The sequence below is a fragment of the Dendrobium catenatum genome, unplaced genomic scaffold, assembly GCF_001605985.2.
Source record: "Dendrobium catenatum unplaced genomic scaffold, ASM160598v2 fragScaff_scaffold_716, whole genome shotgun sequence".
In the NCBI taxonomy this organism is placed as follows: domain Eukaryota; kingdom Viridiplantae; phylum Streptophyta; class Magnoliopsida; order Asparagales; family Orchidaceae; genus Dendrobium; species Dendrobium catenatum.
In genome coordinates, this window is record NW_021319178.1 from 23,938,787 (window position 1) to 23,990,163 (window position 51,377).

General features: G+C 35.4%; 2 protein-coding genes across 9 annotated transcripts; one reads left to right on the forward strand and one right to left on the reverse strand.

Annotated features, from left to right (window-relative positions):
• The first annotated feature begins 16,852 nt into the window (after positions 1–16,852).
• LOC110114901 lies at positions 16,853–45,880 on the forward strand. 8 transcript variants are annotated; one of them, XR_003701238.1, is made up of 4 exons: positions 16,853–16,995; positions 17,102–17,531; positions 19,111–19,226; positions 45,789–45,880. XR_003701238.1 is itself a non-coding variant. In XM_020847937.2 (3 exons), the coding sequence occupies exons 1-3, from the start codon at positions 16,935–16,937 to the stop codon at positions 19,139–19,141; spliced, it is 522 nt and encodes a 173-aa protein (XP_020703596.2). In that variant the 5' UTR covers positions 16,853–16,934; the 3' UTR covers positions 19,142–19,365. The 8 variants fall into 8 exon arrangements, 1 of the variants encoding a protein (XP_020703596.2); XR_003701235.1 differs by having other exon boundaries at positions 45,699–45,844; XR_003701237.1 differs by lacking the exon at positions 45,789–45,880 and adding an exon at positions 40,443–40,566.
• Positions 36,229–43,508, reverse strand: LOC110114900 (probable inactive linolenate hydroperoxide lyase). Its single transcript, XM_020847936.2, has 2 exons — positions 43,267–43,508; positions 36,229–36,687 (listed from the first exon to the last, which is right to left on the reverse strand). Exons 1-2 carry the CDS (start codon positions 43,506–43,508, stop codon positions 36,306–36,308), a joined length of 624 nt encoding a protein of 207 aa, XP_020703595.2. The 3' UTR covers positions 36,229–36,305.
• Positions 45,881–51,377: the final 5,497 nt, after the last annotated feature.

The window sequence follows — 51,377 nt, forward strand, 5'->3', positions numbered from 1 at the left end:
ATCGTCCTGGCCGATCCTGCGATCGTCCAGGACGATATGATCGTATCAATCATCCTTAATTACTCCATTGATTTCCTGATCAATTAAGGCATAATTTGGTAATTTCATCCAGGCCGATACGTGGATCGTCCTGGCCGATAATTTAAAATTACAGTATACCTTAATTGACTATGGTGGCTACTTCTTTCTGTTTTGAGCTTATCGTCCTGGCCGATACACGTATCGTCCAGGCCGATATGTTAATGACGGCTGCCTTAATTAAGAATCCTTACTTAGACTTTCTGTTTTAAGCTGATCGTCCCGGACGATATAAATATCGGCCGAGCTGGTATGGGCAAAAACAGAAATTTTAAGCCCCTCAAGTATGTGTGTAGGGTTACTTAGCATCAGTCTCTTTGACCATTACAAGTATACTCAAAAGGTGAAAATCAAAAGTACAGACTGACTCAACCCTAAACTTACGCAATCATGAACTTGGCTCCTTCTTGATCGTCCGATCTCCGATTCCTGAAAAGTTAGAAGCAATAAGAAGTCCAAGAGACATAGTGTTTGTCAATCATCAAAACATAAGTCATGAAAAATAGATTTGCAACAACATGTACCTCCAGGAGATGCCGGAGATCGACAGCCACGATCATGATCTGTATTTTCATCATTTTATGTAGTAGTTTATTTTTATTTTATATTTTTCCATTTTTGCCCTCATGGGTATTTGGTAGCTATTGTAGCCCAAGGGGCATTTTAGTCTTTTGCTTCTTTGTCATTTTGAGGCCTATTTATAACGCCCTTTTTCTCACATAATAGTTTAGTTTTTGATGAATGAAAATTTTAGAGTTCATGTTCTCTTTGTGAGTGCAAACCTCCACGATCTCTTAGTGAGTTCGTAGGACAACTAGATCTCTGTGTGAGTTCTAGGTTTTCTTGTCTTTCATTCTTCTTCAGCTCTCTTGATCAATTCGTGTTGTGGAGATTTGGATTGAAGCCACTAGTTGGAGATTGGATCTTCAGGTTTTGGATCCTGAGAGTTTCCCCACACTCTCCTCTCCCCTACTCTTACCGCTGCCCCCCTCCCTGGATTGCCCAGCCACCGACCGGCCCGTCTCCACCCGCCGACTCCCTATGCCAAAGCCTCCCGCCGGCCTATTCCCCTCACCGCCCCAGCCGCTGGAATTTCCTCCTACAGGTCGCCGGCTTCAGGCCACTGATTCTCTTGCTTGGCCGCTGATTTCCCATCCCTCACCCCTTCAATTTCCCTTAATTCCCCCATTATAACCTTCCTAATTTGGCTCCAAACATTTTGGACAGATTTTTTTTTGAATTTCAAATCCTAATGAATTGGAATTGAAGAGCTTGCCTTTTCTTCTAAACCGTGAATTAAAAAAGGCCCTCTATATTAATGCAAATCTGATGATTTAATCAGATTTTAATTAACCAGCTATTAATCAGCCGGGTCCACTACAAACCACTCAAATACTCCTCCTCTCTCTCTCTCCCGTATTAACCCCTTGTAACTTCCCTTATTTCTTTCCCTTTGAGACTAATTTCAGGTTTGAAATTTCAAAACTGAAATTAAATCTTCCCAATTGAGAAATCTGAATTACAAATCAGATTTCTTTTTGATTACTCCCCCCCCCCCCCCCACCCACCCCCCCCCCCCCCCACTCAACCCTTAGCCGTTACAAACCTGGCTGCTCCCTTCCCAAGTCTCCCCCTCACGGTTTTCCTCCCTCCCCCCTAAAATCTGCTGTATGCTCACGCATTGCAGCAAGGGTAGCCTGCTGTCCTGCACCATTGGAGACCTAGAATTGTTGTCCAAACACTTCCAGCACCCTATAGCAGCTGTCCAAGGTTTGTACAGGCATTATAGTTGCCGTCCATAACCCCTTAAAGGCCAAACTGCTGTCCAGACCTCTCCTGTCTGCTGCTTCGCATTTCAAGCATCTGAAACCTACTGTTTAGGTGATTTGGAACATGTTTTCTTGTTGTTCAGCCTGCTAGAGGTCTTCAAACACTGTCCGGACATTCCAGGCCGCCGAATACACCTTATAGAAATCGCTGTCAAGAATTCCATACTCCGGCCACCTATCCAAGAACGACGATCCAAGGTTCCTTCTTCCTCGGAGCGACCTCGATTCTAAGGTGGAGACTTTTCTTCCGCTAAAACTTAGACTAGTTGAGCGTATGGGCTCCAAAGGTGAAAGTTCTTATTATTAAATTGCGGATTCTTGTTTACCGTCGTAGTGTTACAATTGATCTTTGTGTTTTCTGAAATTGTTTGGTTAACCGACCTCGCTCTTCTTTTCCTAAGCAAGTTAAAACTAAGAATTCTAAGGATCAAACCAATGTTATAAGAAATAAATTTACTTTGGATTATTTTGTTAAATTTGCTTTCTTTAATTTCGTAAAGTAACTCCCGGTTGTTTCACATCATCTTAGTATCAGAGCATGGCTAACATGCATAACATGTGTTAGAAATCATCCTAGGGAGCCACATAATCATTATCAGTCGTCATTGCATGCATATCACCGTTTATAACATTTTAAATCATTGATTAGTTTGTTGTCCAGTGAATTTCTGCACACTTTAGGAAGTTTTAAAGGGGTCAATTTGCAAATCTAAGTGTTGTCCTCAACCTAGTCACTTCTAGACTTGATTACTTACACAACTCTACCGTCATATTTATTTTCCACTATTGTGTGTTTGCTGTCCTGATCAATTCAGCAATCATAATCAACGTTTGGAGTGTATTTTCTTGTCTTTGTATTGTCCTTGCATCTAGAGAACATCCTAAAAGTTTACCTAAGCCACCATATGTTTGTTTGCATGCATAAACATCACCTACATTTTATTTCCCTGGTTTTTGGTTTGCTGTCCAACAAAAAATCTGCACCATGTAGTGACATTTAGAGGAGTTTAACTGAGTGTGTAAGTGCTGAACACACTCTAAAAACCATCCAAAACACTTAGGAAGCTTCCCCAACTGCTGTAGTTTGCTGTCCACGCAAAATTCTGCACTGTTTGGTGGCATTTCAGTGAGTCTAACCTTTGATTTAGGTGCTGTCCAAGCCCTAGCAACCTCCCTAAACACCAGGTGACCTAAACCCTTCTTGTAGCTTGTTGTCCAGTATTTTCCTGCACCATATAGCAAGTCGAAATGGTATTTTCTCTTTGTAGAGAGTGGTACCTTGCACCCAATCTTCATTAGGTTTCACTTGACACTTACCCATGGATCTGATAAGACTCCAAAAGAGTTTAGATGACATCGTTAACTTAGTGGGCAATATGACTAAAATTATGACGGAGAAACTCGTTGACTATCCCCACTCTAATTACATACCCCACTCAGCTTATCGTCCGAGACCTGAGCCTAGGCCTCCTCAACCTCACTTAGAGTCACCTTATCGTCTGCCTACCTTTGATGGTTCTTTAGACGTTTACTTCTTTAGAGAATGGGTTAGACAACTAGATGACTATTTTGAATCATGTCATATCCCTGAGTCCCACCAGATTAGCATCGCTAAGTCTCACCTTGAAGGTCGAGCTCTTTAATTTTGGATGAAATTGGAAGATCATAGAGAGTCTCGCGGTGAGTACCTTACTTGGAGAGACATGAGATGAGAACTTAAGTTGAAATACCAACCCTCTACTAGTGAACGTCATCTAGAGCACCACCATACCTCGTTTGTTGGGACGACTCGTGGACCTTACTGTGGTCGAGACCACCCACCCATTAGTAACATCCAGGTTGCTGCCCCACTCTTTAGGTCCTCACATAACCTAGATGGCCGACCCTCTACTAGGTCTTCTGTTGGACAAATCTCTTATGACTCCCCACGTGGACTAACTTCTGGCCAGTTCAGTCAACCTTTAGCCTCCCCAGCCTTTGACCCTACACGTGTCATCTTAGTAAAGAATTGCAGTAAAAAGAAGAAATCTACTGAACCCGAGACTGAATACACCCATTTCGTGGATACTATCGATAACGAAGAATTCTTTGAGGATGAAACTAAAGAGATTGAATCAGACTCCCTGAATGACTTAAACCCTGAACTAGGAAAGCAAGAACCTTTAAATATCGACACCTTAACCCACCCCGATCCTAGTCTCCTCGAGAAGCCTTTGGACAAAGTATGCCTGGATGATAGTAATGTGATCTCGAAAGGAGTCAATCGGACTTTGAACACTTTGAATTTAAATTTGGAAGATCCTGATTTAGTTGTAACACCTACTGAGATGACTCCGGATAATTCTGATAATTCTGATTTAATTTTGGATAGTTCTGATTTAGTTTTGGATAATTCTGATTTAATTCTAGATAATTCTGACGGCGACCTATATAATCTCGAGTTAGAAGTAAGTTAATCGAATTTATCACCTGATTTAAGTGAAATGAGACCCATGGATCTTAGGGTTGCAACCAAACTTAAGTCTCTTTCGGAAGACAGTACTTTGAGTCTGAAAGTTTTTTAGCCTGATTTGAGCAATGATCCCCCTCTTATTTCATTAGAGTCTAACTTTAGAGCTGCTCAATTGGGTTCATATTTGGCCGAATGTGTCATTCCTGGTTCATTTATTTTGTCCTTTGTAGCCTCGCCCTCCCTTGATAAGGACTATCTCTATCCTAGCTGGCTGAATTTGTTCGATTACACTACTACCACTAGGAGATTACTGTCGACCCTAACTGAATCTACCTATAGAAGTGCCCTGGTAGCTAAGAGTGTCTTCATTCCCCCCCTACACTAGTTCCCTTAGACCAAACACTTTAGACCCCTCTTCTCGTGACTCGTCCACCTTTTTTCTAGCCATGTGTTCGTGTGAGTTAGTATGTTGTGTGTGTTTTTTGTAGTATGTTGTCTTCCTATTTGTTTATGTTTCAAACTTTAGTTTGTAAGATCATGAGTCTTGTCATTCATCATACACACCCGATCTCTTGTATTTGTATCTGCATTTCACCTCCAGGAGTTACTCAATGAAATTAAAAAGAAAATTGAACAAAGTAACACCCATTTTAAAATTATTGCTGATAACAAAAGAAGATCCAAAGAATTCAAAGTTGGAAACTTTGTGATGGTATGGGTCTGCCTAGAGCTTTTCTCCGGGCGCCGTAAAGAAGCTGCATACTCTAAACACCGAACCATTTAAGAAGATCTCAAAGGTTAATAGTAATGCCTACGTACTGGATCTCTCTTGAGGCTTTCACTTGAATCCTACATTTAATATAGAAGACTTAGTAGCCTTTGAAGGACCTGAGTGTTAACCCCAAAATCTAGTCCTTAAATTAGCCTTGTGTGACCCCACCTAGTGAGATCCCCAACCCAGCTCCACTCCCCAATTTACCTTACTCACATATAGCGGAGAAGATCGAAGCAATACTAGATATTGAGGTCATTTCCACAAAGGAAGGTGGGCGCCGAAGATACCTAGTTCATTGTAAAGGGACACCGGAGATAGAGGATACTTGGATTGACAGGGACGAGCTACAGAGCCTAGACCCAGATCTCCTAGAGTTGTACGACGGCTCCATAGATATCTACTCGACGGGGTCGAGTTTTCTCCCACCTGGGGAGAATGATGGGGACATCAGCAGCGATTTCGACACATGTACCTCCAGGAGATGTCGGAGATCGACGGCGATGATCATGATCTGTATTTCATCATTTTATGTAGTAGTTTATTTTTATTTTATATTTTTTCGTTTTTGCCCTCATGGGTATTTGGTAGCTATTGTAGCACAAGGGGCATTTTAGTCTTTTGCTTCTTTGTCATTTTGAGGCCTATTTATAAGGCCCTTTTCCTCATGTAATAGTTTAGTTTTTGATGAATGAAAATTTTAGAGTTCATGTTCTCTTTGTGAGTGCAAACCTCCACTATCTCTTAGTGAGTTTGTAGGAGAACTAGATCTCTGTGTGAGTTTTAGGTTTTCTTGTCTTTCGTTCTTCTTTAACTCTCTTGATCAATTCGTGTTGTGGAGATTTGGATTGAAGCCACTAGTTGGAGATTGGATCTTCAGGTTTTGGATCCTGAGAGTTTCCCCACACTCTCCTCTCCCCTACTCTTACCGCTGCCCCCCCCCCCCCTCCTCCCTGGATTGCCCAGCCACCGACCGGCCCGTCTCCACCCGTCGACTCCCTGTGCCAAAGCCTCCCGCCGGCCTATTCCCCTCACCACCCCTTCAATTTCCATTAATTCCCCCATTATAACCTTCCTAATTTGGCTCCAAACGTTTTGGACACTTTTTTTTTTTAATTTCAAATCCTAATGAATTGGAATTGAAGAGCTTGCCTTTTCTTCTAAACCGTGCACAGTTTTCCTCCCTCCCACCTAAAATCTGTTGTATGCTCACGCATTCCAGCAAGGGTAGCCTGCTGTCCTACACCATTGGAGACCTAGAATTGCTGTCCAAACACTTCCATTACCCTATAGCAGTTGTCCAAGGTTTGTACACGCATTATATGTTGCCGTCCAGAACCCCTTAAAGGCCAAACTGCTGTATAGACCTCTCCTGTCTGCTGCTTCGTATTTCAAGCATCTGAAACCTGTTGTTTAGGAGATTTAGAACATGTTTTCTTACTGTTCAGCCTGCTAGAAGGTCTTCAAACACTGTCCGGACATTCCAGGTCGCCGAATACACCTTCAAGAAATCGTTGTCAAGAATTCCATACTCCGGCCACCTATCCAAGAACGACAATCCAAGGTTCCTTCTTCCTTGGAGCGACCTGGATTCTAAGGTGGAGACTCTTCTTCCACTAAAACCTAGACTAGTTGAGTGTATGGGCTCCAAAGGTGAAAGTTCTTATTATTAAATTGCAGATTCTTGTTTACCGTCGTAGTGTTACAATTGATCTTTGTGTTTTCTAAAATTGTTTGGTTAACCGACCTCGCTCTTCTTTGCCTAAGCAAGTTAAAACTAAGAATTCTAAGGATCAAACCAATGATATTATAAGCAATAAATTTACTTTGGATTATTTTGTTAAAATTGTTCTCTTTAATTTCGTAAAGTAACTCCCGGTTGTTTCACATCACATTCTATATTAGCTCTCACAAAGTGGACTTTTTTAGACTTTAAGGGAATTTTTTGATGTGTTTCTTTGCTTACATTCTACTTTTAATGCTATTTTTAACATAAATCATTCTCCACGTGTTAGCACAATTGTGATTAGATGTGATTTTTTATTCATGTACCTATTAATAAATGTATTATTAACGATTTGAAATGTCCCTTGATTACATGAATAAATTCTTTAGGTTTGCGTAGGCCTTACCAATTGTTTTGTACTTCTTAACACTCACAGTGATTTAGGCCTAGTTTGGGAAGACTTAATTTTCTCGTTTTCTGTTTCGAAACTGCAAAGTTATTTTTGGTTGTTATTTGTATGCGCACTTTAATAAAACTATTTTTTTATGGAACTTCTTTTTTTTTTTACTTTTTTCAAAAGTATAACATTTTTTATGGAATTTCATTTTTGTTCTGTTTTTAAAAGGTTTTTAGTATTGGCTTCTTCGTTAGAAATATTTATTCTCTCAAACAAAGTTCTTAAAACTACCTCTTACAAAAGTCACCGGGTAATCAAACGAAGCCTTAGATACATGGTAGAATATATTAAATGAACTTTAATGAATAACCAAGAAATGGATGTTGGGGGGGAAAAAAAAACCAAGAAATGGATGTTAAGTTTCATAACTAGAAGAATATCATAAACATCTCATTTACAGAAACTCGTGCCAATAATTTGTTGTAATTCTTTGTTGAATTCAACATGCTAATTTGCTATTAATGACGAAATTTTGTCTAAAAAAAGGATGAAATTTTGTTGTGGTTCTCACTATAATATATTTGCTAAATTGGCCATTTTCTATTGAAGCAAAGTTCTTGCCCTTAGGTTTGTTAATTGATTGAATTATTATACTTTGTTTTTCATATTATTGACATGTGTTCTATCTTTCATGATTACTTCTTATTAATTTGATATATTTTATTTTATAATAATATAATTAGTCTTTAAAGGATTATAGATAAAACCAAAACATTTAGTTTAAATGAGATGCTATCTGAATATCATTGATAGATGTTATTGTCATAGGTCATTGTTTTGTTTATATCAATTTATGCAAAGATTAACAGAACACCTACAACATTAGTAGAAGAAGAGAACAGAGTAGTAAAACAGATATTTCATTCATCAGCATTGAATACATAGCTCGGTTAGTTTTACACAAAGGCTTAGGGAACATGGAGTTTAGGAATGTTAGAGTGCCGTTAGTGACAATCTGAGCATGGATTGTTAATGAATTAGTGTTGTTGTTATGAGTGGAACACTTTATGTGCAGTGAACTGCATGTGTATAATATTTAATGTGTTGACTGCCCCCTCAAATTAAGTATCTAGTGAGCTGATAGCTAATTTGGTTCGTAGAGCAACAAATATGTTTGTTGGAAGAGGTTTGGTTAAAATGTCGGTCGGCTGATCTTCTGAGCTGATGTGTGATACCTCTATCTCATGTTTCTTGATGTGGTCACTGATGAAGTAATGATCTATCTCAATGTGTTTTGTCCGGGCATGAAACACATGGTTATTGGCAAGAGCTAGTGTTGAGACGTTGTCACAAAATATTAGAGTGGGCTGACAGTGTGACACTTGAAAGTCAGCAAGAAGACGATTTAGCCAAAGGACGTCAGATGTGGCTGAGGCTAGTGCTCAGCATTCAGCTTCAGCGGATGATTTCACCACTATTGTTTGTTTCTTAACACTCCAAGAAATGAGGTTGTTTCCAAGGTATGTACAGAAGCCCAAGATAGATTTCTTATCGGTGGTGTCGGATTCCCAGTCCGCATAGTTGTAGGTAGTGAGATTGAATGAGCCGAATGAAATTGGTAAGCCAAAGTTCTATGTTCCTTTTACATAGCGAAGGAGACAACTGAGTTTCTGATAATCATGGACGGTCGGGTTATGCATATGTTGGCAGATGTCATTTGTTGCAAATGCAATATCCGGCCTTGTCACCGTGAGGTATTGTAGTGATCCTGCTAGCTGATGATAAAGAGTTGGGTAATCATATGAAGTGAGGTTTGGAACCGTCCAAGAGCACTTGGGAGAGATTGGCCTGCTGAATGGTTTGCACGTAGTAAAACCCAAAGACTGCAAAATGTCTCTGGCATAATGAGACTGATGCAGAAATATCCCATTTGAATTGTGCTGTATTTGAATTCCCACGAATAATTTGGCTGGGCCTAGCTGCTTTAGAGCGAATGTGTTCTGTAGTTTGAAGAGAAGTGTCTCAATGGTTGGAGGATGGTTTCCTGTTAGAAGTGATCATCAACTTATATCAGTAGATAGAGTTGAATATCTTGAGTGTGATATACTAGTAAGGAAAGATCCACTTTACTGAACCGAAAGAAAAAGTGGATGAGGAAGTTGATGAGCTTGTGGAACTGTTAAAAAAAATGTATATTGAACATACATACTTGCTTTCGAGTGGGTCCCACCTCATGTGATTCTCTTCCAAATGAGGTAACCTTTCATTCAAATCAATGTAAACCGCTCTCTTACTTCTATTAAAACGACGGATAGTATTAATTAAAAAAAATCACACACCTCATTTCCTCGACACATTGCGGTTCAACTTCGTTCCTTCATAGAAGGTGTAGAGATTGTCGGTGTCACTCCTTCGATTCCTTCATTGCCATTCGACTTCGTTGCTTCGCTCGAGAGGGATAGATCCACATGGATCGCTCCTTCAGTTCCTTCATTGTTTTCCGACTTTGCTTCAAAGGAGGTAAAGATTGCACGATCACTCCTTCGGCTCCCCATCGCCGTTCGACTCCAACCCCTTCGGTGCCGTCTGACTTCGTTCCTTCGCAAGAGGTACAGAGATTGTACACGTTGCCCCTTCGGTTCCTTCGTTGCCGTTCGACTTCGCTTCGTGTGGCTCCCTCCTTGCCGTCCGACTTCATTGCTTCGTGGGAGGAGTAGAGATTGCACGGGTTGCTCCTTTGGCTCCCGTGATGTCCGACTCTCTCTCCCACTCCCTTATATTATATATAATATATAATAATAATATAGTATTATATATTATATTGTAATATATATAATTGTTTTATATAATTATAATTTAAAAGAAAAATAATATGATGTTATATGTAAAGTAAAAAAATGAAAAAAAAATACACAACTCTCCTTGGCCTATTGGTTGAGAGCTTAGGCTTCCAACGAAGAGGTTCAGGGTTCGAGTCTATGTGTATGCGTTGTGTGTGTGAGTTTGCCTTAAATGGCCTAAATGTCCCAAAAAAAAAAAAATGAAAAAATAATAATGACGAAGAAAATAAAATTTCCAAGCAAGTGTCGAAAACCTCGTGCCGTCGAATTTAAGTCCGGCCTAGATGGTTTTAAAATTTGAAGACCTGCGTCATCGATCTTAGATCTGGGAGGATGGTTTTACAATTTAAAAACTCCACACAGTCGATCTTAGATCCTGGTGGGATGGTTTAAATTCGAAGGCCCTACACCGTTGACCATAGGTCCGGGTAGAAAGAAATTCCGGCAAAGGTCATCCCGATTTCTCCCTCGGTGGCCGGGGAGGAGACGTCGGGAGGCTGCCGAAATTTTCTCAAAATCTAAAGGAAAATTCAATTTGAATTTTAAATTAATTGAAAATGTTAAAATTGACTTTTAAATATTAATTAACTGATTTAGTTAATTCTGATTTAATAAGAATTAATTGATTAAGATCAATCAAAAAATTGACTAATTGAGATCTTTAAAGTCTCCTATGACGTCAAATGCGTGGGAGTCGAGAACCTACAAACACTCATTAGTCTCCCAAGTGTCACTCAGCATAAGTGAGAATTTGTTGGCTATTGCTTTAGCCCAAAAAAAATTATTCTTGAGATATCTCGAAAGTTTTTCAATGAGATTGTCTTGAATGTCTCTAAATGAGACCTCTCTTTAAAAATTCTAATGCAAGTAACATTTAAGTGGAAGACTTTGAATTGATTTGATATTTCAAATATTATTTCTCTTTGAAATATTTTAGTTCTCTAATCTTCAAATCATTACCTCTCTCCCTCTAGTTATTGAGGTAGCAAAGATCGTGATAAACTATTTCAAAACTAATTTAATTATAAAAAATTCAGGAGCTATTTAAAATATAAGAGAATATCAAATTTGAGAGAATTTTAAATTCTAAAAGTTTTAAAATTCGAGAGTTATTAAAAATTTTGAGAGCAATGGAATTTAGAATTGATTTATTGGTTAATTATTTAATTAATCAACTGATAAATCTTAAAATAAAAATGCAATAAAGAAAAGAGGAGAGTGTTCCACTAATCAATATATACAAAGTTCTTAAACTCTCAGCGTTGTACATACTGCTCTCTAAACCCCTCAAATTACAACTCTCTAAATAAAACAATCTTTAACTCAACATTCCAACCACAACACAAATTGAAACTCTCAACACTCTACAGTGGCTATGAGCTCCTATCTGCAAAATCCTTGAACTACAACAAGTATCACATACCTGCAAGCAAACAGATAAAAATTAGCACAATTATAAATGAAGTTAAATGCTAAAAAAAATAAATCTAGCTACTATTAGTAAAAAAAATGAAGTACTAGAAAGCAGGAAAAAGCTGAGTACTGAAAAAAAGCTAGTAAAGCAACAATGCTAGAAAGTGCTAAAAAAAAGGTAGAGTAGTGAACTACTATAGTAGGAAAAAGACTACGAGCACATAACAATTAAAACACTAACGTAAGTGTTAAACCTCTCAAAACACTGGTGTCAACTCAACGAACACAATCAAATTCCAAACTTTTGGGTAGCCTTGTTTATAAGAACTTGGTTATAAGACCCACTACATGACAACTTTCATAGGAAAGTAAAGTCCAACCTTAGGGTAAAGTTTTAGGTAAAATTGACCTAACTCCTAACCCCTAATTAAAACTCGCGGCCACTTCTAACATAATTCGTAAGTTCGACCTCTGAGGGAAATGTTTAGGTGATAATACAATCCTAGACCCCTCATTCGGGCAGCCTAGTATATAGGGCTTGATTGTAAGACCCACACCTCGGGTCACTTAGCTTAAGGTTATAAGTCGTAAGACCCATCGTTAAGTAACTTCTAACGAAGTACTAAGACCTTCCCAACTAAAAATCTTTGGCCTACCCTAGCAGAGGCCGTAAGTCCCTACATAAATCGAATCATATGAAATAACTTTTGTTAAAAAATCAAGGCAAAAGCCTCAAGAAAGAATTTCATCTTTATATAATATTTTGAAGTATAATAATAATAATTCCTATGTTCAAAGCATGTGGAATTTCTATCGTAGGATTTCCTACCTAAGTAATTAAAGCCTTCGGGCATCTTAGTCTATATGACTAAGTTGTAAGACCCGCTATTTGGGCAACTTGTCAGTGAAGCCGTAAGACCCATGTTTTAGGAAAATTGTTAAATAAATAGCAACGATCATAAACCCCAAACAATCAAATTTAATCATATGGACATCTTAATCTAATGGATTAAGTTGTAAGACATGCTTTTTTTTAGGCTGGTTTCTAAGAAGCCATAAGTCCTACCCAAATAATTGAAACTTCCGGGAAACATTGCTGTAAAGTTAGGTTGTAAGATTTATCCTTGGGAAACTCATAAATAGAGCAGTAAGCCCCATTCCAAATTAAATCCCCATGCTACTTTCTACGAAAGTTTTATGTCCCAACCTAAATTTTAATCTCTAGGCTACTTCCTAAAGAAACCATAAGACCCGCTCTAAACCAAACTCCTGAGTTACTTCTAAACGAAGTCATAAATCTCATACCAAATTAATTTTTGGGTATTCTGATAGATGTAAACCCCAAATAAAAGAAAATTAAAACTAAAATCTACACATTTAAACATTTCAGTCTACTCGGGATTCCTGAGAGGAGGCAACCCATTGGCTGCTAATCAGATTCCCTGGACACTATGGTCAATGATTGTTAGTGTAGGTATACTGAAATCTACGACATACTTGGGACAATGGAACCATGGGATCTTGATCGGGTTTACCTCCATCTTCCCACTATTGAGACTAAATATATCTAAAATTTATTCGTCCTTAATCGAGAGTTCTCTCTTACGTAGTAAGAGGGTAATTAACTATGAGTGCTTACGCTCATAGGAAGTAAGGACCCCAGATCTTTCAATCCTGACACTACCCTTAGGGAAATCTGGTTAACTACAATCTGACTTAAAGGAAATGGAATCCTATGGCTGCGAAGTGGGATTCGTGCATTCGTGCCATTTTTTTTGAGCCAACAGGAACCACTGACGTGGTGCTTGTATGAGGCCATAAATGGCCTTATGGAGTTTGCAAACATGTTGAGAATGATTGGGATCTGTGAAACCTTACGGTTGTTGCGTATATACTTCCTCTTAAAGTTCTTAGTGAAGAAAAGAATTGGGTACATCGAATTGTAAGGTTTGTCAGTTCCTTTGAAGAGCTATGATCAGTAAAACTCTTATAGTTAGCATTTTGGCCACTAGCTAAAGGTGTCTTTATAGTTTATGCCATGTTGTTGGGTGTAGCCTTGTGCAACAAGTCTTGCTTTGTAGCGATCTATTTTTTCATCTGGATGTAGCTTGGTTTTATATGTCCACTTGCAGCCAAGAACTGGAGCATTGGTGAGAAGTGGTGTTAGAGACCAGGTGCCCTATTTTTGAAGTGCATCAAATTCAGCTGACATAGCTTCTCTCTAGTGTGGAATTTTGGATGCTTGGGTGCAGCATGTTGGTGTGGGTACTGAATCTGTAACATCAAGTAGATTAAATATCTTTTTAGGGTTGAGGTGGCATGTTTGAAGTCTTGTCTTCATGTGGTGGGAGGGAACCAGAATAGGACACGTGAGGGATGTAATTTGCTGAGGTTCTGTAGGAGGGGAGATGTGTTCGGGTGGTTCATTGGCTGTGTTGGATATTTGGTGAGGTTAATGGATGATGTGGTTGTGTTGTGTTTGGTATGGTGGTTTAGGTGGATGTTGGAATTAAGAGAAAGGTTGAGGTTGATGAAGTGGTTATAGGAGTGGTAGTGATTGAGTTGCTTGTTGAGGAAAAGTGCTGCTCATAGAAGATTAAATGATGGGAAATGTGCAGTTTTTGAGTCTGAGGGTTATAGCGGCGGTATCCTTTGTGAGAGGATGAGTAGCCTAGAAAGTTGCAGGGAGTGGAGTGAGTTGCTAGTTTGTGAGGTGCTTGAGGTTGTAGACATGGAAAGCATAAGCAGCCAAAGTTTTTGAGGTGATCATAGGTGGGGTGGCCGTGAAGAAGAGTGAATGGGATTTGAGAGTTGGAGAGGATGTTGACAATCAGTTTATGAGGTAATTTGTCGTTTGAATTGCTTCAACCCAGAATTGTGGGAAAAGTTTGGTTGTATGTAGGAGAATGCGTGTAGTGTCAAGGAGGTGATGGTGTTTGTGTTCAGAGACTCCGTTTTGCTCGGGAGTGTAGGCACAGCTTAGCTCATGACGGATGTCATAATTAAGAAGAAATTGTTTGAAGATTTGACTTGTGAATTCCCCTCCACGATCGGATCTGAAGGTTTTTATGGTTGAATTGAATTGAGTTTTTACCATGTTGAGAAATTGTTGAAATTTAGTGAGAGTTTCATTTTTGGAGTGCATGAGGTATAGCCAGCAAAATCTAGTTCCATCATCAATAAAACAGTATAATATTGATAGCCATGTAAAGAAGAAATAGGGGATGGACCCCAAACATCTGAATGTATTAAACTAAATGGAGTGGATACATGAGTATCTTGTTTTGTGAATGATAACTTATGGCTTTTGGTCACTTTACAAGACGTGCATAGAAAGGATGAGGTGCTATTACATAAAGCTAGGATAAACCTAGATAATGTTGTCATCGCATGAGGAAGAGGATGTCCAAGGCGAACATGCCATAAGGAGATCAGATTTGGAGTAGTGTGTAATGCTTGAACTAGATTGCAGTTGATGGTGCGGATTGGATAGATGCCATCCCTATTATGGTCACGGAGTAGAGTTTTGTTGTCCAGAAGATCCTTGATAATGAACCCACTGGAGTCAAAATAAATAGAACAATTATTTTCAGAGGTGAGTTTGGAAATTGAAAGAAGATTGCAAGAAAGGGAGGTGACATGTAGAAGGTTGTGCAGTTTTATCTTACAGCTAGTGTCTGATAGAGGTAAAAGACCAATGCGACTGTGTTGTATGGGAAGGGATGATCCACTTGCTGTTAAGATTGAATCAGATTCCTGATAGGGAATTGAATGTTGGAGGTTGACTATATCAGGTGTGAGATGCGTAGATGCTCCAGAATCGAGAACCTACTTAGTGGTTGGGTTCGGCTAAGTCTGAGTGAGTAAGGGACGAGGATTTGCTGATGATTGCGGAGCATAACTTGGATTGTATCTATTCTAGCATGAGAGAGTAATTTATCCCAATTTATCGCAATCTGTTAGCTGGGTTGCTGAGTTCTGTAAGGCGTCAACTGAGGCGGCCTGGGAGCAGCTACAGATGGATTGAAGGAGGCTCCTCAACCTCTATTGCTTTTGAAAGAAGGGGAGCATCCATGACCCCGTGAGTTGTATAACACTTGAATATCAGGTGTTGTCATAGTATCTTGCTAGAGCTCAGATTGAAGATTTATTTCCTCACTATAGAGGACAAAATAGAGGGTCTCGAGTGTAATGGTATGAGGTGAGGTATGTATAGCAACCTTGAACGAGTTGTATGAGGGCGAAAGCCCTTTGAGAGTGTACAAAATGATGTACTCTGTGTCAATGCGGGAGCCGACAGCCGCTATGTTGTCAACTAGCGATTTAATCTGAGCTAGGTATTGCGATATGGTTTGATCGAGCATCTGGACATTATAAAGCTCATTCTTCATTTGTATTACTCTAGAGTGGTTGGTGGGTTGTAGTCGGAGCTCTAGAGTAGTCCAGACGTCGTGTGAGATTTTCATATGGAGGAGATGTATGGCAGCACAAAGGGTGATATTGTGGAAAATAGTGTGGATATAAGGTTTTGGCCTATTAGTTTCAACAATTTGTAGTCATTCGACTGCTCATTGGAACAGGTGGGTTGCGGTGGGCACTGTAGTTGACCAGTAACGTAGCCGTCGAATCCATTCGCGGAGAATGCTTAATAGATTTGTAAACGCCATATGGCGTAGTTGTTGATCGTGAGTTGAGTGTGCATAATGAGCTTGAGATTTCACAATAAGAACTTGAGAGGAGGTGGGGTTGTGAAGTTCGCCATGGAAGCGGAGACGGATAAAGTAGGTTGAGACTGTGACTATGCAACTTGAGACTGAGACGAAGAGCCTTGCTTTGTCATTTGTGTTGAGAGGTAGATATCAGTAACGCTATTTGGCTCTTATGCCATAACAAAACACCAGCAACATTAGTAGAAGAAGAGAACAAAGCAGCAAAACATATATTTCATTCATCAGCATTGAATACATAGCTCAGTGAGTTTTATACAAAGGCTTAGGGAACAGGGGGTTGAGGAATGTCAAAGTGTGGTTAGTGTCATTCTGAGTATGGTGTGTTAATGAATTAGTGCTGCAGCTATGAGTGGAATACTTTATGTGCAATGAAATGCAGACGTATAATATTTAATGTGTTGACAAAGATAATATTTACTAATAATAGTTACAAAGATTTGATCTTAGTAAATGTCATGCAAGCCAACATAAAAATCATCTCAATCAAATCTCAATCAAGTTTGGTTTATGAATTCCTCATTAAAAAATTTTGGTTGCAAACATCACGTATAAATAAATTGTTTAAATTAATTAACTTTCAAAACAATTTGAATATGTTCCTAAATCAATAAATGCAATACGGCTCCGATTTTTTCAACAGCACAGTTCTGTGGTCGCCAGGTGATTGAGTCGCGTGAGCTGCTTATTTGGGGAGCGAATGCAGACATCGGTAGCAACGTTCAGCGGACAGATCCCATTTCCATGCTTAGAAGAAGCAGGTAGATGTACCTCCAGCAGCAGCGAGCGGTTTTTTTTTCTCCTTTTTTTTTTCCTCTTCGGTCCGCTTTAGACAAGGGATCGGCCTCAACCTTCTTCCTCACTCAGGCCCTGCAACTCCCATTCACGCAAGTGGTCGGTCTCCCTGGCTCTCGCGATCTCTCTGCTCTCACGCCTCCAACCCGCCCGATTTCTCTTTGGCTCTCGGATTCTCTCTACTTCTCACGTCTCTGGCCCCTCTCTCCTCTGATCTCCTCGCAGTGGCTGGCTTCCCCACCTCCAGGCTAGTTTTTCGACCGGATCTCTTCCAGTTGACCGGGACGCCAGCCGCCAGTCCCGATCCCTTCACAGAACCGACTTCGTCGAGCTACTGGTCCTCTTGTGGGCGTTGCAAGACTCTTTTCTCGTCATCTCTCTCGGCAGCCGATCCACATCAGGTTTTTCCTTCCTCTAGCTTCCCGCAACCTCTCCGTCAGCCTTCAAGCTTGTCGGGGTTAGCCACCGGACTTCTCACCGACGAACCACTTCCTCCCCACAGGTAATGATCTTCCTATTTCTCCCGCAATCCTTCAGTTAAAAGTGAAAACAAAGGGAAAAAAATGTGAAAACAAAGAAAAAAGTGCTATAGTCTGGACGTATGCCATAAGCTAGGGACTTCTTAACTTGATTGAAAATACTATGCCATTTAGCCATTTGTCAATAAAGAACGTTATGTTGAAGTTCACCTATAGATCTGACACTCCCATCAAGTGTCTGAGCATCACCGTTTGTTTTGAAAGCATACATAAGAGATTGTTTGAATTAATTAGATTAACTAGCCCAAATTGAGTTTTATTAAGCTAATAAGATTTTAATTACACTAACTAGTATTCAATAAATGTTGGAGTAATGGCAGATAAAACTTCACTTTTTTATATATAATTATAAATTAGACAACCATTTTAGTAATTATATAACTTAATTATTATTAACTTTTTACTAGTTGATTTGATATTGATTATGATTATTAAATTAATTATTTTTTTATCCTTACCGTTAGACCCAATGTAACTAGTTAATTGATTAATTAGATTATATAATGAGTAATTTTTTATATTTTTGGTTCTTTTTTAATATAATCGTTAGTATGAAAAAAGATAATATATTCTTTAGGATGGAAACTGCAAATAATTAATTAGTTATAAATTATTCTGAAATGAATAAACCATTTAATTATGATAATAGACCCAAAGTTATAACCTTTAACATGTTTTTTTTAATGATATCATTAATCTAGTAAAATAATTTTAAAGAAGATATCTAACTTTCATTTATATGATTGACAATTAATTATTTTGTATTTTCATCAAATAAAACATAATTAAATTTTTTTATAATATCCTTTTTTTTTATAAAACTTCATTCATTTGTTTTTAATCCATGTACATTAAAATTAGTATTTATAACAAATAATAATAATTAAAAAAACTTTGTGTCGGCATCCAATTTCAATCAAATCATTAGAGTTAAAATTTATGGACACGTATATGTTTTAAACATTCTCTTGTATGCATGCATCAAACTCATGTACGTACATTTGATCATATGTGAAGATTTAATGTTTAAATCATGTATAAATTTAATGTTTAATGAATACCATAATCATGATTTGAGATGTACATTCACATTTGGATTTTACCCATTTCAACATATTTAATCCAAGTGTTTTGTTCTTGTTGAAGTTAAATGTTATGTTCCAATTGCAATGCATAACCAGCAAGTTTGATTCATGAATATATTATGTATATGACAACAACACACATACACATTTGATATTGTGTAAGCGAAAATATTTATAACTAGGTTATGTGATGTCTTTAGTTTTATGCCCCAATCACAAGCATGTGTAGATTAAATTCAAATCTATATTACCTCAAATTGTATCGTGTATATATTTACTTTAATGATGATTCATAACTACTCATGTATGTCTCTTGTTTTTGCATGCCCTTCTTATGCTTTCTTTTCAAGTAATTGATAAGAATCCTAAAGTTGTAGATTAATTTTTGCTTAGTTGTGTTTCTCTTTGAATAGTGTCTACTCTCATTACTATTTGCACTCTTTCTATTTTTTGCGAGGTACGTCGGATCTTGCATACGCGTTGGTTAGCGGGTCTTGTTTGCTTGGAGTCTTATGAGAAGGCTCCTATGCTTTGTCGGGAGTCTGCGGAAATGCCTCGAAATGCCACGGTCTGGTATAGTTTTCTGCGAACCTGTTAAGACTATTCATTGTATGTCTAATGGCTACACTTGCACACACTTGACTATTCTTTTACTTTCTCACTCAAATATATATGATATAATGTTTAGTCAAATAATCATACGTTACAGAAATGACGTAGCCTTGGCTCCCTTCAGTGAACCCTGGAGGCCTTTATGGTCACCCTAGGCATGTACTGGAGGCCCACCCATTATCAAAAAAATATTTATGTAAATCACTTAATCCAAAATATTATTAATCAATAAATATTTATTTATTAGTTAATATTAATATGGGCATAATACAAATAATGAAATATAAAAGTTATGTAAATCACTTAATCCAAATTGTTATACATTTATTTGAATGAATTTAGCACCCACTCATATTAAATATCTTTCAAGATGAAATCAAATTTAACTTTATTTAAATCATATTTATGAGGTTAGTAAATTTTTTTGAGTCAAATAATACTTTCATGCTGTCATGTAAAGGAAAAGTTAACTTTGATTAAAAGAGTTCAGTTCAATTAAGTTTATGGTCACATGACTTCTAATATATCAAATGAGAAATTTTTTAATTAATTATGTCATTTTTTATAACATTTTAATAAATTAAAAGGATTTTCAAAATGAATATTTTTAGAAATTTTGTAAGATATTTGATTATTTTGAAAAGTTAAATATTTTTATCAAATATCTAAATGAATTTATAAGTAAATAAATTTTATCTGATTAATTATAAATATATGATTTCTGTAATTTTTTTATTTCATTATTTCTATTTTTCCTTTATTAATATTAACTAATATGATAAATAATCATTAATAATAATAATAAAAATAATAATAATAATAATAATAATAATAAAAATAAATTTGATCTAAATATTTTATATTAACTAGTTAATAATAATAATAATAACTAACACCCCCTAAAAGGGATTTCTAGTGTGCCACCCTTAAAGGCGCAGCATCGCCGCGTGATAACAGCAGATAAGTGGAGCAACTATCTTTAAAGAAAAAATAAGAACCTCAGGATTACAACAAATCAAAATTATCTCATCCATACACATATAAAATAACACTACACTTATAATATATATGCAGGAGTTATGGGTGCAAAGCTCGAGCCAGAGTTAGTTCGAGCCTGGCTCGTTAATTATGCAGTTGGCTCGAACTCAAACTCGAGCACGACTTGAGAGTCTGCATTCCAGGCTCAAATTCAACTCGTTAGCTTGAGCTTGAAAAATCGGTTTGAGCTCGACTCGAGTGCTCAATCGATAAACGGCTCGAATTGAATATTTTCTTAAGAAATTTTCACCATCAAAATGATGCTTTGATGTAGTATGGATTATTTTTGAATTGAATGCTTTTTTATAATATTTTTTACCAAAACACTTGCATATCGTTCTTCTAAATAGAAGGAAAAACACTCAATCCTCTCACAGATTGATCATTGATGTAAACAAGAATAGTAACTATTAAATGAAAATTAAAGATTTGAAATCATCAAATTGTTATTTGTGCCGATCAAATCATCAATGACGTAGTGCATTCACATCATACAGAGCTTTGAAATCAAAGGAAAATACAACTACAAATGTTTGTACAAAGTTTAAATTACATATACTAAAGTAACTAAACTAGAACATCACGAAATCAACAAAAAGGAAAAATAATTTCTCCATGCTTTCTTCATCTTTGACAACCTGTAAATAATAACAAGAATATTATAGAGCTTGCCAAAATTTCAAGATAATGAAAAATACATAAAACAAATAACCAACAAGACATTACCAATTTTCACTTCTCCAAGCCTTTAACATATTTTCCTAAATTTTGGTGCCAAATGTCAATCTACAAAATTTAAAAGAAAGTTGGTGAATCATTAAATCAATTGTCTGCATCTTTAGTTATAAAAATATTTCAAATAAAATCACTTTGCCATAAAAATCAGATTAAGTACATGGAATTGGTATCTCAATCTCTTCATCGTCCTCTTCCGGTGATAAAATAAACACTCAACAAATTACTAAAACATTGCAAATGGATACATTCATCCTACCCTTCAAGCTATAGTGAGTATGAGGGCAAGTTTGGGTGGATTATGATGCCCGTTGTAATGCATGTATGAGGACATTTTAATATATTTAGCAGTAATCGGCTGCGCAAGCGACTATCATTTATATGCGTACAATGTTTTATTTAAGATCTTGTAGATGCCTTCTATCCTCTTGTATGAGTATTGCGGATCCGATGGCATGACACTATGTTAGGCTTCATTTTTTCATGTATTAACGATGCCGTTTAGCTCATTTCATCTATTGCATGTTGTCACTTTCTTCAGCATTTAGCCCGTAAGGGTTTACTTTTACCTACAAATGCATTGCTTGATGCATCGGGGTCTTCCACCTGTCGTTTGCATGTAAGTTGGTTTATATGGTATGATTATTAAATGTCGTAGATTTATTACTTTGATATGTTGGTTGTTTGCAGTTTCTACTATAGATTTCCCACTTTGTTTATAGGTAAATCATGGCGTTATCATCTAACACAACCATGAGATGCTTTGTTGTTTTAATGTAGGCTTAATCCTTATCTATAGCAGCAATGACATGAGTTGTATTATGCTTCTATTTATAATTTACAAGCACATCACCTGGTCTAACAAACTTCTTATAGTTGTCTTATGTTTTTAGAGATTAGCTGCTCAAGTCATCCAATCTTGCTTAGACTAGATGAGGTCATCTGAACTACCTTAGGCTACTTTGTGGTAGATGTGATATCATAAATTGATGAAACTAAATGCTCGATTGATGTATCATTAGGCTTTTATGATTTATGATGAGGTAATCTCCTTGGAGGATGGTCATGAGCTTGAGGGACACATTTTATGCATTTATAATGCACATGTAGGACATCAGGTCGGAAAGCTTGATTTCCAGATTTTTACTCAGACAGTGGTAACATTTCATTAGAAGCTTCATCATTTCTGAGGAGATGATAAGATATACAAGTCTCAATGGTACTTTTACCTAGATCAATTTTGATGTGCCTTCCCATAATCACATTTTCAGTTGATCATTCTTTGACTCTACAAAATCATTCAATCTTACATGTTTGGTGCCACTTTTAAGACCTTCCTTTAGTCACATATCAGCAGGGTTTTTTTTTTAAACCAAGATGCCTTTATCCTAACTATCACTATCAAAATCTCTGAAGTTGTCAGTTGGATAACTTAATTTTACTTGATCAGCAAAGCCCCCTGCTCTAATAGAATGAGGACACTTCTATTTTTATAGGGGATCTACCACACTTGCATCATCTCTATCACCACTACTTGCAGGTATTCATGTTTATAGTGGGCTCTTAATTTCAACTTTCATATGAACCTTCACATCGTATGTTCCTCGCTTGTACATCTACTACAGATCCATAGATATGCTTCTAAGGAAACCACTATACTTGCATCATGTCCACCATCATCATTCACTAGTGGTTTAGTGTACTTGCCTTGTAGTGACAAGTTATATCCAAGAAGTTGATGTTGGCTACAAGATATTTCTACATTCATTGTCTGTAGCCCTTGTATGAACTGTTATGTGCATGACATGTATTTTTACCATCAATTACAAGTGTCGCCACTTTCATCTATGAGCTAGTTGTTGCTTGCATAACATGTTGACTTGGAAGAAGTTTGATCGATTATGTGATAAGGGCTAGGGCTTGCAGCTGCAATTTATTAGAGGTTGTAGATTGGCTTTAACTACTGATGATAGTACCATTTTTAACCACCAATAATAGGACTGATTTTAACAATTTCTTAGATATTCATTTAGAGGCGGTTTTAAAACGTCCACTATTGAGTGTTGCGAAAATATCAAAATTTTCATATCGCTTATATATCTAATTTAAGACAAATGTATTTAAGATTTTAATAAAATAAAAATAACAATAATAATATATTGTTGAAAATTGAAGCAATATATGACATCAAATTTATTATAATAGAAAACAATTGGGCAAGAGGTTTGTTTATAAAGAATAAATGTGTATATATATAGTTTTATTATATGCATAATACAAATTTTAAAGTAAAAATTCATATTATTAATATTTTCTTTATATATTCTTTAATTAATAGTATTAATAATTAGAATTATTTAATTAAAGAATATATTAATAATTATATATTCTTTAATTAATAATATTAATAATTAATATTTATTTATATGTTTATTATTTTATCCCTATAAAAAATTCTAATTATTAATACTATTAGCAAAAAGTTGCATTTTTTCTTAAAAATATTGTATAAAAATATAAAAATTTAATATTACAATTTAATATTAAAAAATATATAATTTTTCTCTATTGAATTAATAATACCATAAATCAATTCACATTTAGAATAAAAGTTGTGTCAAGATGACAAAAAACATTAAAATTAGAATATGTCTCTATTTTAATTTGAATTATATTTTAATTATCACTTTGGATTATATATATATATATATATATATAACCCTAGTAGAGAGCCTTGTGTCCTTGATAAAACTATTCTCTAAGGATATATTCAGTTTGAAATTTGAATTAATTAGGTTTATATATAGTAATATTTGAACTCAATTTGATTGATATTATCTTCTAAATTCTATTTCCTTAAACAAGAATTTCCTCTGCTAGTGAGAAAAAGAAATTCCAGCAGCTCGAATTTCTCCATCTTTTTTTACTCTCTATTTTTAGCCGACTCCCATTCGATTCTCACGAATATCGTCACCCTCTTCAACAGTCAATTACACTTTAGTTTAACCTTTCGATTCGCCCAACCATAGCTTGTTTACTCAATGATATTTCTTTCAGTCGGTTTTGATGTCAACCTCACAAAACTTTCTCATCCGTAGACTCCCTGATCGTGAGAACTTAGCCTGTTGCAGCCGAACCACTCTAGAAAACCAAACTTACTTTCTTCAGCAAACCACATAACCTTTTCCAACATGAAACCCACATTCCTCCTTATCGATCAAACCTGTCAAATATCCCTGCTCGTCTCCAACAAGAATCATATTGAAGCCTAGCCAACCTCCAATCTAGTGATCTTTTAAGTGCACATATTCTAATCTGAACGATCCCACCGATCTGCACTTTCATTATCCCTATACATCCGTTTGTTGAAATAGCCAAAACACCCTCCTTCCCCAGGATTTCATAAAGCCGCACCACTTGTCTGATCCCCTTTGTTCTATTTCCCCCATTTGACTGATTCTCTATAGCATAACACCCTCATCTAGCCAACCTTAGTCAAATTCGCCAATCAGAATCTCCAATTCTTTGAATCACCCGCCTATCCAACCTGCTGTAGTCCATCTCTATCTCCCAATCTCATGTTTGATGCTGACCTCCATCCCTCTTCATGCAAGCAGGCCGAATGCAAGTCCAGGTGGTTCAATCCTTCCAGCTCCGTAATTTCGACCATGTAAAACTCAACCCTCCACTTCTTTTCCCACGATCAAACAACCGATTGATCTTTTTTCAGTTCACCTCTAGCAAGCCACCATTCCACAGCCGAGCCAGGCATATCACTTGATCATCTCTCACAGATGAATGACAAAAAGATGATTTATCTCAATATTAAGTTTTTATATATACATTAATAATATATTAGCATTAATGATAATTACTATAATTATTGCATAATAATAACAATGTTTAATTATTATTATTATCATTTATCTTACTAATAATATTATTAGCATTATTATTATCAATAATATTAATATTATTACTAATATTAAAAAATGAATAAAAAAAGGAGAGGGAAAAAAAGAAGAAATTTTTTTTTGCCTCGGTTTACATGCCAACAACCTCATGCATTGTTGACACTGATAAAGATACAACCGTCGACCTCGACATCGTCGCCACGACCCCTTGCGAAGGTATAATGTTCCAAGCCCCACCCTTGGCACTCGTGGCATGCCAAAACATCACCTATATGTGTTTTTCTTAGCAGGGTAGGAGAGAAGACGGTGCAGCAACTGCGGCAAGGCGGGTAGGCACTGTACATACTTTTCTTAGCGTGATGGGGATAACTTTAAGTACCCGTGTATGTGCCTCAATTCCTATGGGAAAAGAAATGTGCATTCCAAATCAGGTGCCTCCGGAGACCCATATACATTTTTCTTACAGTGATGAGATTGAAAGCACAACTACGATGTATACTGACACCTACCATACACATCTTTCTTGGCATAGTAGGAAGGTCCAACTTCCTGAATTTCCCCTAAAATGGGAGAGATGTCAGGATGATGCTAAAATTCAAAATGAAGATGCACAAAATTCAAATGAGAAATTGGGGACTTTTTTCAAGCTAAATGACTCGGAACATGACTTTTACACTGAACAATAGGAAAACTAGATCCTAAATTATATAATGCATAATTAAATTAAAAATGCAAATAATAAATGATAATTCAAGTCAATTAAATAAGCATGAATGAGCAAGTAAGGACCTGTAAAGAACAAGATCTTTAATGCACACATACAATAAATGGCAATATTCAAACAATTCCAAACAACGTCAGTCAACTGGAAGGAACATAAACACTTCCTGCATGTAAAGATGAAAAACTTGTTATACAAGCAACAATTAACTTGTAGGTGAAAGTCGCGACACTTGTAATTGATGGTAAAAGACCTATCATGCACACAATAGTTCATACAAGGGCTACAATTAGTGAATGTAGCAATATCCTGTAGCCAACATCAATTGTTTGCATATAACTTGATGCAAGTATAGTGGTTTCCTAACAAGCATATTTAGGGATCTGTATTAGACGTACAAGCGAGAAACCTAAGATGTGAATGTTCATATGTAAGCTGAAATTAAGAGCCCATTATGAATATGAACACCTATAAGTAGTGGTGATAGAGATGCTGCAAGTGTGATAGATCCCCTATAAAAATAAAAACAATCTCATTCTACTGAAGCTGGGGGCTTAGCTGATTAAGTATAATTAAGTTATCCAATTGATAACTATAAGGAAGTTTGTTGGACCAAGTAATGTGCTTGTAAATTATCAATGAAAGCATAGTGCAACTCATGTCATCACTACTACAGATCAGGATGGAGCCTACATTAACATAATGAAGCATCTCATGGCTTCACCGGATGATAACACTGTGATTCACTTAAAAACAAAGTAGAGAATCTGTAATAAAAACCGTAAACAATTGACAGACCAAAGTAATAAATCTACGACATCAAATAATCATGCCGGATAAACTATCTTGCATGCAAAACGACAGGTGGAAGACCCCAATGCATCATGCAATGCATTTGCAAACAAAAGGAAACCCCTACGGGCTAAATGCTGAAGAAAGTGGTAGCATTCAGTAGATGAAATGAACTAAACTGCATCATCGATACATAAATAAATAAAGCCTATCACAGTGGCACGACATCAGATCAACAACACTCATACAAGAGGACAGAAGGCATACACATGCTCTTAAATAGAACAATGCACACATACAAATGATAATTGCCCACACAACGGATTATTGCTAAATATATTAAAATGCCTCCATACATGCATTACAATGGACATCATAATTCACCCAAACATGTCATTCAATATGCTCAAATTCATTAGGCATATATGCATTGCAAAATACAAAACACATCATACATACATATTATTTAATATGTGAAATGTACCATGTAGTGATAGTTTGTTACGCTTATATGAAAGCATATCGTACACTACATGCAAGCACTAAATCATCATGCAAATGCATCATGTACTACGCAAAGGGAATTGAATTAACACAAATTCAATATGCTAGCAAATAACAAATATATGAGTGCATCGTACATGCAAATACATAAATTGTCATGATAGTGTAGTGGGCCACTCTATCACATATATCAACACATTATGCAACAAGTATCAATATACATGCATATATATGAATACATAAGAGCACATGCAAGCATATCAGCATATAGATGAACGCATAAATGCATATGCAAGAAAATAAACATCCAGTATACATCCACAGTATTGTATGCAAATTATTGCATTACAAATGTATCATGCAAAGTACATGAAAAAATAAATGTCTGTATGGGTCATGGTAAATGTGATGCATTTACACACGTGATATCTAAGATTGTTACTCGGATTAAAAAATAAATTTAAATTTGAGCCTGATCATTCTATGTGGGTAGATAGGAGTTTAGACTATTCAAACTGTTAAATAAATGTATGATCGTGGTGTCTATCATAATATTTATTTCATATGTTCATTAGGCTATCAAGGCTTATTACAAAGAAAATTTATTAAATAAAAGCATGAAGTCGACAACAAACTCAATCCTCTGTCATCAAAATGATAGAGTCATGAAGGTTTAATCTATAAAATGAAATTGCCTATATATATTCCGATGATGACCGTGTTGAATGAAAATCTCAACCGGAGGGGTCGCCAAATATTTAAAATGCCTCCAAATCTCACGAAGTACATGCAATGAAATCAATATTTAAAATTAAAATTTAACACATAAATACTTAAAGAAAAAATCTATCCACTCTCCATAAAAAATTACTGAGGTGACAAATGAAAAAAATCACGCTAGCTCACAAATAATATTTAGTCAAGAATATCACTAGTATTCATTTTCAAACAGTCTCATGCTAGGAAGGACGTTGCACGTATCCTCTAAATGGTGGTTTGCTGCCAAATGATACCGCAGGAAAATGGTTATGATCGGGACCCTCTGAACTATGTGGTTTTATCGCCAAATGGCACCACTAAATTACGGTCATGAATAGAGCCCATAAGTTCCCCAATGACGTTAAATCTTTGAGCAATGAATGAATATGATATAATAGATAAGGCATAAAGCTCTCTGTGGATTCAAATTTGTCTCCTTAGATAAATATTCTCCCTAGATCTATATGGTACCATTGGACAAAGTAACCCATAGCTGCCAACATAGATTCTTCTGTCAAGTTAGGTTGACTATCTCCTATGACAAGCAGACTAGAGACCATGATGGCCCAGGATGACAGAACCATAAGATCTTGATCGGGCTCACACTACAAAAATTAAAGAGTTCAACAAAAATAACTATTCTCTAACATTAATTCAAAACAAGCTTAAGTACAAAAGGAGCATACCATATATTCAAAGATAAAGTATAGCACATCGTGCTATCTAATGATCTCCTTAAGCTTCACAAAATTTTGATGATTCATTTTTCGTAAGGATTGTAAAATAATAGTTTTTCATAACTGAAAATGAGATCCAACCAATGAAGAGATTGATTTAGCAAATGATCACCTTTACTTCCCAAAGTTTCATGCACTCCTACCAGAAGTAATACTTTTTCTTCATTTTCTTGATGGTAACTAAGGATGTGAAATGTTGACCTCATTATTGGAGGCTAGTTTCCCCGAAACCAAGTCTTTAGCACTTAGCTTCGTAGCCTAGTGTAGACGTCATTCTTAAAATCCCTTTAGGTTGATACCCACTGACGTAGCATGGATTCAACCTTCTAAATTGACCCAAATCATTTCCAATTTTAACACAATTCGAATCAAAGCAATTGGACGTTGAGCCCAACCCACCTGGTTCGAGTTCAATTTAATATAGACGACTCTGATTATTCAAATTTGACTCCTTGCAAGTTAAATAAAATTAAAGTAAATTAGTCATTTTATTTCAAACTATCTAAATTAAAGTTTTAAATAAAATCACTTAAGTTAATATATCAATTTCAATTAAATATCATTAAATTTTGACAGTTTTTGTAAAAAGTGTTAGAGCCGGTTCCAACCCTACTCCATGATCTCCCTCGCTCTTATTTCGGAAACCGTCCGCCTCCTCTACAATGGGCGAAATAATCGAAACCCTAAGACCCACCTTCTGCCGTCACTCTCCCCCGTCTGCTCGCAGTTCGTGAAGACCCCAGGCTTGGTCGCCCCTCTTTTTTTGCAAGAAGCTCAAAGAAACGAGCCCCAGCCCAGCCCCATTAGCAAGAACCAGCTGCATCTCCCTCTTGCAGGTCTCCGACGCCGATCGCTTGCCCTAGCCGCAGACCTCCACCCCGTCTCTTTATATATGTTAGGAAAACCCTGGATGATCCCCCACATATCTCCAGCGATAGCCGGATCGCAATCTCCTACGGCGTGCAGGATTTTGGCGGAGCCAATTTGCAGCTATTGGAACAAGGCGAAATCTTTTATTTTCTCTCACCGTTTACATAGAAATATAGAATGAAAAAGGTTTATCACTAGTTTCTTTACCCCTTTCATGTAAATTATTGCTTTGCCCCAATCACAATTAAGTTCAAGCGACTGCAATTCATTCTTATTTCTAGGATTCCAATGCATTTTGTATATAAATCTAAAGTTTTCTGTGGGATAATGACATCCGTGGCTTTCCAAATGATGGTGCCTTGTATATTTGTTCACTTGCAGATAGTTTTGTTCTTAACACAAATAACCTTGACTTTATAAGTTTAATGGCTGCATTGTTCTATTTGAATTACTTTAGTGGCCATATCAGAGAGTTTGTATGCACCAACATGATTCAATTATTTTATATATTTGTGATGGTCAAGGGTTTGAGAAATTATTAGATTGATTATAGGCATGATTGAAGTATAAAATCACTGCAAGAGTTTATAGTTGTATTGAAAGAATATGAATGCTTGAGAGAAGTAAAATTTGTGTCTATTTTCCTTGCTCATTTAACATTCTACGTTGGTGTTGTAATTTCTTTAGCAATGAATGAGAGATCTTTTGTAGAATCCATTCTCTACATTTGTATTATAACTAATTGCAATGAAAATACAAGTAAGGTGGCATACATTGTTCTGTGTGTGTGGATGTTGGAAAGCATTCATGAATATTCTTGTCCATTGGCAAACATACACAAATTTCTTGTAAAGTATTTTGGATAAATGAGTTGGAGAGTATTCATATGCTAAGTAAACAAAAATGTTAGAAAGTTTTCTATTTTCTTTTCTTTTTCAATGGTGAGCATGATATGAGTCTTTTATGAACTATTATGGGAAAGCATTGGAGAATAGTCATGTATCTTTAATATGCATTTTGCATAGATCCAAACTATTTTGGAAATGGATTGGAGAGCACTTATGTTTTTTTTTAATATATATGACAAGCATTCTTATATTCTTTATGAAGTGTTTTGGAGAAGAGGTAGAGAATTTCAAGTGCTTCAAATATAAGTTTTACCATAGACCCAAATATGATATTTCTTTGTAATGGTTGGAATACTTGCTTGAATTTTGGAAAGAGTAAAGTTCTATCAGATCTTCTATTTCTTTGAAATTACATCTGGTGAAAATTTTGAGTTGGAAAATTGAACTTTGCTTTGTTTTGCTTAAATGAAGTAGGTAATTTTGAAAGGTAAAGTGTCTTGAAAAGAGTATATGTTGAATGGTGAAATGTATGAGCTTTGAATAATGAAAAGTATAATTTTGGAGAGGTGAGGTGTGTATGAGTCTGTTGGAAAATGTATGTGGTGAATAATGGAGTGTGTGAGTTTTGAGTAGCGAGTGTATTGGAAAATGTATGTGTTGAATAATGGAGTGTGTGAGCTTTGAGTAGTGAAATGTAAATGTTGAAAGTAAAGTGTGAATATTGAAAGTGTTTTTGTATTGAAAGGTAAAATGTGTAACTGTAGAAAAGTAAAGTATATGAGAGTGATTTTAGAAAGTGAAATGTGTTATCTTGAAAGGTATTTGTGCTTTGGGAGATGAAATATTTTGGAAAGCGCGTATTAGAAATTGTGTGGATTTTGAAAGAGATTGCGATTCGTAAAGGTTGAAAAGTGAAACTGTGGGTGACTTGAAAAGTGGAGCTCAAGTGTATGTGTTGGAAAATGAAAGTATGTGTGTTTTTGGAAAGTAATGTGTGAAATGTTTAGAAAGAGAATTGTGTGTTTGTGAAAATAAAGTGTTTGAGGAATTCGTGTATGTTGAGAAAGAGCAAATGCGTAAAGGTGGAGATGTAGTGGAACATGTGTATGTTTTGGAAGAGGGAATTGTTGAGTTTTGAAAGGTAAAGTGTGTAGGGTTTGAAAAGTGAAAGTTAGATCGTTAAGAGGTAAAAGGTGTGGGTGTTAGAGAGTGAGTTAGTTAGGTGTTTACTAGAAAATGAAAGTGTTGAAATGCAAAAGCTCTATTTTTATCTTTGCATCTCTCTCTTTTTCTTCTCATTTCTTATTCCTCAGGGTGAATGTTGTAAAAATGTAAAGTATGCTTTCAAAAGTAAAAGATATAAAAAACAAAGTCAATAAAGTATGCTTTCAAAAGTAAATAAAGCTCGTATCTCTTACTTATATGCTATTTTGTTAAAATAATTTTTTTAAAATGTTTGATTTTTTTCCTAAAATATTAGACTACGAGATATAACAACAGTACCATGCTAGCTAGCAAATACTTATATTTCTTACAATAGCTTCAATATAAAACACTTATCAAATTTTTCAGTCATAATGATTGTGTAACTGTAACTTTAGTATCAACAAACACTTAAGGTGTTTTGGATATTTTTATAAAGTTTCAAAGCACCTTATATGTATTATATTATTTTATTTTATTTTGAAATAAATAATTCTTTGATAGATAGTATTTTTTATTTTAGAAATTATACTTTGGAAATTATTAAAATTTTATGAAAATTTTTATAAAGTTTCATTCAAAGACCCAATAAACAAAGCAATGCCATCAATTGTTTGATAAACTTAATATATATTTTATATATTGATGCATATTATGAGATTGAAAAATTTTAATTTTTTTATATTCTGTAGATTGTGTAGAACATACAGATAGTTTAAAATGCTCAAGGTGGTTATGACAAAATAATTTAGTAATATTATGTTATAAAAATTTTATTTATAAAAATTATGAACTTTAAAAAATAAGAAGCTTTATTATTTTTGTTTAGAAGCACTTTTTTGTAAATATTATTTTATTCTATTTTATATAGATTTGCAGCTAATTTAAAATTGTCTTCATATTCAATTTTTCATAAATGATTATTAATTATGATATTCTTTAAGATGCGTTATAAAAAAAGTTTTAAATTTGTATCTTAATTCAAATATTATATTGTAAGTTAATGTTAAATTTTATGATGGAAGAACAATACTTGCAAGTTTGTAATTGATAGACTAACAATTTAATGTTGTCATTCTTGAATTGAAAAAATGTATTAATATTCTCATTATAAAATATAATATAGATGATGTCACAAAGTAAACCTTGTTGTAATTATTTGCTCAAGTAAGAAGTACTCACATATTGCATTTATGAGCATTTTATGGTAAGTTGAATTAATTTGATCTTATATATTTTAATTTATTTAATATTTTTAATAAGTTTGGTTTTAATTTATATTCAACAAAAAGACTAAATTTTATACTTATATAATTTTGTTGCATCATTTATTTTATATTTTGCAATGAAAGTATTAATATATATTTCTAATTCAAGAATGACTCTATCAAGTTGTGATATATCAATTATAGTCTCAAAAGCATTATTCTCTCATTTATATAATATTAAGTTTACCAAATTGTGCTTTTATATGAATAATTGATGGCATTGCTTTTTTGATTGGCTCTATGAATGAAATTTTATGAAAATTTATTATATTTTTTTTTGATAATTTTCAAAATACAATTTTTGAAATAAGAAAAAATTATCCTATATCAAAAATAGTATTTCAAAGTAAAATGAATTAATATAATACATATATGGTGTTTCAGAACAAAACAAATCAATGTGAAAAGTCTATTTCAAGGCTCATAAGTGTTTGTTGCTATTAAATTCACAGTGCAACAACCATTGTGGTTGAGGAAGTTGATAAGTGTTTAATATTAAAGCAATTAACATAAGTGTTTGATAACTAGCAGGGTGCAGTTGGTATGTCTCGTATTGTAATTTTTTTCTTATATGAACATTCTTCTTCATTAGTTTATTCTCTTCTTCTTTATTAGTAAATGTACTATTGTAGCAGATGCTGTGTGGTATTAGACTGGAATATTATGTTACTTCAATCTTACACTTTTTGTTGTAATTCCTATATCTATCACTAGTTTTATTTTTTACTTTGTTGATTTTGTGTTCAGTATAGGACTTTAACAGATAGCTTACAGTCCATAGCTGAGATATTGAGAGAAATGTTTTCTTTTATCATGTATGCAATATCACATAAATTTCTAAAACATTAAAGATTTATAGGTCGGAGGCTTCTAGGGAGATGAGAATTTAGCTCTCAACCAAGCAGCGAGCATAGAATTAGAGGAGGATATCCACGACAAGAAGGATTTAATTCAAGTAGGATTTAAATAATACAAGAAATCTAATGTGTTGGCAAAGGGAGGGGCAATTGATTTTGGGTTGTAATTTTAGGCTGAGTTGCTTTGTCCTTTATTAAAATTAGCTCATTAAAGCTGGCTGCTGCTTATTCAGCTCATAAATTAGAGTAAATTAGGTTCATTTTCCCTTCTTTTCCCTCTCTGCTGGCCTATCGGTTCTCCCCTGGCTCCTGTCTCGTGGCTGACTTCTCCTCTCCCCCTGACTGCCTGTTTCGGTTCCCTTTGTGCGTCCGTTCTTGCCTTCCAGTGGCTGCATGTTCTGGTTCCCCTTGTGGCCCTTCGGCTGCTGCTCCTGGACCGCCTGCTGGCCTTCTGTTATCCCTGTTCTTATTGGTTCAGTTGGAGGTGTTTTGGGCAGTTTAGTTACCTCTTTTCATTTATATATATTTGGGTGTTTTGAAGAATAAAGAGAGAGATGATATGATATAAATTTTGGAACAAAACCTGAGGGTTTTCTTCTTAGAAAAGCTTGCGAGCTTGTTCCATTTCTTTTCTTCTTGGGAAAGCTTGCGAGCTTGTCCTCTCTTCGATTTCGTTTCGGGCTTCTTATCTCTTTCTTCTCTCCGCAAGTGATCACCCAATTTGTATCTTTCTTCTCGATGAAAGAAATGCAGTTTTAGGAGTTTTTATGATATAAGTTTGTAAGCATCGTCTTTCTATTATAAAAGTTAAGTTGTATTTCGTTTAATTGTTATATTTTGTCATTTTGTGATATTTTGAAAGAAATACCTAGCTTTTATGTAATTTGCGATCAAATTGATTGGATCAAAATCTTTATCTAATTAAAATCTAAAAATTATTTATCATATAAAATATTAATTTTTTTTAATTCTTAATGAACCATTATGCTAAAATTTAAGTTTATTTGCTAAAATTAATTTTTAATAATAATTATTGATAATGAAATTAAAATATGTTCACAACTATAATAATGTGCTAAAACAGGCTATCCAAAAGTAAATCTAATTGATTAGATTGTTTATTTAAGTTATTTGCCTATTTGGATATTTATTTTAGGATCAAGTATTTATATAAACATAATATCTTATTAATTAATAATTTATTAAGCTATTTGAAATAGTAACTGTTATTTAGTCAAATTTACTCATAAAAATATTAAATTGCTTAATTAATATTTTTACAAATTAAAATCAATGATTAAGATTAATTTGCTTAATTAATATCTTATTAATATCTATGTCATTTCTCAGTCAATCCCTGCTTGTAAATATGCTACAAGTTTTGTTGAAGTCCACAAGTTCTTTATTTGATTCTTGATGCTCATTAGAATGATTTAGATCTTTAATTAACACTTGCATTGATGCAATTGTGTGTTTACTAAGTTAAAGTCCAATTCCCTATGGTCTCTACAAGTTTAAATATTTTTGTACTTCATTCAAGTTCAAGCCCCTCAAGTCGCCCGTTGTCTTTAAATGTTCAACTAGAATTAAAGTCCAATTCATTTGTCCAAATTCAAGTCCAAGTCAAAGTTCATGTTCTCTGTTTACCGAATTTTTCGGCAGCCTCCCAGCGTCTCCCCTATTTAGGGGAAAAATTACAAGAGTTTGGGCCTTCCCACTGCGTAATAAAAGCGTGTATGGTAGATGTCCTTAGACATCACGACTGTGGTCTTTCATTCCCACCACGTGCAATAAATGTATGTTTGAAGTCTTTGAATATACCTGTTTTAAAAGTCAGTTGGTTTTTCCCCCGCTTGAGAGTACTTATAAGTAATCCCGTTTCATCATAGGTGCCGCATCGGGGTCCCATCCTACCACGCGCAACAAAGGTGTGTAGAGGCGGTTCTCTGGTGTGCCGCGAACGTCGAAATGGGGCTTTTAGGTGATTACCCGCCTCATCGTAGGCGTCGCACCGAGGTCCCATCCCACCACGCGCAATGAAGGTGTGTATGGGCAATCTTTCGGTGTGCCACAAACTTCGAGAGAAAGAATCTGATTTTAGGAAAATTTATAGCTTCACGGGATTGTCGATGGTGTCAGCAAGCATATCAAGGCAAGGACTAGTTACGTTATTTCTACCATTAATTAATATTAATCATAATTAACCATAATTAATTATAGTTAATCATAATTAATAATAATTAATGCTAATTAATAATAATTAATTACAGTTAATTATATTTAATAATAATTAATTATAAATAATTGATTATAATTATAATTAGGGATTTTTACATACATAACACTTAAAACTTCTCTATTTACTTATCTAACACCTAAACTTTAATATTTACTCTTCTACCACCTAAAAGCTCTATGCCTCCTCAAATATACCACACCGTTTCTCTCCCGTCAGAACCAACACCCGAAACCTGTATTTCGCTCAGGAATACCTTTGCCGATGATGCGGCGGTGGCAAGCCTCAATCTTTCTACCAGCGCACCATTGATTCGCTCATTTTATTAGCTTCTTCTGAAAAGTTACAATGATAAGCGCCTATGATTCATCGTTACGGATCCGAAACGCGATTCTACGACAGCAATCGTTTTGTCTTCTCGCAGCTTCTGCCTTTGGGAAATAATAGATCCTCTAATGACGATCGCCGGCGACAGGAGAAGTTGCAATGGTAAAAAAAAAAAACACTCCATTTATTCCAAGCCACCACCCAAACAGTGAAACAAGCGGTACAAGTAATTCAGAAGTTTCCACCATGAAACAAGCGGTACAAATGGTCATCATATCTCCTAAAGATCTCCGCCACCATGAAACAAGCGGTTGCCACAACGTGGTCTTTAGCCGCGCATTGCTTGTTCTCCACCGTCGGATTCCCCGTCTCCGGCCCGTTCCACCAGTACAAGTAATTCAGAAGCCTCTTCCCCTCCTCTCCAATAAACCTATCAGCGACGAATTCATCTGCCCTGTCAAACACCGTTTGATCGCTTATAACGATGGGCTGGTACCAGCACAAAAGCTCACCTTTTTTTACTGGATACCTTGCCCCTCTCGAATTCAGCTCAAAATCCTTTCTTGCGCGGCCGAATTGCAGCGGCACCACCGGATTTCGCACCTCGCCGCATCATCGGAAAAGGTCTTCCCAGCGAAATACAGGTTTCGGGGCTTGGTTCTAACGGGAGAGAAACGGAGTGGTATATTTGAGGAGGGATATAACTTTTAGGTGGCATAAGAGTAAATATTAAAGTTTAGGTGTTAGATAAGTAAATAAAGAGGTTTTAAGTGTTATGTATGTAAAAATCCCTTATAATTAATAATTAATTACCCATAATTAAGTATTATTAATTATAATTAATAATAATTAACTATAAATGATTAGTTGTAATTAATTAACTAATTATAATTAATGATTAATTAACAATAATTAACTAATTATGATTAAATAATCATAATAATAATCAACTACTAATTAATTATAATTAATTGATTAACATTATAATAAATAATAATTAACTATAATTAATGATACTAAGAACAACAATAATAACCAATTTTAAATTAAATTATTTATGTTAATAATAACAACTATTACTAACATTAATACCAACTTAATCCATACTACCTCTGTTGGTGTCTGCTTGAGGGCAAATTATTGCATCATCAGGTCACCGGAGGCGGAATATAGGTTCGGACATCCAATAAAAATTTGCCACGTCACCTGCGCTTTTGACTTGCGCTTTAGTTGTGCTTTAGTTGCACTTTGACTGCGCTTTACTTGCGCTTTTGATGCACTTAATTTAAAATAATATTTTATTAATATCCGAACCTATATCCGCGTCCGGTGACCGGATGCAATAATTTGCCTTGCTTGAGGTTGAAGTTGAATAGGGGTAGAGGTGGGTAGAGATGTTTGGCTAAGATCTACAAGGAGTTTGGGCAGATCCTAGTTTGTGCCTGGATGGGTCTTGGAATAGGAGAGATCGGGTATAGAGGGGTTGGTGAGGGTGGATTTGAGTCGGTTTGGAGATTTGGGACAAGAGGCAGCGGGATTGAAAAAGGAAGTCGGGCCAGCTTCTTTAGGTGGATCGGGTGGATGAGGAAGAGGTGGAGATGCTCGGCTCTAACAAGAATAAAGCGGCTGGATGGGGTGTTCTGCCAGAGCTTGGGTCGGAGGCTCTCTAGATCGGCAAGGTAGAGAGAAAGCTCTCTCTCTCTCTCTCTCTCTCTCTCTCTCTCTGGATCGAAAGAAGAAGATAGGGACGGGAGAGCTAGGATAGGGTTGGAGTCGGTCTGAGATGAAGGAAGCTTGGGTGGATGATGGTAGGTCAAGGCTAAGTGGAGGTCGTGCGGAGAGGGCTGGAGTAAGCAATACCTAGCAATACCGAATAACTCAGTGATGACCGAACGTAGAGCTACGTCCAGTCACCGGACCTAATAATTGTTCGGAGGTTGGAGGACCTTCGGTTTGCGACAGTTTTGGGGAAGAAACAGACGGTTGAGGTGGATGGTAGCTTCGGATCGGAAGTCACGCTTGAGGAGGTGACGAAGAGCAAATGAATGAAGTCCTCTCGTTCCTATTTTAACGACGAGTGGGAGCATAACGAACGTGGGATTGAGATGGAGCATGAGTGAAGTGACTTCATTTTCTGCTTCATTACAAATCCGCTAATGCCTTTCCGTTAAATCCTAATCATGAGGATAGATAAAGATGTAGTATCATGTTCTGTTTGGTGTAACTTAGCAATTGTATGCTGATGATTTAGTTGTCGGTCAAAAATCTTGAAACTACAGTTGTTACTCCCTTTATGGTCGATTGATTTGGTGCAGCAAAATGATTTCTATCATTTTCTCTTAAAAAAAAAAGAAAAATAGGAGCTAAACTTTATCAAGTGACAATGTGAATGCTTTTACTAATGCTTAATTGTAGATGTTTTTTTAAGCAGATTTTGCTGTATATATATCTTGTTGCCTCCTTATACTTGATGTGAAGGCTTTGTGGATGCTTGGTCATGGGCTTTATCTGGACGTGATTAACTGTTTGTATGTAATTGTGGATATCAGTTTTCTTAACATGATTTCTATGAAACTAGTAAACAACGGCTAAAAAAAGCCAATGGACAGAGGCAAGTGAGTTTTTAACTGCAGGGTATGTGTCTATCTTAACTTATGCTTTCCTCCTCTTAACAAGTTCATATGACCACAATAGTGTCTTAAGTCTCAAGATAGCATGAACACTCCAATGAGATTAATCACTTGAGTTTAAATGAATCTTTCTACATTTCATTGGCCATTTGCTGTACATGTTATTAATCATCAATAATATACATATATAAGGTGTTTGCATTTACACATTGCAGGAAATTGTATATGATGCTTGTTAGCAATGAATTATGATTATGTTGGAAAACTCGTGTAAACAGTTTTATTATAATACTAGTTGACATGGGATATGAAAATTTATGATTATGATTGAATAACTTCTTGAGCTTCATGCCACAAGGTTGTTTCTATACATTCAGTGCAAAAGTTAATGGCCTTGTTAACAAGTTTACATGCATTATCTATGTTCCAATGCCATATTTATAATAGGTATCAAAAGTTTATTGATTTGCGGGAGGGCTTATATGTATTTGAGTCGCAACATCAATGCACCAAATGCGAGGATTTTGGGTTATGTTGAACATGTTTCCTGTGACCAAACTATCGTACATATTCCATGGTTTTGTTTAGTTTTCATGCATGCTTTACACTTTGATGTTACATATTCATACATGCTCAATAAATAAGAAGTTTGGTGGCTATATTCGAAAGACGTAAGTTCTTGTAAGGATAAGGTAATGGCCTACACCCACTATCATTATAATGTCAAATTCAGCATATAGTAGATAATTACTATAATAAAAGGAGTCGATGGTTTTTCATTACATTCTTATGATTATGTCATGGTGGAGTGGAAATTTACTGAATTTGTTTTGGAATTGCATCCTCCTTATGTTCTTTTTTATGTTGGTTTAATGATATATGTGTATATACATAGTCTCCACCATCCTCTTCTTCATGTCATTTCATATAGAACATAACAAGTGTTACAACAACAACAACAACAACATCAAGCCTTTGTCTCACTACATGGGGTTGGCTACATGAATCCTTTTTCATCATTGTGTCATATTAAAAGTTAAATTCTCATTTAAATCTAATAAAGAAATATTATTTCTAATATTTTCTAAACGTGTCTTTTTAGGTCTACCTCTACCTTTCTTAATAAAAGTCAAATCTAATACCTCCACTTTCCTAACCGGGTCATCGGAAGGCCTCCATTTAATGTGAGCAAATCATCTAAGGCGACTCTCTCTAATCTTAACTTATACTAGAGCTACTCCAACCTTTTCACGTATATGCTCATTTCGTATCCTATCTCTAAGGGTAAAGCCACTCATCCACCTAAGCATCATCATCTCTGCAACACTTAACTTATTATTATGCTTCTCTTTTAATCGCCAACATTCAACACCATAAAGAGTATTGAAATAAAATAAATAATGAAGATTGAAAGTTGATATGAAGTAGAATTGCATACATCCAAATGTGAATATGCAATCACCAATGTACTAATCATTTATACGTTCATTTTACTTTATTGCACAATAAGAAATGACATTGATTTAACTTCCTCTCAAACACATTATTATCAGCATGTTGTTCTTATCTTATTTTGTAGATTGGTATATATATGAATTTAGTATCTTTAAACTTAATTATTTGTTTGCCTTTGGCCGGCTCACTTATGTGAGCCCATTGTAATGATCTTTACGTAGAGAATCTCTTATCATCTTTTGAATGTGCTTGAAGCTTAGCATCAATTATGATTTTTCCTCAGGATGAATGATGTGATTGTCGAGCCATGTAGACTACAAGGCTTTTGCATATTTCTTATATTGGTACATTGGCTTTCATTGTGTTGGTGAATAAAATTTGATATGAATTTTAAAAAGAAGGTTAACTACGTTGTCGTAGATGCATTTCCTTTCATGTTTATTAATATTTTATCTATAAAATATAATTGGAGATGGTATTAATTTTTATTAATTGATTGTATTATACAATATTTACGATTTTCTTAATTTTATTTAAATGCCATTCATATTAAATATTAAAGATTTTATGATGAATTATCTTTTAAATAATTCTATAAATATTATTCAGGGTTGGTTGTTTAATATTTTATAGAATTTCTGATGACTAATTAATTGACCAAGATGTAGTGAGCATTAGAATTAGGGTTTTAAATGAACTAAGCCTTTAACGGGATACTCGTGGCTTGGCTAAAATTCTTTTCATTTATAATTCATCGTAAATTATAAAATTTTAAATATGTATGTCATTTAATAAAAGAAAAGTTTATATTTTGTGTAATATAATCAATTAATATGTAATTAATACCATATTCATTTATCTTGCTTGCATATATATTTTGGCCTTAAAATATTTTAAAGATAGTATAAAATAAAATTGAATAAAATTAAATTATTTTAACTTAAACTTAAAATGTCTGCTTATGTTGCATGTGGATACTCTTGGCTCGAGCCAAACATAAGTAGATGGTTTACTTCAACATCATTTAAGGTGTATTTTGCTATAGGAGTGTCATGTTTTTCAAACTTAGTTAAGCTATATAAAATTGCTAACTTTAAAGCCAGTATTATTCCATCATAAAATGTTGTATAATATAAATAAATGCAATATTTTATGATAAAACAATATTGGATACAAAATTATGATATAAATATCGGCAATTGAATATAATTTTTTTGGAGTTGAAGAAACATGTTGATACTCAAGTAGCTAAATATATTTTTAAAAATAATATTTAAGTGATCGATGTATTTATTATGATTTGCTTGGAGGTACCTACATGCAGCACAATTATCATTTTAAAATAAGTTAAACTAATTTAATTTTATCTTTTTTTATTTTATATTATCTTTTAAAATATTTTATTTATAATTTTTATCCATTTATAAAAGTCAAATATTTATGCAAATAATATAAGCGAAGATAGTATTAATTACTAATTAATTGATATTATTGCATGAAATTCAAGATTTGTTTTTATTTAAATGATGTAAATATTAAACATTATAGAGTTTATGATTATTATTAATGAAAAGTTTCTTCTAAATAATTCCATAAAAGATTATTAGGAGTTTGTTGGTCAATATTCATTTTAGTTTATCCAAAAGTGTATTGTTAACATCACTTTATAAATATTGTCTTGATCTAGAACTAAGAAGGCAAGGAGTAGAAACCATAAAAATTCAAGACTTATCACTAATTATTGTATATTTTTTAACATTATTATTTGTGTATATAATTAGATTGGATTGTGTTGATCTTTCTTTTTGAATGAGGACTAAACTCCTTTATCTTATCATCCTTAGAGCTTAGATAATCCCGCATTAGTGTAGACGTAGACTATTAGTACTATGTGGGAAAACCCAAGGATTTAATCTTGAACAAACTTAGATGGCTTAGACATCTACTAGTCTGCTTCCCAAAAGTATTAGGGAGTCTCCCAGAACATTCCAAGGCCAAGCCTAGGTTAAACATAACCTTTCCATATTTATAATCCATGTCACTCAAGGTGGCATTTCAACCTAATCATGAACTTAAGTTCTTGGAATCAAATTAAATCAATCTAAACTCATTCGTGCTTGTTTAAATGACTTGAAATTATCATTTACCTTTTTGCATTTTTAATTTAATTGTGCATTTTAGAATTTAGGGTCCAATTTTCTTATTGTTCAGTTTGAAAGTCTTGTTCCCTGTTATTTAGCTTGAATTAGGTCCTATATTATGTGCATCTTTATTTTGAATTTCGTCAACATCCTGACATCTACCCCATTTTATGAGAAATTAGGAGAGATGAGTTTTTCTACTATGCCAAGAAAGATGTGTATGGTATGTGTCATGAGACACCATTGTCTTCAATCTCATCGCGCTAAGAAAGCTTTATTAAGACATCTGAACACCAAATTGGAATGATTAAACCAATTAAGTTTGTTCTATCCAAATAATCTGATGCCTCGAAGTAAACAATTTTGGTCTCTTCAAGCATTTTATTGATATACTTTTTCAAAAAAATATAAACCAAAACATATTTGTATTATTAGGAGAAAATGTAGTTTATATCAAATATGTTTTAAATGAGGACTAAACATTTATGTATACTAATTTTAGAATTGCTTTATTAACAGCTACAACCGTTTCAAATGCATCATAAGTTGAAATTAAATTGAATTTTATTAAGTTTTAATTATTGAATTCTCATATCAGTTAAAATTTGAAGTTTTGATAAAGGTATATTTCAAATTGAATTGAATATCAAGTAAGTTTGAGTTGTCAAGCATAACTATTTGCTACTAGGCTCTAAGGGCTGGTTTGGGACGCCGTCTTGACTACTTTATGTTTTAAGACGTAAACATTTAACTGTTTTGGCATAATGCTTTTTAGTTGGTGTCGTAAAGTTTACACGTCCGCAACATGCTTTTGGCGACCAAATAGAAGTCTCTCCATTTTGTTGCGTTTTGCGGTTCCGATATGACAAATGGCCTAAATATCCTTCATCTCCTAGGACGATATCATGTTGAAATTTTCTACCCTCATCCTTACGGATTAGTTCCAAATTTCCAACCTCCGCTTACGCGCTTTCAGTCCTTTGTCGAGCTTCACTTTCGATCCTGCTCTTTGATCGCAGCTTCATCCTCTGACGTTCTCTTGCCGGTAACCCCATCTTCATCGACAAAACCTGTGTCCTCTGCTGTGGATTCGATCTTCCTGAGTTCTTTAGCCGTGATTCCTCTTTCTGATCTCTAGATCGCTCCCTCCGACCCAAACAATCGGCAAGTGCTGCCACTGATAAGCCTCCTTTTGGTACAGCTAGCATGGGGGCACGTGCCCCCACTGGACTAAAAATAAAAGGAGAGGTCAATCGGCAAGTGCTGCCACTGATAAGCCTCCTCTTGGTACAGCTAGCATGGGGGCACGTGCCCCCACTGGACTAAAAATAAAGGAGAGGTGAGCGCGAGAGGGTTTTTAGAGAGCAGGAGCAAGTAGCTGATAACAACAGATAAAGAGATGTGAGAGCGAGAGCTTCATCTGCCACTTGGTCTATTCCGAGCTTGAGAGTTTTTATAACCGAAATGTGAAATAGTGAGAAGAAAGGAATTATGCAACTTTACTTTTTACTCAATAACACAATTTACAGTAATTGTAATGTATATAAAGAAGTCTAGGATAAAAATTGTTAGCTATCTCTGTGCTGTTGTGAATGACAGAGAGGTAGGGGTGTCAATTCGGGTCAACCCGCCGGGTTCGGGTCGAACCCGGCCCGTATCTAAACGGGTCAACCCAAACTCGACCCGTTTTTACAAACGGGTTGGACATTTCAACCCGGAACCGACCAGGCCGGGTTGCCAGGTTGACCCGACCCGACCCGCGACCCGACAACGTTCTTCCAATCTCCTTTTTTTTCTTACTCTTTAGTTGTTCTGCTCTACATCGATTGTCGACGATTGCCATGGCGGATATGTTTCTTGATCCAATCATGGAGAAGCTCATCAGCGCTGGCTTCCGTTACCTGAAAGATCAAGTCAGATGGCAGAAATGCACGAAGGAGGAGCTGGAAAAGCTGAAAGAGATTCTCCCCTAGATCCAAGTTGTCGTCCACTTTGCTTCCAGCCAAGAGCAAATCACCGAAGATGCCATTGATGATGCATTTGACGTGGTTGATGAGCTGAAGTACATGGAGCTTGGAAAGCAGGTGACCAAAGACAAGAAGCTGAGAAGGGTGCGTTCCATCATGAAATCCATGAATAAAAAACTTGTCAAATTTGGCAAACGTGCTCTCAAAATTGATCCCACCTTGAAGCGACTGGAGACGGCTATGCAGAAACTTGATAAAGTTACAACAACTGGTGTTGATACTTTCCTTCATCTTGTAAAAGACGCAAAGCACGAGCTTCAGAAGCAGCATCTTGAGCTGCACGGAGCACGTGAAACAGGATCCTTGCCTAAAAATGATCTCATTGGGCGGGGCAAGGATAAGGAGCTTGTTATGGAGTGGCTGAGGAATCCATCAAATGAGCATCGGGGAACTCATTTGTACAGAAACATTTCTCTATTTTCTTAAATTAAACGGGTTTTCGGGTTGACCCGGTAACCCGCCGGATCAACCCGACCTGACCCGTTTTATCAAACGGGTCAAATCTGCGAACCCGAACCCGACTCGTTTATCAAACGGGTCGGGTCCAACCCGGATTTTTCGGGTTGGGTCCGGGTCGGGTTGTCGTGTCGTGTCAAATATTGACACCCCTACAGCGAGGTGGAGTACCGAGTGGAGCAACAAGTTTTTTTTTTTAGCTAAAGGTTTTATTTTCCTAACTCAAACCAACTAGAATTATTATTCGATATGATAAAATTTTTCGATTTTAATTTAAAATTAATAGTTTGTAATTATATTTATTTTGAGAAATTGTTCTTATAAATGATTTTTTCATCTAATTATATTTAATGGTATCAAAATAATTTATTCTCATACTATTATAACACACAACTCGATAATTAAAATTTTCAAATAATATATAATGATTTAAAAATTGTATCTCTTAAATAATTTTCTTTCATCTCAATATATATAAGGGTATCAACGTAATTTGTTCCGTCATAGCTGCAGAGCAATAGCTGCACAGTTATACTATCCAAATCAATTTTATAACCTGTTTTACCGACAGCTCTAGTCGTCCCAAATGCACCCTAAGATATAACTTGTAGCCAATGTCTAGAACAGGCATTAAATTAATTATTATAAATTTTATTTAAAATTTATTAGTTCAGTTTAAAAATATAATTTTTTTTAATAATAGTTTTATTATTAATAATAAATTATATTAAGGATGCGTTTGGAGCGACGTTTTTCTTACTTCACTTTATGTAAAGTAACCAAAGGATTGTTTAGGGTGCCAAGTTCATACTCCCTTGTAAAAATTTTTGCATCATGTGATTACTTTTGCGCCCTAAGATTGCCTCGTGCGGTCCGCTGCTAGCCTTTCCACGATTTGATGGGCATAAATGACAGAAATGCCCCATCTGCAATTTTTGCTATATGCCAACGTTGACCTTCTCAAGCTCATCCATCTCGGACTCACCTTCTCCATGCTTGCGGCAGTCTCCCAACCTTTGCCTCTCCGGCCCACCTTTGCATCGGAAAGTTCAACTTCCATGTGTTCCCCGCCACTCACGACGTCTACGCCTCCGACCTGCTCCAAGTCTTTCGACCTGCTCCAAGTCTTTCGACCTGACAGTTCCATCAATCTGCTGATTCCCAGCCCTGAGCTCTTCCACTCAATCGAATGAGCCCCGACCCCGTTACCGATCAATTTTGATCCTGGGTCTAGGCGGTGTGCAGGGCGTGCAAATGGAAGGCATGGCTGGCATGCTTCTCTATTTGTTCGAGAGAGGAGGCAAGGGGCGGCTGGTGGCGTTCATTTCTTCCATCTGGCCGATGAACAGCAGGGGCTGGTCCATTTTTTTTCTAAAAAAATAATCTATACTTCTAATCCTTATTCCTTAATCCTGGATGTGCGTGAGAGCTGAAGAAAAGTGCTCTTCCATTATCATCTTCTTTCAACACTACCTGCAATTGGAGCTCGAGAGACAGAGAGAGCAGAAGCGACCTACGAAAGGGCCTTGTGCATGCGATTGAGGCCAAGATTGAGCACAGACAGGTATTGAAGAACTTATTCTTTATCAGAATTAATTCCTTATCATAATTATTACAAAAAGAAGCAAAGATTTGTAGGTGGAAGGCAATCTGATACCTGAAGCAATAAAAAAAATTCTCTATTGCCTTCTTTCATTCGATGTGCTTTCCTAAAGGTGTAGGCTTTCTTCTTTCATCAAAGTTTTATTGCCACAAGCATGCTTTCTAAAAAAAAATTGTCTGAATTCAAAATAATTCCTGAGTTTGTGGCCAAAGTTTATTTGTTTGCAGAACATATACATCAATTTAATCGAATTGTTTTTTTGCATATTTTCATATTCTCTGTACACTAAATTTGAGCTTATTTGCAATGTAATTAGACCATTTCTTGATTCAAGTTATTTGTAATCAAACTAGTTTACTCTACCAAGAATATAACTCATTATTGGCCTTTTGATGAATACATTTACATATCTTTTTTTCAGGATTATTTTGAAGTATGATATTATATAGTAAAAAAAAAGAATACTTGCTCTGTTCTTTAATTAACCTTAAGAAAGCTTGCTTGAAAGTTTTTTTTTTTTTGGAAAGCTGCTCAATGAGAACTTTTTTCTTCTATGCTTGATGTATGTACAGTTATCTTGGATGTTTTTTTTTTTTGGAAAGCTGCTCAATGGAAAGTTATGTTGAGCTTGATCGTTGTAACCTGAAGTACTTTGTTACTTTGCTTGATGTATGCACAGTTATCTTGGATGTTTTTTTTTTTTGGAAAGCTGCTCAATGGAAACTTTTTTTCTTCTATGTTGAGCTTGATCGTTGTAATGTGAAGTACTTTGTTACTTTGTTTGGCAATTGAAGGCCCCCTTCAAACTAATTTGTCAATTGAAATTCAACAATAACTTGTTGTTTTCTTCTTGTCGTAATAATAATTTCTTCAACCAAATATGAGGCAGAAGATGTAACAATTTATGAGACATAAGATTGTGAAGCTGCTGAGTAGATGATATAACTACGGGAGCAAATTACATCTACATTGATCAATTGAAGCTGTTGAACTTGCAATTTAACACAGAAGTTGTTTTAGAATTATTGTCTATGTGAGTTCGGGTTGCTCGTGAGAACAAGCTTTACAATAACAAGTTTACAATAACACAGAAGTTGTTTGATGGAAAAATTGTCTTTTGAATTCTAGAAGTCATACAGTAATGTTATCTATTTTTGTCAACGTAAAGAAGTTTATCACCAGCTTGATACGTAGATTCCACTAGAGTGAAAATAGATGGTTTTAGAAATATGTTTAATGTGGTGGAAGTGACAACAAAATTCTCCGGCCATATTCCTGATTCCATTGGTGATCTTGAGCGCCTCATTGTACTGTATGTGAATAGCTACTAGAAAATTTTCATGTTTATTTGGCTAGAGAGATTCAGTTTTTCCTCATTATTTAGTTTGTTGGGAAATCCTTTGGTATGTGGAAAGTGGCCTGGATCTTCTTGTTATGTAGATGGTCATGCATCAAGAAGTAAGCAAAAGTCAAGAAATTATCCTGCGCACCATTTTGCTATTGAACTTTTACTTATCTTCTCCATTGGAACTCTATATACAGTCAGCATCTCTCTGTCAGCAGTCGTTTGAATAACCTTAGGCTTCATCACATTGATATTGATGTCTTGGTAGCAATCTAAAAGTCCAACCAACTATTAAATGGAAGATTGAAGGATCACAACAAGAGTTAAATCGGTGATTCATCACTTACAGAAACTTATGAAAGGGAGCATGAGAAATTAGCTCATCTTAGGAAGAAAGCAATGAGCAACATAGCTACAGCACCTTTCATCTTGAAGAGAGTGAATGAATGCCTTGCAAGGATCAACAAAATAGAGAGGAATAATATAAACATACATTCTTCTTTCAAGCGAGAGAATGTTTTATTATAAAATAATATTAGAGAATCTAAAATTTTAACAATTTATTTTGAAGTATGATAATACAATGTCAATAAAAATTTATAGTAATTTATATATATAAACTTATAAAATATTTGATAAAACAATTTTTTTTTAATTAAAAATTATTAGTTTCATAGCATAAAATTTTGAAAAAGAAGATTATATTTGAATAAAATTTATTCATCTTCATACATATAAGAGTATAAAGGTAATTTATTTCTATATAGTTTCAGCACACCAATTTGATAATTATGCTTCCCCAACAAAATATATTGCTTTTTATATAGCAATATCAAAAAACAGTTTTTTTTATAATAATTTTACTTTAGCGATGTTATAGCCTCTTCTGCTGCTTTGCTCACCCACGTTTCAAGAAATGGCGGAACGAATGCAAGGGAGGTCAGGGGTGAGGCTCTGTTAGCATGCAAGAGGCAGAGTCGGATCTTCTTTGGGTTCTGCTTATCGGCAAAGGCAAGATTCAGGCGGAGGAGAAACCGGAAAAGAAGCTGGGTTTGGCTTCCTTCTGCAGCGTCAGGTTTCATTTAGTGTGTGTGTGTTAGCCTCCTAACTGTAAACGGTTATTCTTTACACACCCTCTATTGTTCTTCTAAATAATTTTAAATATCTACTGGCTGATACAAAAGCTGCTTTATTTGAACAAATTAGGCTTTCCAAAGTACAAATTATTTGAAATCAAGTGGCTGCAATTGAAGCATGATTTGAACACTTGTACTTGCTTAGGGATACCATCTTTGTAGTTGTATAAGTTACTAACTAGTGACGTATGTCTTTTCCAAGTTATGAATACTTGACATTTAGGAGTTTGTTGTCTTCATAATTCTTCTGAAATAAACCTTAACGTATCTAATATATGAGACTAGCAAAAATGGTAGTTTGCCTGCATGTCTCTCCAAGTCTTTTGCCAAACAGACTTCGATTTAAGAGTTTAGTTTTGCTTGAATTCTATCTAGTAAATAAAATTTTCAATTTGTAATAAAGACCAGACTGCATTCATTTCAAGCTTATCTTGGAATGGTTCTTTTAGACCTCTCATGTATCTCGCAATCAGCTCGATTTCATTAAGATTTTTGCGAGAACGTGGGCAATGAATTCTTAGGTATAAGTACTCACCGATCAACCTCCATTCTTTCAACTTATATTCATAAGTTTGATACTTTCTTCATTTTTTATAGATAAATTCTTGTGGTAATTTGATAACTGAAACTCGCATGAATAGTCGCTTTATGTCGATGGCTATGATCTTTGTACTCCTCTAATTTGCAAAATCATAAATGTGTCTACTAAACTCATGGATGCTCGTAAAGCAAAGATGGAGTGTTCTATGGCTTCAATGGGCTTATAGATGACACCCCATCGCATATTGGAGTTTGTTAGGCATGTTTAGTGTAATTTGCAAGTTGACGGGTCAAGAGCATCAACACATAACGTAGGCACATGGTGAGGCTTTCGAAAAGACAAATCAAAAGCTTCCACCCCTAGCTCTTCATTGAACTGTAGAAAATTGATTCTTAGAACCTACCTATGGGAATTTTAATGATGATTCTATCTTTAGGTTCTTTCGATAATGTTATAGGTTGTCTTCCAAATTCAAGTTGTAGGACCAATCCCTTCTACCCAAATCATGCCAAAATTGATTTGGAGGTCGTTTCAATGTGTATGACAATGAGATGTCATGAGTTAATTACAGTGAGCATGTTTTCAGTTCGCTGACGTGGACATATGTTCTAACATCTAGTCTGTGCAACGGTGCGAGAGCCCCTAACCTCTTTTGACATCTGTGCAAAGCCCCCTGCCGCCTTCCACACACAAGCAATCCGTTTGAATGCGAACAAGAGTGTCCGCCTCCTCAGGTGAAAACTCCTTATTCTTAAAAATGTCGGGCCATTTGCAACAACTCCATAACAATTTAATTTTCTGCTTATATTTTAAGATCAATTCTGAAATTTAAATAACTATTGGCAACATTTGGCAAAGCCTAAATCACATAAAACTTTTCATTCCCACATCCTCTACACCGAACAACTATTGTTTGATTTGTATAAAAACAAGATCGAAACTGAAATATAAAGCTAAGCTCAATTAAGAACAATTTTCAAGCAAAGAACGAGTTCTTGTTCTACACAGAACAACTGTTATTTGATTTGTATAAAAACGAGATAGAAACTGACAGATAATGCTACTCTCACTTTCAATCAATTTTCAAGCAAAGAACGAGTTCTTGTTTGTATACGGCTCCTGTTCGTAAGCCCAACATCGAACAGCCTTCAATTCAGCCTCCTCTTCAAAAGCTTGACTCCAACGCCGGACCTAACACTGGCTTACTTCAATCTAACATAACCAGACCACACGGTAGATCTATCGTATGAAACTCGTAGCCTCCGCTGTCTGTTTACGGCAACTCCAGTGAGAGAACTTGTTTACTAGTATATGAGCTTAGGATCTACAAGAGACAAAGATGTTGGATAAATGATCTCTTCATTCTTACTTTCTTAGATCTTGATACAAGGTTGTATTTATAGACGTGAAGAAAGTATAGTAGTTATCAAGAAGAGATAAATACAAATTCCATTATGTACGGCAAAAACACGTCAGCAGTTAGTCACAGGGAGCGTGTTATGACTTCGTTGACGTGAACATTTTTTCTAACATCTAGTCCGTGCGACAGTGCGAGAGCCCCCAACCTCCGCCGACGTCCATGCAAAACTCCCTGCCACCGATCTTCCACACACAAGCAATCCATTTGAACTCCTCACGCAAACGAGAGTGTTCGCCTCCTCAGGTGAAAGCTCATTATTCTTTTGAATAACAAGTCGTTGCAACTACTCCATAACAATTCAGTTTTCTGCTTATATTTTAAGATCAATTCTGAAATCTAAATAATTGCTGGCAGCATCTGACAAAGCTTAAATCACGTAAAACTTTTTATTCTCGCATTCCCACATCCTCTATAATATGATTTTATTCATCTCCGAAGAGTGATACACGCTGTCATGTTTATACTAGATGAGTGTGTGTTTTCTTTACACGTTTTTTTATTTTATTTTTTTTATTTTTTTTTATTTTTTTATTTTATTTTTTTTTTTAA

Coding starts and splice junctions, on each gene's coding strand:
- LOC110114900 (XM_020847936.2), bottom strand. CDS start 43,508: ATGCTAGCTGTACCAAAAGGAGGCTTATCAGTGGCAGCACTTGCCGAT. Junction 36,688..43,266: donor CGACAAAGGACTGAAAGCGC/GTAAGCGGAGGT, acceptor CCTTTTCCGATG/ATGCGGCGAGGTGCGAAATC.
- LOC110114901 (XM_020847937.2), top strand. CDS start 16,935: ATGCAGACATCGGTAGCAACGTTCAGCGGACAGATCCCATTTCCATGC. Junction 16,996..17,101: donor TCCATGCTTAGAAGAAGCAG/GTAGATGTACCT, acceptor TTCCTCACTCAG/GCCCTGCAACTCCCATTCAC. Junction 17,532..19,110: donor GAACCACTTCCTCCCCACAG/GTAATGATCTTC, acceptor ATTTTTTGCGAG/GTACGTCGGATCTTGCATAC.